General features: G+C 37.0%; 6 protein-coding genes across 9 annotated transcripts; 3 read left to right on the forward strand and 3 right to left on the reverse strand.

Annotated features, from left to right (window-relative positions):
* Positions 1-19,152: 19,152 nt before the first annotated feature.
* Positions 19,153-19,843, forward strand: LOC145130267 (uncharacterized). The gene is made up of 2 exons (XM_079065099.1): positions 19,153-19,756; positions 19,827-19,843. The coding sequence occupies exons 1-2, from the start codon at positions 19,153-19,155 to the stop codon at positions 19,841-19,843; spliced, it is 621 nt and encodes a 206-aa protein (XP_078921225.1).
* A 1,916-nt stretch (positions 19,844-21,759) lies between these two features.
* LOC145129789 (myosin-11-like) lies at positions 21,760-30,735 on the forward strand. Its single transcript, XM_079064595.1, has 36 exons — positions 21,760-22,203; positions 22,571-22,699; positions 22,786-22,929; positions 22,996-23,141; positions 23,210-23,366; positions 23,477-23,695; positions 23,789-23,938; positions 24,038-24,174; positions 24,250-24,396; positions 24,481-24,582; positions 24,693-24,750; positions 24,838-24,939; positions 25,020-25,057; positions 25,136-25,262; positions 25,346-25,513; positions 25,600-25,731; positions 25,825-25,943; positions 26,043-26,106; positions 26,186-26,363; positions 26,476-26,681; positions 26,758-26,877; positions 26,949-27,047; positions 27,121-27,342; positions 27,434-27,664; positions 28,149-28,196; positions 28,280-28,534; positions 28,619-28,777; positions 28,894-29,106; positions 29,208-29,348; positions 29,423-29,493; positions 29,611-29,710; positions 29,829-29,885; positions 29,971-30,027; positions 30,128-30,208; positions 30,289-30,368; positions 30,473-30,735. Exons 1-36 carry the CDS (start codon positions 22,201-22,203, stop codon positions 30,600-30,602), a joined length of 4,590 nt encoding a protein of 1,529 aa, XP_078920721.1. The 5' UTR covers positions 21,760-22,200; the 3' UTR covers positions 30,603-30,735.
* A 61-nt stretch (positions 30,736-30,796) lies between these two features.
* Positions 30,797-33,053, reverse strand: LOC145129788 (DNAse I-like superfamily protein). Its single transcript, XM_079064594.1, has 9 exons — positions 32,910-33,053; positions 32,523-32,641; positions 32,390-32,430; positions 32,249-32,298; positions 32,061-32,130; positions 31,846-31,967; positions 31,527-31,757; positions 31,293-31,440; positions 30,797-31,199 (listed from the first exon to the last, which is right to left on the reverse strand). Exons 1-9 carry the CDS (start codon positions 32,975-32,977, stop codon positions 30,900-30,902), a joined length of 1,149 nt encoding a protein of 382 aa, XP_078920720.1. The 5' UTR covers positions 32,978-33,053; the 3' UTR covers positions 30,797-30,899.
* A 2,138-nt stretch (positions 33,054-35,191) lies between these two features.
* LOC145129785 (Pentatricopeptide repeat (PPR-like) superfamily protein) lies at positions 35,192-40,450 on the reverse strand. 3 transcript variants are annotated; one of them, XM_079064591.1, is made up of 2 exons: positions 38,593-40,450; positions 35,192-35,466 (listed from the first exon to the last, which is right to left on the reverse strand). In XM_079064591.1, exon 1 carries the CDS (start codon positions 40,334-40,336, stop codon positions 38,606-38,608), a length of 1,731 nt encoding a protein of 576 aa, XP_078920717.1. In that variant the 5' UTR covers positions 40,337-40,450; the 3' UTR covers positions 35,192-35,466; positions 38,593-38,605. The 3 variants fall into 3 exon arrangements, with proteins under 3 accessions (XP_078920717.1, XP_078920718.1, XP_078920716.1); XM_079064592.1 differs by lacking the exon at positions 35,192-35,466 and adding an exon at positions 36,190-36,491; XM_079064590.1 differs by lacking the exon at positions 35,192-35,466 and adding an exon at positions 37,218-37,511.
* Positions 36,382-38,662, forward strand: LOC145129787 (Pentatricopeptide repeat (PPR) superfamily protein). The gene is made up of 2 exons (XM_079064593.1): positions 36,382-36,507; positions 36,798-38,662. The coding sequence occupies exon 2, from the start codon at positions 36,878-36,880 to the stop codon at positions 38,510-38,512; it is 1,635 nt and encodes a 544-aa protein (XP_078920719.1). The 5' UTR covers positions 36,382-36,507; positions 36,798-36,877; the 3' UTR covers positions 38,513-38,662.
* Positions 40,451-42,888: 2,438 nt separating the features above from the next.
* LOC145134649 (Protein prenylyltransferase superfamily protein) lies at positions 42,889-46,521 on the reverse strand. 2 transcript variants are annotated; one of them, XM_079069493.1, is made up of 11 exons: positions 46,117-46,521; positions 44,996-45,314; positions 44,582-44,911; positions 44,376-44,486; positions 44,179-44,269; positions 44,007-44,075; positions 43,861-43,938; positions 43,716-43,793; positions 43,574-43,624; positions 43,264-43,476; positions 42,889-43,182 (listed from the first exon to the last, which is right to left on the reverse strand). In XM_079069493.1, exons 2-11 carry the CDS (start codon positions 45,079-45,081, stop codon positions 43,045-43,047), a joined length of 1,245 nt encoding a protein of 414 aa, XP_078925619.1. In that variant the 5' UTR covers positions 45,082-45,314; positions 46,117-46,521; the 3' UTR covers positions 42,889-43,044. The 2 variants fall into 2 exon arrangements, with proteins under 2 accessions (XP_078925619.1, XP_078925620.1); XM_079069494.1 differs by lacking the exon at positions 42,889-43,182 and having other exon boundaries at positions 43,292-43,459.
* Positions 46,522-71,702: the final 25,181 nt, after the last annotated feature.

The raw sequence follows: 71,702 nt of genomic DNA on the forward strand, positions 1-71,702 counted from the left end.
GTGACTATTCTCTCAAGTTTCCAAGTTTGTGGTGATTTGTGACTTCCATTTGAGGCATCCACATTATTGGTGCTAGGCTCTCAAACTCCAAGCAATCAACTACTACTACAAGGTAAGTAATTCTACTAGTTTTATTTGATTCAAGTACCCCATGCCATGCTAGTTAGGATAAGAACCTTGGAAAAATAATTATTTGCATGTATCTTAGTCAAAAATAGATCCAAGGTTTTTAGGGTTGCATGTACATCATAGGAGTGTTAGAATGCTGAAAACCCATCAGTGGTATCAAAGCCTGGTTTGTTTATTTGATACTTGATGCAAAAAAAAAAAAACTTGAAAATCGAAGTTTTGTTCAAAAGCTTGTATCAAAATTTCAAGTTTTGTATATGTACTTACGATTCTTGAAATTTTTGATATGAACATTCATAAACATATGATTTTAGAAGATCATAGAAATTATGTGCTAATAATTGATTAGATTAATTCTTGATCTTTATGTGTTTTAATGGAGTCCATAACTAGTTCTTAAGTTATGGATAACCAAAAGTCACATTTATAAATAACCATTAAAAGAACACATAGGTTACAAAAAAATGAAGAGTCTTCATTTTTAATAACCATTAACTCATAAGTTATGAGAAATGAAAAGTTTTGAAAGTTTACAAAACTTGCCCTCAAGTTTTGGAACATGTAAAGTCATATTAAAAACTTTAGTTCCAACCCCTAGAATTTTAAAAGTTAAAATTCAACCCTTATACTTTATAATATTATAAGTTTAATAATATTTATATATGTATAAGATCAAGTCGTCTTACCGCTAGTACGCCTCATTCACGAAGCCGGTCTATAAGGGGGATATAAGGTTGTTGCCTATAAAATGGCAACTTAATGGGTGTCCACTCTCACCCACCGCTTCCTTAATCGGTGGAGGGTCGTTAGCCGAACGGGTAGGACAAGGACTTATAAATTCTCATTAAAAGTATAATGATAATACTAAAGTAACTAAACTTTATTGAATTCTCAATCTTAGTTATTTTAGGAAAATGTGAATAAGGTGCTAATCCATGAAATTACACTTTACACTTTGTTTAAGTCGTTAGTGGAGCGTGTGTGGTTAACCGACACACTAACTTGAACTTAACAAGGTAGGTAAAGGGTGACTTAATGTTTATCATAGTATCGATGGAGCGTGTGTGGTTAACCGACACATCGATTGAGGGGTAATACATTAAGGGTACCAAGTAATTTGCATGGTTACTTCACACCTTGTCTTGTGATCCTCGGCATCCCAGTCACAAAACTTGAAGGGCACACTCGAGATTGAAACATGTCATTGAAGAAAGTTCAATGAATCTCAAAGAATCTAGGATTTTCTAAACCAATTAAAACCTAATTAAATATTTCGTTTTTCATGGTGGAAATTGGTGAATCGTCATTCACCTACCTTCAAATATCTTATAGCTTAGATTACGGCATCCCTCTTCTAAGTTATAAAATATTGTGTTGCGTCCTAGCCTTAATATTACATTTGGGTGTTTTGTTAAGGACTATCTCTATATCTAATCTAATCTATTCCCTCTTCTTTTCAGATGTCTTCCAATAACAATGCTTCTGGCTCAAACCCTACTAGCTCCTTCTTTCTCATGAATCTTTGTGGGAGAGTCATCTTTGATGGGTCCAACTTTACAGATTGGATCAGAAACATCAGGATGGTCACTCGGTATGAGAACAAAGAATATGTTCTCGACAAGGAGCTGAAGGTACCCGAGCCAACTGCTACTCCTGAAGAGCTTGCTGAATATGAGGTACATGAAAGAGATGCTACAAAAGTGGCATGCATCATGATGGCCACCATGACAGCCGAGCTCCAAAAGTCCTATGAGGACTATTATCCTTTTGAGATGCACCAGGACTTGATGGACCTCTACCATCAAAGTGCTCGTCAAGAGCGATATGAAATAATCTCCTCCATGATAACAACCCGAATGAAGGATGGTGAACCCATCACGGGCCACATGCAGAAAATGCAAAGGTATGTGGACCGTTTACTGAAGCTGAATGTGAACTTCCCTGAGGAGTTAGCAATAGACATCATTTTGCACTCCTTGCCATCGTGTTATGATCAGTTCCGCATGACATATCACATGAACAAGGAAGAAGTCACCCTCAGCAAACTTCAAGGACTCTTGAAGACTGCCGAAAGTGGTCTAAAGGGTAAGTCGGTTGTTACTACTCCTACTCCTACTCCAACTGTGGCCAATGTCTTGGCAATCGGGGATGGAAAAGGGAAGAAGATAAAGAACCCTTCTAAGGGTACCAAGGGTAAGACCCTTGAAGGCTCCTCTTCAAGCAAAACCAAGAAAGGTTTTGTCACTCCTTCTGCTAACCCTAATGAGGTTGAATGCTTCTATTGTCATGAAAAGTCGCACTGGAAGCGAAACTGCCCAAAGTACCAGCAAGATTTGAAGGGTGGGAAAGTAAAACCCAACCATGCAGGTATATACACTATATTTTCTAATAACTCACCTCATTCTAAGTCTTGGGTCCTTGATACAGGTTGTGGTATTCACATATGTTGTGATTTGCAGGGACTAAGAAGAAGTGAGAATGTGGAGCAAGGAAAGATAAACTTGATCATGGGAAACAGGAAAGTTTCACCTGTCACCAAGATAGGAGTTTATTCCTTAGTGCGAAATAGTGGGTTTACATTATATTTGAATAAATGTTATTATTCGCCAGAGAATGGCAAGAAATGTTATTTCCTTTCATGCATTGTATAAACAAGGTTTTACCTTTTATTTTGATAATAATAATGGTAGTATTGATGCTTTCTTTAATAATGTTCTTTATTTTAAAGCATTACCTTGTGATGGTGTGTATGAAACTGTATCTGTTGTAGATAATCTAGGAAATAATGTATTGTGTATTGACTCTTCCACTAGCTTAGATAAAGCATCTTTATGACATTGTCGTCTTGGATATGTAAGCAAGAAATGCATACGCCAACTCCAAAAGGATGGAGTCTTGGAGTCATTTGACCTAAAGTCAGATGATAGTTGTGAATCTTGTTTGCTTGGTAAAATGACAAAGTCACCTTTTACTGGAACTTGTGCTAGGGGTGAAGGTTTGTTGGACCTCATACACACGGATGTGTGTGGACCCTTCAGAACTGCCACAAGAGATGCTAATCGTTTCTATGTGACTTTTACTGATGATTTTAGTAGATATGGATATGTCTACTTAATCAAGCATAAGTCAGAAACCTTTGAGAAATTCAAAGAGTTTAAGCAAGAAGTGGAGAATCAGTTGGGCAGGAACATTAAGATGCTTCGATCCGATCGTGGTGGTGAGTATCTTAGTACTGAGTTCCTTGACTATCTTAAGGAATGTGGGATTGTCTCACAATTGACACCTCCTAGGACACCACAGTTGAATGGTGTAGCTGAGAGGCGCAATCGGACCTTGTTGGACATGGTTCGTTCCATGATGAGTCGAGCTTCGCTACCAATCTCATTTTGGGGGTATGCCTTAGAGACTGCCGCCCATATCTTTAATCTAGTCCCTACAAAGAAGGTTGCCAAAACACCTCACGAGGTGTGGACTGGAAAAGTTCCCAATCTAGACCTTTGAGAAATTCAAAGAGTTTAAGCAAGAAGTGGAGAATCAGTTGGGCAGGAACATTAAGATGCTTCGATCCGATCGTGGTGGTGAGTATCTTAGTACTGAGTTCCTTGACTATCTTAAGGAATGTGGGATTGTCTTACAATTGACACTTCCTAGGACACCACAGTTGAATGGTGTAGCTGAGAGGCGCAATCGGACCTTGTTGGACATGGTTCGTTCCATGATGAGTCGAGCTTCGCTACCAATCTCATTTTGGGGGTATGCCTTAGAGACTGCCGCCCATATCTTTAATCTAGTCCCTACAAAGAAGGTTGCCAAAACACCTCACAAGGTGTGGACTGGAAAAGTTCCCAATCTAGACCACATCAAGATTTGGGGTTGCGAGGCTTTCGTGAGACGCGAGACTCACGATAAGCTCGAACCCCGAAGCGAAAGGTGTATTTTCATCGGCTACCCACAGAAATCCTTTGGTTACATCTTCTACAGACCCAGTGATAATGTGGTCTTTGTAGCAAGAAGAGGATTCTTTCGAGAGAGAGAATTCATGAGCCAAGGAGACAGTGGGAGGAAAATTGACCTTGAGGAAATTCAAGAGTCAAGTGGTGAAGGAACCTCAAACCCTAGCCTCAACCTGAGGAGGAAACTCCTGTTGAGCCGACTGAAGAATCTATACCTCTGAGGCGTTCCACCAGAGTTAGGAATGCACCTGAGCATTATTATGGTTTTCATATTACTGCAGAAGGTGAGACACTTATCAGTGATAACACACTGGTAAATCTGGATGAGCCTAACAGCTACACGGAAGCCATGGCAGGCCCTGAGGCTGCTAAATGGAAAGAGGCTATGGATAGCGAGATACAGTCCATGTATGACAATCAAGTTTGGAACTTGGTTGACAATGTACCTGATCGTAAGATAGTTGGGTGCAAATGGATCTTCAAGAAGAAGACCGACATGGATGGTAATGTACACACTTATAAGGCACGACTGGTTGCAAAGGGTTATTCTCAAACTCCGGGAGTTGATTATGATGAGACCTTTTCACCAGTGGCCAAGATTAAGTCTATTAGGGTTCTGTTAGCCATTGCTGCATTTCATGATTATGAAATATGGCAAATGGATGTCAAAACCGCTTTCCTTAATGGAAAGTTGGCTGAAGATGTTTACATGGTTCAGCCAGAGGGTTTTGTCAGTACAGAGTACCCCAGTAGAGTGTGTAAGCTCGAGAAATCCATTTATGGATTAAAACAGGCACCTCGTAGATGGAATCTTTGCTTTGATGAGAAAGTCAAAGAATTTGGCTTTTCAAGGAGTGAAGATGAATCTTGTGTCTATATCAAGGCTAGTGGGAGTATAGTCAGCTTTTTGGTACTGTATATAGATGACATACTACTCATAGGAAATGACATCCCAACCCTGCAGTAAGTAAAGTCCTGGCTTGGGAAGTGTTTCGCTATGAAGGACCTTGGAGAAGCTGCCTATATCCTAGGGATAAGGATTTTGAGAAACAGGAGTAAAAGACTAATTGGACTTAGTCAAAGCACCTATGTGGACAAAGTGTTGAAAAGGTTCAACATGCATAACTCCAAGAAAGGAGAGTTACCCATCCAGAGTAACGCCATATTGAGTAAGACACAAAGACCTAGTACTGAGGCTGAGATAGCAGAAATGAGTCGAATACCTTATGCTTCAGTTGTAGGATCGATCATGTATGCTATGACGTGTACTCGACCTGATGTAGCCTTTGCTTTGAGCATGGTTAGCAGGTATCAGGGGAACCCTGGCAAGGCACACTGGACTGCGGTAAAGAATATCCTCAAGTACCTACGGAGGACTAAGGACTGGGTCCTTACCCTCGGTGGCAGTGAGGACTTGAAAGTTGTAGGGTACAGTGATGCTAGCTTTCAGACTGACAGGGATAATTTCCGCTCTCAGTCGGGCTGGGTCTTTACTCTAAACGGAGGGGCAATTACTTGGAAAAGTTCCAAGCAGGAGACAGTGGCTGATTCCACTTGTGAATCAGAGTATATAGCAGCAAGCGAGGCAGCAAAGGAGGCTATATGGCTAAAGAACTTCATCGGAGACCTTGGAGTTGTACCAGCTATAAAGGAGCCAATGGAGATTTTCTGTGACAGCAATAGTGCGGTTGCCTTAGCCAAGGAACCAAGAGATCATGGGAGATCCAGACACATTGACAGAAAATATCACTTCATCAGACATCGAATAGAAGAAGGAATCCTCGTGGAAAAGAGGGTATCATCGGATGAGAACCCAGCAGATCCCCTCACGAAGGGACTGACTCGGGCTAAGCATCTCCAGCATGCTCGGAGCATAGGGCTGAAGGATGATATTAGTTTTAGTAGTTAGATAATCTTGAAATTTGTAAAATGTAATTGACATTTGATGATAAATAAAAGCTGTTATTTATGAGTAAAGTGTTGCTATCTCTTGTCAATCGTTTACTATTATTTCTTTTTGCATGTTTTGACTTCCAGAATAATTATGTTATGGTTTATATCATATTATTCAAACTCTCCACAGTCGGTCATATGTTGGAAGTAGATATGAATCAAGACTGTCATGGGTTGGCTTGTAGAGGTCTAAGATGTTAGACAAAGCGGGGCTACAACACTCATGAGTGCTCATAAGTTCTGAGTATTGGATTCAACCCACACTCACTTGTATCACTTCATGGAATTTATCTCGAGTGATCGTGAGACGGTAATATCATATAAGTCTTCAAACCTAGAGATATGATTTGTTGCCTATGAGTTGGTTATGCATTGATTGCACGAAAACGCATTGGTAACTCGATGTTATAAACCGTGCTTTTGTGTGTAATTCAACAAGTAGTAGAGCAAACATATGAGTCGAAGATTATTTGTTCCTTCTAGGATTAGAAGCGATATCTGGGCCCCTCGATGATTTTGTTTTGACCTATGTACCGGGCCCGGTCAGAACTAAATTGATGTGTTCAGTTAAGTTCTATGTCAAACAAATCGGAAATCGGGAAACAAATGTTGGACAATAAGCAAGACCATGTTCCATGTATTTGTCCGGCTGATATCTAGAATAGAGGATTATATGATCACTTATCTAAAATGGCGCTTCATAGTTCAACAGAGTTTAAAGAGCTACGATTGCTGAACGGTTCATGAAGTCATACTTGCAACTATAGTTATTAGACTTATCCAAGTGGGAGACTGTTGGATATAGTGTCTAAGTCCATAACTATATTTGGTATGTACTTGACCCGACCCGGCATGGTCCATTTGGGTTGCACTTCACCCAAACAATTTGCGGATAATCTTTTGAGAATAGTATAAGTTATGATTTATTAATATATTATAAGTTCTAATATACTAATATAAATCATATTATTTAATTAGTGTTGATCTATAATTAATTTAGAATTAATTTAGAGATCAAAAGTATGACTAATTAAATATGGGCTCTTGTATTTATATAGTGTGGGCTAATGCTTATTTGGAATGGGCTAGGCTTGCATGGAAAGTCCATGGATACTCCATGGAGCTTTAACCCATGGATCTCATGGAAATGAAAAGACATGGGTATTAGGGTTTACATGGATGTAACCCTAATCCACCACACTATATAAAGGAGGCTTTGGTTCTTGAAATTGCACTAGTTGATGTGTGTAAACTAAGAGGGCCGATTTCAAGAAGTTTGTGACTATTCTCTCAAGTTTCCAAGTTTGTGGTGATTTGTGACTTCCATTTGAGGCATCCACATTATTGGTGCTAGGCTCTCAAACTCCAAGCAATCAACTACTACTACAAGGTAAGTAATTCTACTAGTTTTATTTGATTCAAGTACCCCATGCCATGCTAGTTAGGATAAGAACCTTGGAAAAATAATTATTTGCATGTATCTTAGTCAAAAATAGATCCAAGGTTTTTAGGGTTGCATGTACACCATAGGAGTGTTAGAATGCTGAAAACCCATCAACCTCACCCTGTCATCAACTGCTGAAGAACTCCCCATAATGCCAGTCACTCACCTCATGAATACATTAATATTCACTTAGTAGTTAACTCCTATTACCTAAGAGTTCCACAAAGCACAAAGAAAGCAACATTCGAGCAGTAACACTCCAATCCATAGAACGATCATAGGACATTCAACCCACATACCACAACTCATGCTAGAATTCCACCCTTACTGTTGATTGCCTTATGCATGCAAATTATACATAGAACAGGATCAAATAGACTGTCGAATAAAAGATTCTACCCTAGGACCACAACTAGACAAGGAACAGGAAATAAAGTCAAATCAATTATTCTAGGGCTATAAGATCCTAACCGTATACAATTTTTAAAGCATACACTTAGAAATTACTGATACCAATAGATATCCCCATTTCAGCATAGCATTCAATACTCCCAAGGCTACAAGGCATCACATATCAGGCCAATCTATCTCGGACTAATCAGCTCTAGCATGCAAGTCTACCAGCTCATACAATAGACATACAATACATCTCTCCTAGCATTCTATCATGCAAAAACTGAGCAGATCCTTAGCCCTAACTAGCATGCGATTCACATATTCATAAATCAAGTCATATCAAATAACACGTATGGGTATTTTGGGAAAACTTACTTGAGCTCGGCTGATTGCATGCACCACACCTTTTCTTATCTTAGAAAACTCTTTTCTTAAAATACTTTTCTTTTTGAAAACTTTACCAATTCCTCAGTTTGAGTTCAGACACACCCGAGAGTATGTCTGAATCCCTCAAGCCAAGGCTCTGATACCAACTTGTAACATCCCAAATATAGTGACATAAAATTTTTTGTTTTTAGATTAATAAATCGTTAATATATATTTTCCCCAAAAACCAAGGTAGCAAAACTTTAACATGACATCATCAAATCAGAATAATTCGTAGAATACGAAAACATGTGGTGTGTGCCCTGCAATCATCCAGAGCTCTTCAATTTGAAAATCAGAGTACCTGAAACATAGACTGAAAACAGTAAGAACAAAGCTTAGTGAGTTCCCCAAAATACCATATAACATACAACCACAGAATATCATGCAACATACATACAGTTGCCATGGGCTCCCTCACGGTCTTGACCTGGAGTGCCATGGGCTCCCCCACATGGTCTGATATCCACGTGTCATGGGCTCCCCCCATGGTCTTTACCTGGAATGCCATGGGCTCCCCCACATGGTCTGATATCCAAGTGTCACGGGCTCCCACAGGGGTCTTCCATGAAAATGTCACAGAGACAACTAGCATACCACATAGCACGCAATGGGCTGACATTGGTGCCTTCGACGCATTGATATAGGGAGGAGACTCACCTCGTACTGTCAAATTAAATAGAAAATCCTTGGCTGCTGGCTAACAGATCCCCGAGCTAACAAAGTCAAAACAACGCCCAATCAACAATTGGGTTCCAATACATAACCATAAATCCATTACTAGGGCAAATGAACAATTTACCCATTACCTAGTTTGGACCAAGACTTAGGCCCAAACCTAATAATCCAAAGGCCCAAATACCAACAACCATCTAAGGCCCAACCCATGGCCCAATTTTCCAAATTAGGCCCATACCCATTATAGGCCTTCTCAAAATAATTATTAGCCCAAAACCTGATGGCCCAACAGGGCCCAAGTCAACTAAGCCCAAAAGAAACAACTTAGCCCAACCGAAGCTCATACCAAAAGAGTCCAAGTCCAAAAAGCCCAATTCCCATCTGATCATACATACGCACAGTATACCCGGCTTGTACACACGACGTACGTCGCCGGTCCAAAAATGGGCATCATAGCCGGAACACGCGATGTTCCCATGTGTTAAGCACGACGTTCCCGGTGGCCACCTAAAAGTGATTCCAATGACTTAATCCTTAAGTCAAACGTCCAAAACCTCAGAATAGCTAAATACAAGTGACTTGATCCATAAATTCGAAGGCTTTATGCCTTTTCATGGCTTAATGAAGCCCAACACCAAAGACGAAGCCCAAAGGTCCAAATCACCCCAAAATGTCTTAAAAACTTCTTAATACCTTAAGACCTCAATCCAAACTTCCAAATCTAATTTCAAGGGACTTCTTAAGTCATAAAGTTCCCGACTTTATGACTTAGCATAACTCAATGGGACCCAAATCAAAACCCTAAGTCCCAAACTTCATAAAATGACTACCAAATCATGCATGGAAGGTTTATACCCATCAAGATCGAAACTTTATGACTCCATAACCTCAACAAGGACCAAATATGAAGCTCAAAGGTTCTGGAGTAAATCTACTCACAAGAACCACCTCAAAGGGACCAAAACCACAACAAAATACCACTTAGCTAGATCTACATGAAAGAGTTGTCAAGGTTGAGACTTTATACCTCCATAAGATAGATCTAGGTGCACAAAGCCTGGATCCAAAAGCTCTAAGTCGAGCATTGACTCTTCAAGAAGTTCCTTCTTTCTTTTCAAGCACCAAAACACACAAAAATCACCATGAAGCTCAAGAAAGACACAAATGGGGGCTAGGGTTTCGTTCTTAGGGTTAGAGAGGATGGAGGCCGAAGGAAATGAGGGTTGGAGGTGAGTTAAGGTCTTTAAATAAGGTCCAAGATCCTAATTTAGGGTTTTAATCTGGCCTCATGAAAGCAGTGTGTTCCCTTGGGTAACGCAGGGCGTTCCTAAATGCACCCGCATCCAAATTCCCATGTACGCCATGCGTACCTCCCTTGTATGTCATGTGTACCCGTTTTGGCCCAACACCCTTCTAACTTCAAATGGTCATAACTTTTGCATCCTTTATCCATTTTCGACGTTCTTTATATCCACGAAAAAGGTAACGAGAAGCCCTACACTTCTATAAACTTTATTTAATCTGAAAACCAACCGAGATAAAATCCAAAATTCATAAAATGCCCGAACCAACGCCTTTACCGATACCCTTGGGTTCAAAACACAAACTGAATACCCGGATCATCCAAACTACATCATCCACCTCCAAATGAGGCCAAACTCAATTTTTCAAGGGTTCTAAGTCTGCTAATACCCACTCCTTGATCATCACCCCGCAATGGGAAACGATTCGAAACAGGGCGTTACAATTTTAATAATTATTACTTATTATGTGTTGCCCCCAATTTGCAGACGTTACAGTGTAACACTCGGTTTCCGGGTATAAGTCTTATGCTTTGTAATGTTGTGATTTTGGGATTTTTTCGTCACCACGGTGCGGTAGGGTCCGGACCACGACGTAAACACGACATTAATGACCACGGTGTGGTCAGATCCTTGCCATGACATGGTGGCAGCTGGGGATAAAAACCATAGATCTTTGTTCTTCAAACCTATTTAAAGGAAGTGATATCTAGGGTTTATCACACCCTCAACCTCCATCACCCCACAAGATCCTACATTCAAAACCCTAAATCATTTCTCTACATTTTAAGCTCCATTTGGTGGGTTTTGATCTTTGAATGAGGAAGGAAGGATTTGTGGAGCTAGAGACCAGCAAGCAAGTGCCACCACAACCTCTTTGAGCATCCCCTGTACTTGTTTAAGTCTCCAAGCCTTCAACTTTCTGGTTATTTCCTTGTAGGTCTAGGATTTGAGGCTAGTTCTTCTCATTGGGGAGATTTGATTAATTGTTCTTGATAAAGTTTGCAACTTTATTGCTCTTTGGGATCCTAGAAGTAATATATGTCTCAGATCTAGACTTCCATGTTGTTTTGATGCCATGCATGAAGCTTTAACCCATTTATTACCATTTTGACCTAATTTGGTGTATGGGATGCATTGGACATGCATGTCCATAAAGTTAAGATTTTTATGGACCATTAGGGTGCTATGAATCCTTATGGAAAGTATGAGACTTGGACTTGTCGGATTAAGCACTTAGTAAATTAAGTGGTTCATCAGCGGGACTACGTCGCAGTGGGGTGTTGGCCATGACGTGGTGGTCTGCATACTCTGCGCTTGTTTTACCCTCTAGTGACCACGACACGGCCAAAGGGATTGGTCGCAGCATGGTGGTCAATGGTTGGTTGACCGTTGACCGTTGACATTTTTGGCCAGTTTGACTTTTGGTCAAACTTTGGTAGAATTGAGTATTTGACTAAGGCCTAGTCTCGATTTGGCATTAGGTAGCTCAGGTTAGTTGTTCTGGTTCTGAGGTTGTTGTAGAGCTTCTATTGTTTAGTTCAGGTGAGTCCTCTCACTATACTATATATAATGGTAGATTGTCTTCGTGACTTTTTGCATGAAAGACCATGGGTGAACCATGACATTAAATATTACAGGTGGACTATAGCAACAGAAGTGATTGTAAGACCATGGGTGGACCATAGCATTCACACAGGGTCAGCCTAGATGGTGGGCAACCCGGACGACTACCCAGGGCCCACGTCTGTAATGGGTCCAAAATATTTGGCTATATATTTTATATATTTAAAAAAAGTGTACAATTTCTCAAATCCTAATTTAACCCAAACTGAAATTAGCCCACGAAAATAAACAAAATTAGCATGATCGATGCTAGATGAATGCGCGTTTGGGAAGGGTAGGAATGAATGAAGATCCAAATTGGGAATTAGCCTAAGTGATTTAAATATATATTTTATATATTTAAAAAAAAAATTGTACAATTTCTCAAATCCTAATTTAACCCAAACTGAAATTAGCCCAAGAAAATAAAGAAATTAGCATGATCGATGCTAGATGAATATGCGTCTGGGAAGGGTAGGAACGAATGAAGATCCAAATTGGGAATTAGCCTAAGTGATTTAAACGAAAGTCATGGTAGTCGTTAAACCAAGAGCGTGCATATAGAGAACGTCTAAATCTGACTTCATTAGAGGAAGTTATGATTTTTCTAAGATTCAGCGTAACAATATACAACTCAGAAATTGATTTTTAGATCGGTAGATTTTTAGCCGAAATGATCTAAACGATAATTTATGATATCGTTAATAGGAGTTCAACAATAAAAAGACGGTCAAAAACGGAGTCTATATGTAGAAGTTATGAGCTTTACATGGTCATTAGCAATGTAATCTTCTGAGACTGTTAAATTTAAGATCGGTGTAGAATTAGTTGACAAGGTCAAAAGGAAAGTTGTAGTACTCAGAAATACCTACGCATGGATATAAAGACCGTCAAAAACAGAGTTCGTATGCGAAAGTTATGATTTTTTAAAGATTGGAGTTTTACATGCGTTTTTGCTTGCTGCCAAGCCAATACGCTGGGCGTACACCAAAATTATGTTGGGTGTAATCGTTGTTGGCAACCTATAAATAAGCAGCTAAAATTCATCATTTGCTCACATCTTTCAAATCTAATTGCTCCTAGACTTCTTTCTTCTTGAGGCCAAGTTCTTCTAGTCCTTAGGGGTGTTTAGCAAGGCTCTGAGGCATTAAAGAGCCCGGAAAATAGAAGCTTTTGGGTCAGAGTTCTGCCAGTGTAATTTCCCCGTTTTCGCTAAAACCTCTATAAGTTAAGTTGCGCTTACTACATTTTAAGTGTAACTTATATTTGTAGTCATAAGTCGTTATTATGAACCTATAAATAAGATCTGTCAGTGATTTCAACGTCATATTACTGATTGATCTACTTACGGGGATGATGTTTAGGCTGGATTTAGTGAGGTGTTTAAGGTGAGATTTCCAAACAGTATACTCTGTATACCAAACGGACCCTACCTCCGATATGATCCTACATGGTTGCTTCTTATCAACTATAGATCAGCAGACTTTGGGATTTTTGAGAAATTTAGACTATTAATTAGTCATAAAGAATAATAAACTAAGCCTTAGTAATAATTAAACCTAGGTCACATTAGAGGAAAAACCAAGTGCTAAAGCGAAACGCTGCCCAACTTTCAAGGCATCAATTTAACAAGTGAGTGCATAGTTCATTTCATCTTATTCATAGATATGAAGTATTTAAGACAATTGCATGCTATATGTGCCTATTATTTGTGTTCCTGATATCTATGCTAAATGAACGATTTATATATGTTTTACTTGGTTTAAAATGTATATGTATTTTTATACCTATAAATATATTGGGTAAATATGGGTAGATGAAAGATGATTAGATGATGAGAGATGAAAGATGAGACAGATGATGAAAGGACTTGACTTTAAAGATGATCTAGTCGTTTAGCGAAGTATAGATGACGACCACAGACTATTCAAGGCAGTCCAATGGAACGCTAGCAGTCTCGCAACCTGTAGGTGTTTTTGAACTAAGTGTTCACCAGATGTACTCCACCCCCCCCCATGGTTTCCTTACTGAAATGTATTGCTAAGGAATCCCCTAAGCATTATTGTCTATCCCGAAGATAATCCATAGGACAGGTCCCTTGAATTAGATGCTTTAGGGACAGAAAGTGAGGATAACAGGAATGGGTAATCGGGTTGAATGATTTGATTAAAAGGTATAATTAAAATAATATAAATGTGCTCACCAGGATCCTAAGCCTGACTCACTCAGTTTATTGTATCACAGGTAGTGGCACAAGAGCATATATGTGATGAACATATGACAAATTTATGGATTATAGGCCAGTAGAATAATAGATGTTTGTAAGGTCTGTACTATTTCCGTTTATGCTTATGTATTGTATTGACGATGACATCCCAACTTTTTAATATAAATAAAATACATTTCTTCGGAAATGCTTTGATAATATCTTTATCATATTTTTGGGAATAAATTCTGCGATATTATTCTTCAAAAAGGATACTGTGATTTTAAATAAGCATAAACAAATCAGTATATTATGGTCGTGAAATTTGGGATGTCACATATGGGCCCAATACTACCAGAAGCACATGATCTGTACGGGGATTAGGAAGAGTTCAAAGGGTTACTAAGGAATTGGTTAAGTATAAATAGCATGGTTTGAAACCATGATTCATTGCAGTGTGTTTTCGTCTTTATCAGGTTGTGGGAAGGCGAAGGCGGGATTGCACACACACATCATCAGTTTTATGATTCGAGATCCCGCATTGTTTTTCCATATAACTGCGATAATGAATTATGGTTCTGCCTATGGCCCAAGTGGCCATAATGGAGAGAGCCTGGGTGATGAAGACCTATATGTTTTGGTAGCTTCTAAAGTTTTGAGGGCCCTGTCCAAGGTGGTACGACCAATGATTTCAAGACTCAAAGATGAGATGATTGAGATGATCGGGAAGAGGATATCATTTGTTGTGAATGCTGAGTGATTGAGGGTTAGAGACGTCGCTTTTCATGATATGGTAGTGTGTCGTCCTCCCACCTCCGAGGTAGGGTCCATGTTAGGGGAGGGGTCTGTGACTCGAAGTGGGAAGGAGCAGGTGTAGATTTTGACTCCACCAGCAGCAAAGAGGTTCAAGACTATTGATTCATACTCTTCGAGGATAAGAGGTTGTCGTCGTTGCGATCGGTGTGGGAAAGCTCATGGGGGTACCCGTCGAGTGGTTTCGACTTTGTGTTTTAAACGTGGGCAAGAGGTTCATTTCAGTCGAGACTGCAAGCAAGAAGAGAAGAAAATAAGCTTCCTTTGCAATCGTTCAGATCACATTGTAACGTCCCAAAAATACTAAGTAAAAATTTGTTTTTAAAACCCCCAAATCACATAAACATTGTTCACAAGCCCAAATATAGTAAAATGTATCTCTCAAACATCAGAGTAAATCAAAATGGATAATGTGGAAATAACTCCAGGGGATGTAGTGCGATTAACTCAGACACTTTCCTTTGGAACCAGAAGTACCTGAAAAACATTTGAAACATAAATCGTAAGCACAAAGCTTAGTGAGTTCCCCCAAAATACCACATATCATGCATACATTTTCCATGGCTACTCCCATGGTCTTTCCTTTGAAATGCCATGGGCTACCCCCATGGTCTTACATCCAAGTGTCATGGGCTATCCCTATGGTCTTTCCTCGCAATGTCGATGGCCAAATCCCGGTCTTACTTACAAGTGTCATGGGCTACCCCCATGGTCTTTCATGCAAGAACCACAAAGACAACTAGGGACCTGCATAGTATAATGAGAAGACTCACCTCGCAATGTAGTCAACAGAAATCAGCTCACATAAGGTAAATCTTTAGCCTACCTTCTAAAACTAGCATTTTACTAAAAGTCAACCTTGTTCAAAAGTCAACGACAGTTGGCCTCCACATCTTGGTCGTCTTTTGGTCATGTCGTGGGAACTTCCTGACAAAACATACCCGATTTCCAATTACGCCACGTCGTGACACCCAACTTGTCACGTCGTGGTAATGAGGTAATTTCCAATTGCAACCTATTTTTATAACCTTCACCCCCTTGGAAAACTTCCAGATAGTAGCTCGTTCCCCATGCTCCTATAAGACATACCAAAATTTCTCTTGCTTGTTATATTTACCATGTCTGCGGGGTTCTCACGTATCACTATGCTTACTTCGTTCTTTATTATTCTCTTGCACCTCGAGAATCTCGTGGAATCTTTCGACCATTTTCTCATCTATTCGAGCCATCATTTCATTTAACATAGTTTGAAACCCATCCAACACATTTGGCGTGAATTGCACTTAGATGTTTTCATCACCAACATTCTCTTTAGCAATCGGTACTCGACTTCGTCTTGTCATAATTTTGAGAACTTCTATATGTTAATTTTCAAAATAATAAGTAACATTTGATATCTAGCACATATAGGCTTAAGTCTTAACCCTTCCTAGATCACTACAATTTAAGTATGAATACCAAACTAAGCACCTAATTCACTTAAACTAATATTGTGATACCTTTTGAATCACCCCTCGTATTGGCTAGAATTTATGAGCATTTAAAAAAAACAACCTAAATCTTTTTAGTGGTTAAGGTCCTAAAACTCAAATCAAACCAATTAAGCATGCAAGTTAAGTGTAGGATAGTGCACGATTTATATAAAAAAGAAGAGTTAAGTTTTAACCACTACATAAGTTTTGGTATTCTAAGGAGTCGTTTGTTTTTTTTTAAAAGAGCTGCAGCACCACTTTTGTCTGCGCCCCGCAGACAACACGCATACTTTTATCCCCGCAGATTGTTTGTTTTTTCGAAGGGCTAAGATCTAAAAATGTCTACGCGAAGTCTTCACCACACAGACATGGACCACCCACTTCTAACATCTGCGGGCTTTTAACCTAAAAAAACGCCGCTACTTCCAGTCGACTCCTCCTTGAACGAACCCATCTTCACCATCGGCGCCTCAACCCTCGCTCCACCACCACCGATCTCCCTGCCGCACTTCACCGACCACAACGCCGACCGTCGCCGACCACAACACGCCGACCAGAACGCCGGACTTCAGGCTGCGCTTCCTCTCGGCTGTCGGACCTGGTAGCTATCGAAGGTATGCTCAGTTTCCTTTTTTTTTCAAATTTCACATGGAATTGGTGTTTATTCTTGCTGAAAAGTCTATAATCTTCTCAAATTTGTTGATTCATTTTCCTTTCTTGCATAAGTTTCTTGTTGGATGTTGCTGAAATTGATGAAATCAAGTGCTGGAAATAAGAAATATTGCTATGAATGTTGTAATTTCTTGATTTCTTTTGCTGAAATTGTTTGTTTATTCTTAAATTTGATGTTTACTCTTGCTGAAAAGTCTATTATCTAGTCAAATTTCTTGATTCTATTTGCTAAAAATGGTTTTTTTTTCTTAAATTTAATGTTATTTGTTGCTGAAATTGATGAAATCAAGTGCTGGAAATAAGAAATATTGTTGTGAATGTTGTAATTTCTTGATTTCTTTTGCTGAAATTGCTTGTTTATTCTTAAATTTGATGTTTATTCTTGCTGAAAAGTCTATAATCTAGTCAAATTTCTTGATTACTTTTGCTGAAAATGTTTTTTTTTCTTAAATTTGATGTTAGATGTTGCTGTAATTTATGTAATCAAGTGCTGGAAATAAGAATATTGCTGTGAATGTTGTAATTCTTGTTGATTTGTTCTTAAAATTGTTGTTGAATGTGCTTAAAATTGTCTCAAATTGTTGTTGAAAGTGCTTAAAATTGTTGTTATTTGTTGACTGTTAATTGTCTCAAATTGTTACTTTTTTTTTGTCTCAAATTGTGATTTTTTTATTAGAAATGGGTGAAAAACAACAATGGACCAATGAGCATTTAAAATGCTTATTGGATACTTGTATTGAAGAAGTAGAAAGTGTTGGTAGAAAAGGCTTGAGTTTGCAGAAAGATTCATGGATAAGGCTTGGAAGAGTTCTTAAGGAGAAATTTGGGGTTGAGTTGACTCAAAAACAAATGAAAAATGCATATGACAATCTGAAAGCCAAATACACAGGATGAGTATATTTAAAAAACAAAACTGGTAATATATACAATTCTCAAACAAACACTTTTAACTTAACATCCGAGGAGTGGGATGATTTTAAGAAGGTACATATATTAATATATATAAAACATTTAAGTTTGAAGTTCCCTAATATTCTTATACTTTTTTTTGTTACATTTGGGTTTAGGGGCATCCGAAGGCTGCTTCATTGAGAACAATTCCATTGCCTTTTTCAGATCTTTGTGCACGTCTTTTTGATGGAAATAGTGCCACTGGTAATTTTAGGAGTTACTCAACCCAGTCATCATCAGTAGCTGGAGCATCCTCTTGTTGTGTTCCACCACTTCAGATTACCGCCACCCCTTTTCATGCAATAGATGATGATGGTGATGACACTTCCCATCGTGATCCACCACCTTTTGCTGCTTCACCTTCTGCAGCTTCACCTTCTGCAGCTTCACCTTCTGCTGCTTCACCATATACTGCTTCACCATTTGGTAACCCCAACAAAAGGGCTAAACCCTCAACTCCTATACCTCCTAGTGCCTCACCGTCTGCTTCTTCACCTGATGGAACTTCTATTACTGCTGACGATTTAGCATTTGAAATGAAAAAAGCTCTGCAAAGTTTGACTAAAGGTTATACAATTCCTCAATGTTTAGAGAAGTTAGAGGTGCTTCAATTAGGCCCTACAGATCCTTTACGCTTTGTTGCATATCATATTTTTGGAGGGACCATGAACATGAGAGAGATGTGGATGCATTTGCCCGATATTCCTGAGATATTACGAGGATGGCTTGAGATGACGGGTACAAGTTTAGGAGTGTTGAAGGATGGGAAGATTGTCCGATGATTTTTCTAGTGTTGAAACTATTTGTTAGGTCTTATTTGCTTTTGTTGGAACTATTTTTTGTTATTTTGCTACTTGGAATATGGTTTATCTAATGTTTTGATGGTACTTGTAATATGGTTTATGTAATTTTTATTTGCTACTTGAAATATAGTTTATGTATTTTTTTTTTGCTACTTGAAATATGGTTTTTGTAATGTTTATTTGCTACTTGAAATATGATTAATGTAATGTTTTTTTTTAAGTTCTACTTTGTTTATTTTAGGTTTATAATGGATCACAATCAAAAGTTACTTCTCGTCATTCTTATGTACATGTACATCCGTTATTTTTGGAAGAGGGGTGTGAAACGATTGCGGGATAATGATTCGGAAATGACGGGACATGAATACACATTGGAGTTATTACATCGTAATCGTTTACAATGTGTTGAAGTACTACGTATGTCCCGTGACTCTTTTGTACGACTATGTGCTCATTTTAGAGCAAATTACTCATTAAAGAACAGCAAACATGTATCGGTTGAGGAAAAGATGGCTATGTTTTTGATGATGATCGGCCATAATCAACGTTACGTGATTATCAAGCGGAGATTTCAACACTCGAAGCAAACAGTTCATAAATTTTTTTATGAAGTGTTGGAAAAAATGATGCTTTTCGCACAAGATGTTATAGTACCAACTTCTTTTAATCCGAATCCAAACATTCCAGGACATAATAGGAGGCTACGACGGGTTTTCAAAGGGGCGGTTGGTGCACTTGATGGCACTTTGATACATGCTGTTGTCCCTGCTAAGAAACAAGACTTATATAGAAGTAGGGGAAAGGGAGATTGCTACCAAAACGTATTGGCAATTTGTGACTTCAACATGATGTTTACATTTGTTGTGGCTGGGTGGGAAGGGGTAGCGCATGACTCTAGAATATTATCAGAAGCAGTAGCTGATCCACAAGCATCATTCCCGTTTCCACCACCAGGTAAGTTTTTGTTTTTTTAAATATTTTTATCTTACTTTGAAAATTGATTAGTGTTTTTCATTTTTTACAGACAAATTATCTTTGTGATGCCGCGTATGCACACACTCGAGGATTTATGGCCCCTTATCGTAATGTGAGGTATTGGCTTGGAGATTTTCGTCAACGACGTGCGTTGACCAATAAAGAAAAATTTAACCACGGACATGCAAAACTTCGGAATGTCATTGAGCGTGCTTTTGGTGTTTTGAAAGCACGCTTCCCTATATTGAAGAGGATGGCACCATTTCCGTTTGTGACACAAATAAACATTGCCATGGCATGTTTTGCGCTTCATAATTTTATAAGGAGAGAAGGACTGAGTGATGAGTATTTCGCACGATACGATGAACCCAATGTCCCGTTTCGAAATAACAATGTTCCCATTGAGGATGATGAAGACGAGATTCCAACACATGGTACTGCAGCAGACCGTGAATATATGACTCAGTTAAGGGATGAAATTGCTGATCAGTTGATGCACAATATAGATTGAATTGTTTTAAATGAAATTGTTATTGTAAAACCTAATTTTTTTATTGTATGACTAATTTAGTTGCATGAATTTTATTTTCAATGTTATAAGACTATTATTATTAAAATTTTAGTGTTGAAAAATCATTTTAAGTTTGTAAAATCATTTTATTTAAAATTCAGTTTATTTCAATAGCCTGCAGACGTTAAAAAACAAACAGTTTTCTTATTGCAGACTGCAGACGTTTGGTCCACCTCTTCTGCTGCAGAGGCTTGCAGATGTGGTCCGCAGACTACAGACATTTTGGCTTCAGAAAAACAAACAGCACATAAATGTTCAAACAATCTTCTACCAATCTTCTTAATTTTATATTTTGGATACATATCAAAAGAATAATGTTAGTCAGAGGCCCAATAGTAAACCCGAGCCATGCACCTCTTCAATCTCAGTGCTCAAGCATAAGGGTGATGTGGTGGGACCGAGGCATGCTAGAGCTCCACGTAGACCATCAAGGGGCCTCAGGCCTTGTATGCGGTCTTTTTGTCATTTATAGTTTTAAGATTTAAAATTTTCGTCAATTCATTACCTGTAACTTTATATTCAAACGAGATGCTGCCATTATGATAGGTTTTGCCATGTACTTTGCAAGAAGTTGTCAAAATATTTTTTTCTTTTGTAATAATATTATAATAATTTCCATATTGTAAAAAGTTATAATAATTTCTAGAGCTTTCAAGAAGGAAAAAGAACCTAGTTAATTCTATATATTTTTAGGTGTGACAGACTTGGCTTTTCTTCTTTTGAATAGACAATATAAAGTATAAACATTTCCTCGTCTTAGACTAGATACATTTCACCTTAAAAGGTCAAAAGAAAATTCTAATGATGGACTTAATTGCAACTGTCTTCAAGAACCAGAGGTTTCGGGTTGAATTTTGTTACGTGGGATTAGTATCTTTTTATGACGTATTAAGATTGTTTGTGAGAACGTGTTGTGTTTCATTTAAGTGTACAGTAATAGTATAGTTGTAATTTTTATGTATTTAGTCGTTGAAAAACAATACCATTATTACCATCTAAAAGTCAAAATAATATATAAATAGTTAAATACATAGGTACAATATATACACTGTACTATTCAAAATGGCCCATATAGACCCTTCAATATATATAGTTTAAAATATGTAAACATGTAACTATAGTTTAAGTGCGTTTTAAAGGGTTATTAACGTAATTTAACTCAAGCTGGATACACATACACTAACATTGTGACGTAAATGTGTGACCGACTTTGATCCATTAAATTCATAGCCTGTGGGCTATGCGCTATGGGCGGATAGATTATTTGAGTTGGGCTCAAAATCAAATTGCCATCTACTGTTTGTAACCCGAAAACAAGAACGGGAGAGAATGACCCGACCCGACCCGAACGTCTGTTTCTATTTTTCTATCCGAAATTAAACCTCCAAACCTCTGCTGAAGTTGGCCATGGAGAAAATGGGAAATGCGAGCCAAAGTGTTCGTGTGTGTTTCATAACCACGAATCTGCGAAAAAATCGCGACAAGAGAGAGAAGACCCGACTTCACAGGGGAGTTATTGAACAATGTCACTTCCACAAACAAAGAGACTCCGAAGAGACGGAAGTGGTAAGAGAAAGACAGACAGAGAATATTGGGGGAGAAATGGAAAAAGAACATGGAGAAATTACGAAGATCTAACAAGGAAGAAATAAAGAGAAAATCATCCAGATAAATATATCAACAAAATGCCGGAAATTTTTCTGTTATTGCAATGCAGATCAACCAGGATCACCAAAATTGGGCATGAGTGATCCAGGGGAGGTCCACGACGAAGGGAGCACTGATTATCTGTGAAAAATAAGAAGAATATAGACATTTCCTTCGAAATTAAGGGTTTCATTGAAGTTTCACAATGGTAGGTGGATTATGTTTCATTTATCAATGCTGCAATAGATTTTCATTCAAAACATCATGAAATCTCGATCACGAACACATTCGTTGCGTTATTACACTCTAAAATAGAGATACAGATTTGGTTTATGATATTAATATATGTGACATTGTCATGCAAGTTTGATAGGATCTTTTTTGGAATTTCAATACCAACATTGTTCTGCCTGTGATACTTGTAATAATGCATAATGTAATCAGCAAGTATTATAGAAAATCTTCAAGTCAATATTAGTTTAGAAGTTGAACAGATATGATATCCAGAGACAAAGTATTGCATCCTTTGCTAGTTTTTCAATTCAAATGTACTGACTGATTTGTATGCACTACAGCGTACTGCAGTGAATATAATAGTAGGCTCTCATGTTTGGGCTGAAGATCCAGCACAAGCATGGATTGATGGGCAGGTTGTCAAGATTAAAGGGAAAGATGTGGAGATTCAGACTAGTGAAGGGAAAACGGTTATTTTTCTACTAAAACCTGACTTTTTTATATCAAACAATGTACATGTAGCAGCATGAGATTAATTTTATGGGTTCTTTTTCAGATTGTTGCTAATTTATCAAAAATATATCCGATGGATTTGGAAGCTCCTGCTGGTGGAGTTGATGATATGACGAAGCTATCTTATCTACATGAGCCAGGAGTCTTGCAGAACCTAAGAACCAGATATGAACTTAATGAAATTTATGTAGGTCTTCATCTAGTTTTATGGTCTATAATGTAAATGGATTCTAACTTTATGGAATCATGACAGACATACACCGGAAACATTCTAATTGCAATCAACCCATTCCAGAAGCTACCTCATTTGTATGATGCTCATATGATGCAACAATACAAGGGAGCACCATTTGGAGAATTGAGTCCCCATGTATTTGCAATTGCAGATACCTCTTACAGGTAATGGTAAGTAACACCCTTTTCTTCTTGGATGCATGGGTGCTCACCACATCTTTACTGGAGTCCAGGGCCATGGTCCATGAAGGAAAGAGCAATTCCATTCTGGTGAGTGGTGAAAGTGGAGCTGGTAAAACAGAGACAACCAAAATGCTTATGCAGTTCCTTGCGTATTTGGGTGGGAGGAAAGCTACTGAAGGTCGCACCGTTGAACAGCAAGTCCTTGAAGTATGATACATGACGTATAGTTCTTTAGAGAACCTCTTAATTATTCTATATTATGTGTCACTTCATGGCTATATACTGATAAACTTGCTGTGTCACCCTTTTGACTGCAGTCAAATCCTGTTCTTGAAGCATTTGGGAATGCCAAAACTGTTAGAAATAACAATTCTAGTCGTTTTGGTAAGTTTGTTGAGATCCAATTTGATAAGCATGGGAGAATATCTGGAGCAGCTATTAGGACTTACCTTTTGGAAAGATCTCGTGTTTGCCAAGTCAATGATCCTGAGAGAAACTATCACTGTTTTTACCTTCTTTGTGCTGCACCACCAGAGGTATAATATAACAATTCTACTTCGAGTATTTTACAAAATTGAAACCTTTTTTTTAAATTTTTTTTTTTTTGTTCTTATTGCTTGTGCTTTCAGGAAGTTGAGAAGTATAAGTTGGGAAGCCCGCAATCTTTTCACTATCTTAACCAATCAAAATGCTATGAGCTAGTTGGTGTGAATGATGGACTGGAGTATCTTGCCACAAGGAGAGCCATGGACATTGTTGGAATAAGTAAACAGGAGCAGGTATACCTTCTGTAACTTTGTTTTCCTTCCGGTTTATTCTTCTTCCAAAGAATCTGTGAGCCATGGACATTGGTGTAATTTTGTCTTGTTTTCTGATAGGAAGCAATTTTCAGAGTTACTGCTGCTATTCTTCATTTAGGCAATATTGCCTTTGCTAAAGGGAAAGAGGTTGATTCTTCGGTGCTAAAAGATGACAAAGCTAAATTTCATCTTAAGATGACAGCGGAACTTCTAAAGTAGGTCTATTTTTGAATTTTTAATAATTTGGAAGTCCTTTTATTGGTATATTTGCTCATAAATTTTTGTGTCAGGTGTGATCCTGTTGGCTTGCAAGATGCATTATGCAAACGTGTGATGATTACTCCTGAAGAAGTTATCAAAAGAAGTCTTGATCCATTAAGTGCTGCATTCAGCAGAGATGGTTTGGCTAAAACAATATATTCCAGATTATTTGATTGGTAATTTTGCAGTTTTCATAAGAAAACCCTATTGAATAAACTTCTAGTATCTAAGAATTAGGATCCCTTTTTCATTATTTGAAGGTTGGTGGATAAAATTAATAAATCAATTGGACAAGATCCTAACTCAAAATGTCTGATTGGCGTTCTGGACATCTATGGTTTTGAGAGCTTTAAGAACAACAGGTGGCAACCAGGCACATGTCGTATTCCCTCCATTTCAAATATAGTATTATAATTTTGACTTTGAAAACTCACATATTGTTACTTTTGTCTCAATTTCATCATACACACAGCTTTGAGCAGTTTTGCATCAACTTTACAAATGAGAAGCTGCAGCAACATTTCAACCAGGTTACTGTCTAAACTTTCTTAATCACTGTTAGCGTGAGTTGTTAATGTTAAGGACTACCAAAAAAAAAAATCATGTTTGAATTACAGCATGTCTTTAAAATGGAGCAAGAAGAATATAAAAAAGAGGCTATCAACTGGAGCTACATTGAATTTGTTGATAACCAAGATGTTCTAGATCTCATTGAAAAGGTATAGTCACTTATAACTGCCTTTATTTATATTTTCCATTATTTCCACCATATAACTCTGAAGTTGTATCTATATTGCAGAAACCTGGTGGTATCATCGCTCTTCTTGATGAAGCTTGGTATAACAATAGTATTAATTATGAGCTAGTGCAGATTTAAGATGTCTTTATTCACAATATTATTTTTTCCACTTTTAGTATGTTCCCAAAGTCCACACATGAGACATTCGCAAATAAGCTTTATCAGACTTTCAAAAACCACAAACGATTTGTCAAGCCCAAATTGTCACGCACAGATTTCACGGTTGCTCATTATGCTGGAGAGGTATGTATTGTAGCCATACTGTGTTCTTACATGTAACACTATTTTCTTAAATCTTTTATAAAATTTTTGGGTGCTTTTTATAGGTGCAATATCAATCTGATCAATTTCTTGACAAAAATAAAGATTACGTGGTCCCCGAACACCAAGATTTGTTGGGTGCTTCCAAGTGTCCTTTTGTAGCCAGCCTTTTCCCTGCTTTAGAAGAGTCTTCCAAATCTTCTAAATTTTCTTCAATATGTTCCCGTTTCAAGGTAGGTATCTTTAATTCTTTATCTCAATCATTATGATGTAGTTTTAGTGTATGCTAATGTGTAAGTAACTATATGGTAATGCACAGCTTCAATTGCAACAACTGATGGAGACACTTAATGCTACAGAGCCTCACTATGTTAGATGTGTGAAACCAAATAATAAACTGAAACCTTCCATATTTGAGAACCTTAACATCTTGCAACAATTGCGATGTGGTGTGAGTATATAAATTTGTTTTATCTTTAATTTTAAGTTGGTTTATTCTATGCCATCTTTCTTCCACCTTGTATGTGACTGATTTCTCTCTTAGGGTGTTTTAGAGGCAATCAGGATCAGTTGTGCTGGTTATCCTACCCGGCGTGCTTTCTTTGAGTTTATAAACAGATTTGGACTTCTTGCTCCAGAAGCCTTGGCTGGATTGGCTGGAAGGTAAATTTCTTCTACACACACACACACACACACTTTTGTTGCACCAGATTTGGACTTCTGAATCTCTCTTTTTGGTGTTTCATCTCTTGCACAATACAGTAGCTTTGATGAAAAGATGGTATGTCAAAAGATCTTGGAAAAGATGGGGCTCAGTGGATTTCAGGTTATTAAATTTTTATTTACTTTTGGTTTATAAAGAACAATCCCTTCTTTTTGTATAACACTAGGATTGTTTTATACAGATTGGTAAAACAAAGGTGTTCTTGAGGGCTGGACAGATGGCAGAACTAGATGCAAGGAGAGCTGAGGTCCTTGGCAGTGCAGCAGCAATTATTCAAAGGCGGATACGAACTCATATTGCTCATCGCCAGATCAACGCATTGCGAAATTCTTCAATCTTTTTACAAGCTTTCTGTAGACGTGAGCCTCACATCACATGATCAAAACTCTCAGATTCTTCAACTTGTTTCTTCAAACTATAAACACACAAGACGACACATTATTAATAAGTAATAACTGTTTACACTTTTAGGTAGTCTGGCTTGCAGAAAGTTTGATCAACTGAAGAGAATTGCAGCTGCTATAAAAATTGAAAAACATGTGCGTAAATGGCGTGCTTGGGTGGCATATACTAGGCTCCGTGTGTCAGTGCTTGCAGTTCAGACATGTGTACGTGCAGTTGAGGCGCGTAAAAGATTCCGATTCCGGAAGGAAACTAATGCTGCTATCAAAATTCAGGTTAGTTTTATAAAAAACTCTTTTTTTTTTTTTTATTGTTATACAAACAGAGGAATTTTAATCGTGTTATTTATAGACTCGGTGGCGTTGTCATAAACATTCTGCATACTATAAAAGGCTAAAGAAAGGATCTTTAGTTACTCAATGTAGATGGAGGGGAAGGATTGCTAGGAGAGAGCTACGAAAACTTAAAATGGTCAGTTTTTTTTTTTTATTTACTTTCTTTTCAGGGCAGATTAAAAGTTGCTAGCTTTATCTGTTTTGCAGGCTGCACAAGAAACAGGTGCACTTAAAGAAGCAAAAGATAAGCTTGAGAAACAATTGGAGGAACTAACATGGCGTTTACAGCTTGAGAAACGTTTAAGGGTAATTTATTTCAACTATACAAGTTTTGTAGGAAAAGTTTGTAATTGTAATCTGATATGTCCTACATGTCTAGACTGATTTGGAAGAAGCAAAAGCACAAGAGGCCCTGAAATTCCAAAATTCTCTAGAAGCTATGCAAAAGAAACTTGATGAAGCAAATGCATTGGCTGTAAAGGAAAGAGAGGCAGCTAAAAAAGCTATTGATGAAGCACCTGCGGTTGTTGAAGAAAAAGAGATTGTTATTGAAGATACTAAGAAAATTGAATCCTTGACTGCTGAGGTGGATGAGTTGAAGGTAAGTAAGACTTACCATACAAACAGAGTTTTTTTTTTTCTGTGTTTTATCTTGGGGACCACATTAACTGTTTTTTTGTTCGGCCATGTAGGCAAAGTGGGAGTCAGAAAAGAAACGTGCTGATGAGCTGGAAGAATGTAGTGAAGGAAGACGTAAGAAGTTGGAAGAAACAGAAAAGAAAGTTGTTCAGTTACAGGAAACTATGAGCAGATTGGAAGAGAAACTAAACAACTTGGAATCAGAGAATAAAGTCTTCCGCCAACAAGCCGTGTCCATGGCACCTAATAAGTTTCTCTCAGGGCGTTCGAGATCTATTATGCAGGTATTTTATTTTATCAAAATTTAGGTGTTGTTTCTTTTTGACTTGGTGGATTTAGTGAGAACAGTATATATATATATATATATATATATATATATATATATATATATATATATATATATAATCAGTGTTTCTTAATGTATTAAGACACTAACCCTTTACCTATTTGCCCTTCTTTTTTCCTCCCAACTCATCTCATGTCAAAATTGATGAATATTGTGAAATTTGTTCTGTTGATAAAATGGTCATCTACTCTCATTCAGATGGTGCATTCAATCTAGAAAAGAAACAGACTTTATGTATACAACACAGACACTGTCCTATGAAATTTTTATCCTTTAAAGCATTATACGTTCAAACTTTTTCGTTTTAGAACAATATATTTTGAAAAATCTAGTCAATCATAGCAGTGAAATAGATTTTTCAAAGTACAATGCTGAAATAGGAAGAAAAAAAAAGTGATTGTTTGATATTCAACTCCTTGCAGAGGAACGACAGTGGTACTTTTATTGGAGAATCAAGGTCATCATCTCAGGTATCCTGAATCTTGAACTTGATGCTGTTTTTAAATTTAATCATCTATAAATAAATTACATGTTTCTGTTGCTTATGTATCAGGATCCACATAGCCCTTCAATGCATCAAAGAGATCTAGCAGAAATAGACGACACACCACAAAAATCACTTAATGAAAAACAAATGGAGAATCAAGAACTACTTATCCGATGCATTGCACAACATCTAGGATTTGCAGGGAATCGACCAATCGCAGCCTGCATCATTTACAAATGCCTTCTTCAATGGAGATCTTTTGAAGTCGAACGCACTACTGTTTTTGACCGAATTATCCAGACCATAGGCAACGCCATAGAGGTGTACTTAAATTCTTCTATTGTTTCACTTCCTTTTTATAATTATTATTTTTTTTTCTAACTTTCTTTTTGGTTTGTTTAATAGAAAAAACAGGATAATAACGATATATTGGCATACTGGTTATCGAATGCCTCTACTCTTTTGCTTCTTCTTCAGCGAACATTGAAACCAAGTGGGTCAGCATCTGGAATGGCCCCACAACGTCGTCGATCATCAGCTGCTCTTTTTGGGAGGATGACTTCTGTAATGGTTAAGTATTTTGGAATTTGATTCAACATATATATATATATATATATATATATATATATATATATATATAATATGTATATACCAAAAATAAAATTTGATTTTCTGGTTAGAGTTTCCGTGGGACCCCTCAAGGAATCGAACTTCCTTCCTTTGTGAATGGAGATCTGAGTAGTGGAGTTGAAGGTGGTTATACCAAAGTGGAAGCCAAGTATCCAGCTTTGCTTTTTAAGCAGCAGTTAACAGCGTATGTTGAAAAGATATATGGAACAATTCGAGATAATTTGAAAAAGGAAATATCTCCGTTACTCGGGATGTGTATTCAGGTACCTAATTTCTCATTCTCTTCATTTTTACTTAATTTATTATTCATGTTGAGTAATTAGCAGCAATGGACTAAATGGTAATTTCACAATTCACACTGAAGGCACCAAGAATTTCGAGAGCCAGCCTGGCAAAGGGATCATCACGTTCGGTTTCCAGTTCAGCTCAGCAGACACTGATTGCTCATTGGCAAGGAATCGTCAAGAGTCTTGGAAGTTTCTTGAATGTTCTAAAAACAAATCATGTTAGTGCCATTTTTGTTTTTTTTGTGTTTCTTTATTTTTTCCGTTTTTAACCCTTTTTGTGAAATGTTTTTAGGTACCACCGGTTTTGGTGCGTAAAGTTTTCTCACAAATATTCTCATTTGTGAATGTTCAGCTTTTTAACAGGTCTATTATATATTTATTTTTTGTAGAGTGTGTTCCTTTGTGATGTGAATATAAAATATGATTCTGTTTTTTTTTTTTTTTTTTTTTTTTTTTTTTTTTTTTTTTTATAAAATGCAGTCTACTTTTGAGACGCGAGTGCTGTTCGTTTAGCAATGGTGAGTATGTGAAAGCGGGATTGGCTGAGCTAGACCACTGGTGTTTTAACGCAACTGACGAGGTAATTCCAGAGTGATATTTTCTTTCATTAGAATGGAATTAACGATTCCATTCCTTCCTCAATTCCATTATGCCAAACACTATTTTGTATTCTTATTTGCTAAACAAAAGGACTGCAGTATTCTGGTTCTGCTTGGGATGAACTGAAGCATATACGGCAAGCTATAGCATTTCTGGTAAAGTTTCTTTTATTATATAAAAAATTTAGTCTTTCTGGTTTTAAAGATTTTATTTTAATCAATTTTAATCCATCCCATTCAGGTTATACATCAAAAGCCAAAGAAAACACTGGATGAAATAAGTCATGACCTCTGCCCAGTGAGTCATGTTTATGTTTTTATTAGTTTACAATAACAATAAAATATTATGTAATTTATTATACCATTGAGTTGTATATATATTTAATTATGGTCCACAGGTTCTTAGTGTACAACAGCTGTACCGGATCAGTACAATGTACTGGGATGACAAGTATGGGACACAAAGCGTCTCCCCAGATGTAAGTTTCATAATAAGATCAGGTTGTTTTTTTTTTTTTATAAATTATTAATGTGGGTTTAACTTTGATGGATGGGTCAGGTTATATCCAACATGAGATCGTTGATGACTGAAGAAAACACTGTTGTAAGCAATTCTTTCCTATTGGATGACGATTCCAGGTTAGTTTTAGTTGCTTTCATGTTGACCCAATCGTTTGACTAGTACTGAAATGTCCAAAATACCCTTTGATGATTATATGTTTTAACACATTGATTTTATGCAGCATTCCATTTTCGGTTGATGATATATCGAGATCAATGGATAATATAGAGATATCAGACATTGAGCCTCCACCTCTAATTCGCGAGAACTCAGGATTTAGCTTTCTGTTGCCACGTATAGAGAGCCACTGACCGAACTGCCCAATGTTTTCCGGTCAGGATAATCAACCGGTGAGAAGAAAAAAAAAACATGAACTGTATTATTTTCCCATGTTTTTCTCGATGTTTTTGTAGCTTTTATATATATACTAGCATGTTGTACAAATAGACATTTTTCATTTATTGACATCAGTCATAATCTTGGTTCAATTAAATGCTGAACACAATTTAAGTTAGAAAATTGTCCTCTTAACTTATCTCATAAATTCTATAACAATGAAATTCAAAAAATATATTCAAAAAAAGAAACAACACTGAGAGAGAAGATGCCTAAACCACTAAAAACTCAGCACCTATTGGTAAATGATCACTGGGATGAAAATAATTTGGCAATCCACCTTTTACATCCGCTGACTCAGCTTCCGGAAGCTCAAGGTAACTAAAAGGTTCAATTTCAATCCCATTGTCAGAAGGTGAGAAAAATATATAATCAAGTGTACCAGTGAATCCAGGGGTATAATTGGTAAATTGCGGTTCACCCCTTGTGCACGCATAAACACTTGATAAATTAATCGGTGGTTTATCTTCTAAACATTCCACTGAGCCACTAGAAACAAGATACTGGTACACCTGTACACAATTCTCAATCAATAATAAAACCTACATGTTTCTTGAATTTTCAATGTAAATTCAAGAACAGAATAACCATTGAAATATAAATACCTTGTCTCCAGGAATGGAATTGAAATCCCCAGTAATGATTACTGATGGTGTGCACTCAAAATTTTCAGATACCATTTTTTTAAATTTCGCCACGCGTGATAATAAATATTTCGCCTGTGCAAGCTTCACATCTGCCCATTCTGGATCCCTACAGAATTCAAAATTTCAGATAAAGAATAATCTCCAGACAAGAAACACAAGGGCAAAACTGGAATTATAAGTAAAAAAAATTACCAGTAAAGATGTGTGTTTGCCACAATGATATAATGTTGATAAGGTTTTTTAAACTTGAAAGCAGCCATAATTCCAACACAATCACGTTTCAACCGGACATATGGATCATTAGGATCTCCTTTTTCTTTGGAATCAAGATCCTTCTCCTTTTGTTCCACACGGGAAGCTTCATCTAGAAGCAAGTTAGCAAGCTCATTATAGTCAATTGTTTCCTCTATCACCAACTCCAATCTGGACATTTAAACCAGCCAAAAAAAAGACATGAATACAATCAATGAATATGCTTTTTACTATGAGAATGAATGAGACAGTTGTATACTTGTTGTGCTTGTAGAAAATCCCACATCCGTCTGATTTCCTACCACTTCTTTTAATGTAGATGCTTGAGTAATCATTTTGCTCTATTTTCTCTTTGTAGAAGGTATCATACTCATCTAATTCCTGACAACAAAACAATTATTCTACACATAAGAAAAACTGGATGACAGAAATAAATATTACAGCAAATGTGTTATGGATGTGAAGAAATTAAACCTGTAAGCATAAAATATCAGTATCAAGATGTTTAAGAAGATCAAGAATTATTGGGGAACGAGCTTTCCACCTGTCATAACCAAATTTTATGCATATTCAGGTCATAAAAGAGGTGAGTAGTTATCATTCATGATAGCTTCATTCAAATATGGAGTAATAAAGAGCTCTAACAAACCAAGAAGATTTACTTGAGACAAGGTGATGGAGAGTGTGGGAATACAGAACTTTTTACATATACCTGCAGAAAAAGGAAAAAGGAAAAAAAAAAAACATTCAAGAAATAATGAATTGGCAAATTAAAAGGGGTGTGTGTGTGTGTGTGTGTATACCTGAGCCAGAATGTTATATGAAACCACTCGAAATTTGAGGCCTGTAAAAATATCAGATATGAATTGATATTTAGGTTGACAATACATAGATTTAATTAGATAAAAAAACTAAGGGGCATGGTCTTTTACATACCCTCAGACTTGCTTACGGAAGTAATTTGATTCTGTTCGACTGGGATGAATTTAGGGTAAACTGGTGTAGGTGTAGGTGTAGGCGTGTTCTTAGTGCTCATTTTTCTCATACAAATCTTACTGCATATAACATAACCCACATTTTTATGAACAAACTGTGTATCACATTAAACAGTCATGTGCTACTTTATTCACATCTCACAAATCACAAATGTGTGTGTTTGTGTTTGTAATTGATTCGTAAAACATACAGTCGAAATAGCAAAAAGGACAACAAAACCTCAACAGCATAAATCAGTAACGTAGCAAACACAAGATAAGCATCATAATAATCAAAAATCCATTTATGGAAGGGAAGGAAAGGAACAGAATGAATCCGCCGGCGTACCTTGTTCGGAAGGAGGAAGAAACGAGAGGGATGCGAGAAAGCAGTAAACCACCGGATTTCAGAATCATTTTCCCCCCAGCGGAAGAAGCGATATATAAATAAGAGCTTCTTCACAGGGCAGCCTCCTCCTCTTGCGACTAGCGACCAAACTAATAAAAGGCCCAAATTACATAATCAGTCCCTCGACTGTTTTCCAATAGAGAATTTAGCTAAGATTAGGTTGCAATTTGGTGGAATTTCATGTTCGCTTCCATTGAGGAAAAAAAAACTTATATAGTTAAATTTTTGAGTTTTTATTTTTCGTTTTGGAATTAAAAAAAGTGTTTGATTGTGTATTTTCTATTGTTTTTATTTTTGAGTTTTTGTTATTATACATAGGGTTTAACTAACTTTGGAAAGAAGTTATTGAAATATTTTTTAGGTTTAAAATAGGATTAAGGGTGGGTGGTGCCATGGTGGGAAGGGGTAGGCTACATATATCAAAGATGGGTCACTCGACCCGCCTATTTTTTTATTTTTATAAAGGATTATATAAAAATATAAATTGTGAACTATCTTAAATATTTTAAATGAACCACCTTAATGTTTTTGGCAAAAACAAATAGATTTTCAAAGCTTATCTTTGATTTTTTTATTGGTTTAATTTAAATAGTGAATCATATTGTTTTACGTTCTAGACTGTCACCGGGTAGGTGTTGGGGTTTGGGAGGAGAAAATGTAATTTATCAAGTGTGTGTTTTTTTTTTTGACATCGTTTGGACTTTGGAGATGAAAAAATATGGAAACAATAACTATTTTTTTTCCAAGTTTCTTGTAATTTTGGAAAATATATATATATATATATATATATATATATATATATATATATATATATATATATATATATATATATATGTTTTTCCTTGGAGATTTTTTTTTAAAAAAAAAATATCAAATCAAACACGTTTTCAAAAATTTCACTTAAATTTTTTTATTATTTTTGGAAAACTAATGAATATTCCATGAACAAACGCACCTTTAGAGATAATGATACTACATGTCAACTAACTATTTTATATATAATAAAATGCCATTTTTATATGTCTCCAGAGATAAAATGCATGCCTTATAATGGTTATAATTGTGTAACCAACTATATTGTCAGTTATTTTGTAACTAAAACTAACTCTAACGAGTTTCTAGAAAATCCAATGGTTTATTTGTTGGAAGACTATTTATTACAACAAGCTTGTAAATATTATGTGTAGAATCATATTTAGCTAATGTTCAATCAATCACATCTATGTAAATGAAAGGATGGGATATAAGTTGCAATAGCTTATGATTTTGTAATAGATATAAATTACAATAGTTTATGCTTCCAAAAAAACTAAATATATTTGTTGAATGTAAATGGTTGGTGTAAAATCATATTGAGTTAACGTAGATTCAGTCATTCAAATCTATGTAAATGAAAGGATGGGATATAAATTGCAATTGCTTATGATTTTGTAATAGATATAACTTACATTGGTTTATACTTCTAAAAAAACTAAATCTGTTTGTTGAATGCATGATGGTTTATGGTATTTAAGGTAATCCTCATTTTGAGATGTTTTTTAGTCTTCCATAAAAAAAGTCATTGTTAAAGTTTCTCGATTTTAGTTTTCGATTCCACTTACCTTAAGAGTGGCAGTTCACGTTCAAAATTGAAGTGCATGAGATTCGAATCCAATGCAACTCCTTTTATAATACTCAATTCCCAAATGGTCATCAATAACATAAATTCGTTCAAGGCCCACATGGGGAGTTAGTTGCGGAACACTTGCAATATTTTAGGCGTGTCCGACTGTAATCCCTAACCTCATATGTGAAATCCAGCACCTCAACCACTAGACATATAAAGAAATGCAATACACCCTTTCTTTCTTAAATGCTAACTTAAAATTTTAATAGACTCCAAGTTGACTCATTGCTCTCTTATGAATTTTCGGTTTTTAATTCATAACATAAAATCTAAATTTTTATTTCTCGTGGTGAAATACTTTTTATTTATGCATACAATTTGGAAGTTCTAGCCCAAATTTGCAGTCATTACATTAGGAAACGTATAAGAATGGTCTACCTTGGGCTACTCAAGCAACACCCAGTAAGTTGCTCTCGATAACACGATGGAGTGAGAATCAATTACAAGGAGCTTAAATGTGCTTCGGACAAAGAACCAGGACTCTTGGGATACTCCTTTCTCATGGTCTTTCATTATGACAAACATGAAAAAACAGTTAAATATGTATATTTGCTTAAGAATTAAAGTTCGAAGTATAAAACAAGATTGTGCTCCTACACAAATTATTTCATATTGGTGGGGCTAATGACATACCACACCCAAGAAGCTTGACTGAACCAGGAGGCTTTATTGATAGGTGCATATTAAATGATCCGAACAGAACCAAGAATAACACCAACAACTAGACCTAAAATTGACCCAACAAAGGCTCAAGTCATCAACGCCCTGTCATCCTGAACCCACTTGCCAAACTCATGCATGATAGGTTGGTTCCAAATAGATTCATTATCTCTATACATCATCAAATACATATATCACAAATTGGGTCTAACCTAAATTCAAAGAAAACATTATTCAAATAAAAATAACATATTCCAACGAATCTTGATATGAAAGGTGTTCATCATCATAAATACAAAAGAGAACTAAATCAAACAAGTTATGCTCAAATATCTTAATTTATTCTTCTCTTGTTTTTAATTGTTTGCTCCTATGCACCAATTTTATCCGATGTATTCTCAGGTTCAAAAGTGTAGGGATGTATTCTCAGGTTCAGACCCGACATACAGCTAACCAATTAGTTTAAGTTAATACTAAAATCGAGATCATAGGTACGTTGCAGTGGTAGGTTACTTTGTGGATCAAGGTATCCAGTCATAAACTATTATCCCATACAAGTGAACTTTTAGGCTGTGTTTGGCACGCCACAACTAACTGATAAGCTAGCTTATTTTTCGAGCTTTTTTAAGTTGTCATGTTTGGCAAGTCAAAAAATAGCTTATAAGTTAGTTTTTTAGGAGCTTTTTTTTAATTTTTTCAATTATACCCTTTAATTAATTATAGAAACACATTCTTTTAAATGTCATTTTAAATCTTTCAGCTAGTTTTACCAAACGTTATTTTTTATCAGCTAGCTTTTTATTTAACAACTAGCTTTTCAGCTAGTACGCTAAACATAAAGAATACGCGTGCTGATGAGACAAACCACACATTGGAGTAATGACAACACCTCAATTTAAAAGGCAGCTTTGTATAATGGTTGTAAAAGTACAAGGGTAGTAATTGTAATATTATGTAATTGCCGGCTCAGTAAAGCCCTAGACCATAGTGATTAACGCCAAAACAGAGCTTTGCTTGCACATCCGACCAAAACCCTCTCCCTTCGCATTTCGCACCGACACAGCCCCAGCCCCAGAAACAGGCGCAAAATCACCGGCGATAACAACTACACGCCTTCCCTATTCTTCTCTTCATCGAAAACTCAAAGTTCTCATCGACAACCTCAATTCGTCATACATCTTCTATTTCTTCTGTTTCTACAACTTCAATTTGGTAAGTCGTAGCTATTCGTTATTATTGCTTCAGTAAAATGGTTACTGATTGTATGCTAATAATGTGAAATGCGTGTTGCTTGCTTTAATTACATATTCTTCTGGTTTTTAGTTTCCGTAAGGTTTAGGGTTTATATAGGTTTTGTCGAGTTTTAGGTCATGAAACTTTTTTCTTCAATCCGAACTTAAATCTGGTAAATGGGTTCATAATCCCAAAGATAACCCTAGTTTTTCGTAATTAGCGTTTAAGTATATGGAATGGTGGTAACAATTAATTACATTTTTTGGCAGAAGGATTATCTGGATGATCTGCACAAACCATCAAAAAGTTGTTCAATAGCTTCTCAGAATTCAAATTATCAAGGTCATCAATGTTGCAGAATTTGAATTTCATCTCTGATCAATTGGACCTCACTTCACTTATCAGACATCGATCTTTCACATGTCCAGTCAAGACTCAATCAACAATCACTACTTCACAAAGATATCACCATTCCGTACAATGCAGAGGCATTTGCCTCGACAGAATCACTGATTCCGGAGTAGACTCATGGAAGAGGAATAGAATCAATGAAACCAATTTCACAGAAAGGCATTCAGAATCTTCAAATAGAATCTTTGTGAACAACAACGAGCAAACAAACAACGACCTCCTACAGAATCTATGCAAAAAATGGGAATTAATAAAAGCAGCAAGATTGGTAGCTGTAATGACCCGTAGAAACCAAATCCCACATTTTGATTCTTGCATAAAGTTAATCAGAGGCCTCATAAAGATCGATTATATAGATCGAGCTTCCGAGGTTCTAGAATCCATGGTTATGTCTGGTGGTGTTCCAGATATCATCACTTACAACATGCTAATCACTGGTTTATGCAAGAACAAACAAATAATTTCTGCTATTGATCTTCTAGAAGGTATGAGCTTATCTGGTTGCCCTCCAGATGTCATTAGTTACAATGCCATCATCCGTGTGATGCTTGAACATGGCTACATTCATCAAGCTGTTTCATTTTGGAAAGATCAGTTATCAAAAGGGTGTCCTCCTTACACTAGTACAATCACTGTTCTTGTTGAGTTAGTGTGCAAATCACGTGGGGTTATAAGAGCTATTGAAATTTTACAAGATTTGTCAATTGATGGATGTTATCCTGATCTTGTGACATATAATGCTATGATTAATGTCACAAGTAAAAGAGGGGATTTTGGGGACACTATTTTGATTCTACATGATCTTTTATCTCATGGTATGAAGCCGAATACGGTCATGTATACAACTCTTCTTCATTCTTTTTTTAACCATGGTTACTTGGATGAGGTGGATGAGATTATTTCTCTCATGAATGAAGCTTCACAATCTCCAACTATGGTGACCTACAATATTTTGATAAGGGGTTTTTGTAAACACGGGTTTCTTGATCGTGCGATTGGCTTTTTCAATGAAATGGTTTCTTCTAATTACTCTCCTGATATAATCACTTACAACACGCTTTTACGTGCGACTTGTGATGAAGGAATGACGGATGTGTCCCTGGAGATTTTGAAATGTTTGGGAGACAAAGACAGTAATACCCCTCCGAGTCTTGTAACCTACAACATTGTGATTGATGGATTGGCGAAAAGGGGTGATATGGAGAAAGCGGTTGATTTATATCAGAAAATGATGAAGGAAAAGGTTATTGTTCCTGATGATGTTACTCATAGATCCTTGATTTGGGGGTTTTGTCATGCTGATATGGTTGATGAAGCCATGGAGATTTTAAAGGTGATGGATAGAAAGAACCATAGGGCGACACATAGTACTTATAAGTATATTATTCATAAGCTATGTGAATATAAGAAAGTAGAAGGGGCAATTCAGGTATTAAAAATGTTGGTCTCAAGCCCATACAAGCCGTATAGTGAAAAGTTTTATTCTGATATGCTTTCAGGTTTAGCTACAAATGGTATGAACAATCAAGCTAAAGAACTACATCAGAAACTGATCGAATGGAAGGCTGTTTAAATCTTTTTTTTTTCTTTTTTTTTTTTGTTCTTCTGTTTTCAGTTTAGTAATGAAAAAAATATCAATGATAAATGGCATACCTTTGTAGACCATTTAGCTATATCTGTTTTCAGAATCCAGAAATGGGAAAGTCTTTTTCAACCTTGTAAATGATTCTTGTGAGATTACTTTCATTTGGAAAAGAGAATGACCCAAGTCAATAGCCTCTGCCCTTCTGCCTGAAAACCCGACCCCTTCCACCAACAAAATGTAAGATGTCTGATTTGGTTGACAACCCGTTTCCACCATTTCTTCCAACACATGAATAGCATCATCCATTCTATGAGCTTTACACAATCCAAGAAGTATGATATTATAAGTTATAACACTAGGCATAAATCCATTACTTTTCATACTTTCCAACAACCCAATCGCCTCATCCACCATTCCATCTCTACACAAACATGATATGAGAGCATTGTATGTGATCTCATCAGGGTTGATTCCTTTTATAATCATCTCAGAAACCATACTCAAAGCTTTCTCCCTTTCTTTATTGTTCCATAAAGCACTTATCATTGTGTTATACGTGCTTACATCAGGTGGACACCCTGTTTCACCTAATCTTTCAAAAATCTGCATTGCTTCATCTGCATTTCCGTTTTTACACAAAGCTGATAACACTGTGTTGTAATTTACTATATCCGGCCAACATCCTGTTGATATCATGTAATCTAGAAAACCGATTGCTACATCAAGTCTGCCTTCTTTACAAAAAGCAGAAATCAAAGGGTCAAAAGTGAAAGCATCAGGAGTAAGCCCAGTTTCTACCATGATCTTTAACATATTCATAGCTTCATCTACCTTGCCATCGCGACATAAAGAGGTTATTAAAATGCTATAAGTAACAGCATTTAACTCACAGTTTCTTGAGAACATTTCTTCCATTAATCTCTCTGCATCACCCCATTTCCCTTGATTCAACAATGCTCGTAGTAGAATGTTGTAGGAGATGACATCTGGTTTACATCCTTTTGATGGTAAACTTCTTACGAATTCAAAAGCTTCATCCATCATTCCTTCTCTACATAGACCTCTGATTATTGCATTGTAAGTGTACATATCAGGTTGAAGACGTCTAGACAACATCTCATCTAGAAGCTTCATCGCTTCATTAATCCCACCGTCAAAAATGGTGGCCTCGATCAAAATTGTGTAAGTAATAACCGTAGGTTTACAGTTATCCTCCAGTAGCTTATCCAACATCTTCATAGCAAATCCAAGTTTCCCTCTACTACATAGACTACCGATCAGAATATTGTAAGTAACCACGTCCGGTGAAAACCCTTGATTTCTCATCCGATCTAGCACTCTGTTGGCTGAATCGATTTGATTCAACTTACAAAACCCGCTGATTACTGCATTATAGGCGAAAACATCTGGTTCACCATGGGATTCGAGTATCTGGATGACTTTAACTGCCTTTTCGACCCGCTTTGTGTTGAAGAAGCCCTTAATGAGCTTCGTACAGAGGATCACGTCAGGTTTATAACCTTTGCCGACCATGAGCTCCAGAAAGTAGAGTGACTCGTCGTATTTACCTGCTTTGCAGGATCTGTTGAGCAATTTCATGAAATGTGTCTCTTTGTAAGTGTAGGATTGGAAATGGGCAGGCTTCGAAGTGGTAGTAAGTATGACATTTGAAGAAGAGCTTCTACTGTGGTTGGGACTAGGGTTTGAGTTTGGGTTTCTACAGGTTATAACAGAGTAATGATGGTGAGCAGTTGTGTGTTTTGGGTGAGCGTTGAAGGGGAAGAATGTTGGTGAGAATTCTGCAGAAATCATTGCCTGATTTGGTCCGAGAGATTGAAATTCAGTGAAGTCTCATTGTCCAGAGAATGGGGAGAGAGAGAGAGAGAGAGAGAGAGAGAGAGAGAGAGAATCTGTTATATGTGTGGCAGGATATGAAGATTTCTGATTTCATGACAATATCCGAGTTTATGGATAAGATGAGACCCATGTGTTGTACGGGTCGGGTCAAGTTTTACTCATGCTTCATTCGGCACAACAATTAACGGTCTAAATAAAATAAAAGAAAATTCATACAATGATATAAAAGGTTTAGAATGATTACTGGATTGTTTCAATCCTATTTTGGTCTCAAAATTTGTTTTATTCTTCTTAAACTTTTTTTATTTGTTAATTGTTTTAGGTTGGTGGTTACACAAGAGGTCCTCACACTTAATTTTTTGTTTTCTTTTGATCCCTTCTATCGACAGCCTTTTTTTTTGAAGAGCTCAATTTTCATGTATACCAAGTTGGCAAAAGCTAACAAAAAAATGGGGATTACAAATGAAAAGGATGCCCATTGTATTTTTATAGTACATCTACGACTAATTACCTAAGGATCAATCAATGAATTTGTGTCTGACACTAGCCTTAATACGCATACATGTACATACACATACAAATATAATTACATATGCATACGTATACACATACACATACATGCATGTGTACGCATACACAAGTACACAACAAATGCATACATACATATACAACTACACATGTATACCATACACATACACATGTATACGTAACAACAGAGGGAGCAAACGGGCACACCGACGCTACATCCCCCGTCAAATAAAATTGTGCTTAGGGTTAACAAGTTATATTGTTTTTTAAAAAATGTAAGTGGTAGATATAATTAAGTACAGTATATCTTTGATCCTCGCCACCATCCTTTTTTGGGAATGACGGATTCGCCGCTATGCTTTTAGATGTAACCAATTTCAACCCACAAGTTCAACCAACATTTGTAGCAATATGTTGCCTTTGAAAAACCACTTTTCATCGAAAGTGTTGATCCTAACGATATCAAACAAACATAATTCATTTTTATAAGGTCATTCATATCATTCATCTTTCAAAATACGTTTTTCAAACATGTCACATTAGCTTTTATAATTAATTTTATATCAATGAAATGTCATTCATTTTTCAAAAATGGTTTCACTGTCACATCAACAGTTAATTTATATTTTTCAACTTATATCTTAAATATTAATGTATAATTTAACTATTTATAATTAAAATAATAGATTTTAATTATAAAACAACAAACTTTACATAATTATGCATATTTATCATATTTACAATTAATTTTTCTTTTTATCCCGGTTAATATTTATATAATTGAATATGTTATAAAATGTAAAGTGAAAAAGTACAATGTTAACTTTTCTTTTTATATCCTCTCTCTCTCTCTCTCTCTGTATATACAGACCATCTCTCTCTGTATATATAGAGAGAGACTAGGCCGACCGTTATCTGGGAAGGTGTGTCTATAGATTACGCTCAGAGGTCCAAGATATAGATATATAGTTGAGAGAATATGAGAGAGATGAAGATGATTGAGTTGTGTTTTGTTACTTTCTGATACCTCCTATGAAAGAGGTATTTATATCATTTGTGGAGGAGACAATGTTAGGCTAATGGTATGATTTTTGTGGCACTACCGTGGCATGCTTTTGCAGGTGATCATGGGTGCCATACAATCTTATGCTAGAATCAAGCATGACACCTTTGCCACTCTGGCTTTGCTCTTGGTTTAGTTGTATCGCAGTCCGATTCTACCCTCGTTCTGGCTCCTGGGGAGTCGCGTCACTACTCGGTTGGGTATTTGATATGGTTCGATTGGAGTCGTTGCCTGTCTTACGGACCTGATGGTACAGTATAAGTCCCCCAACCTAATAAATAGTATTAGAGTCTGCGAGAGTGTGTATCAAACTCGAATATGGTATCCACTTTGAGCTGTTGTAGTTCCATATGCAGGTGCGTATATTACACTTTGTCTTTTGCTTGCGTCCAGGCACATCTGGTTATTCTGCTTTAATGAGGTAAGGGGCATGTTCCCAACACTTGCAAAAGTGGGTTTCCTGTTCGTCTTGCTAACCGTTGCTTATAACCATTATCGATTTTTCATTCTTACCACATTTTCCTTGGAGTGTTGTGTTTTCTTCCTTTGTTTTTGCAAAAAACGGTGAAGGATGAAGGCATTGATGATGTTTTGCCAATGATGACTATGGTGTGGGTTGAGGCGACAAATTTAGACTACCAATTTAGGGAGAACTATGATGTAGCTTTGCTTAAGCTTGATGCGCCGATTACTCATGCGCCAACAGGGAAAGTGAGCATTTATTTGAAGTCTATAGAGTTTGGACTCCGTCTTCCTTTGAGTTATTTAGTGGTAGATGTTCTTGGATTTAACCAAATACATATCGCTCCCATGAAAAGCCTAATGTGATAGGGAAGTTGGTTGCTTTTGAAATGTTATGTGGGAGTCCCATGAATATATAGTCAAAAAATGGATCAATATCCGATTATAATGCAAATTACAGAAAAAGAGCAATATAGTTTGCCCTATTTATGAATAAAGGCGATATATTGAATCTATAGTTTTGTATGGATTACAACAACTTCTAAGTTGAACAATTGGTGTAACCTGTTACCAACAACTTCATCCAAAGTCTAAACATATCATCACCATGTCATACTTTAGTTTTTGTCAGCATAAGATCCAAAAGAAAAGCCTTCTCAGGGCATACCTTATTCACCACTTGTTCCACTTCTTCTCCTACCTTTTCCACTACACTCCTCCTCCTCATACCTTCATCTTCATCCATTTCCTATACACATTGATTACACAACAAACACATAAACAAAAAGACTTCCATAAATTTAGAAAAAATAAAGTCAATGTTACTTACCTTGATCAACCACATTATATAAGTAGCAGCAAACATTGCTTGTGCTTGATAATCCTCAAAAACATTATCCGGGATCATTTTACATGATCGAAAAAGTTTTATTTCATTTTCCACAAATAAATCCAAATGGGTCCCACTCCCACCCGTATGACTATGACCTGCAAAATGCTTCATCCAGCACACTGACAAGAAACGCCTGTAAAGCCATAAGGCCTGTATCACATCACATAAAATACAAATACTACACTTAAAACATCACCTAATCACAAATATAAGATTAAAAATAACAATAACAAACAAATCCACATACCTCTCTACCTATGTAACGCTTGTTTAATATCTCACTCCATGTTATCTCTTCCTGATAGATATATGCAAAAACATAATAATAACTTAATTGTATGGAAAATAACATAACATGAACATGTCAGATGTCAGATGTGAGTAAAAACCTTCCAAAGTTGACAAATTTCTGTTGCTTTTAAATCTTGTTTATACCATGAATCCTCTAATGTCCTGCTCATTAACCGCTGTCCAATAACTAACATTTTAGTCACTTAAATAAACAAGTCAACACCACAAAGTCAACAAACTTACAGTTCGATAATGAAAGCAAGAGTTATCTGCAACATGTAATCCAGCCCAATCTCTATATTTGATTAACTCATCAATCACCTGAGACAATCAAGTCAAGAAATACTCCAAATGAAGAAAATTGTGAAATTATTTTATCAAATTTGTACCTGACTCTCGGGCATGTAGGAGACCAACCAACATCGATGATTCCATGCACGATAATTCATCTTTGACTTCTGTATGTATAATTACAGACAACAGTATCAATCAAAAAATGTGGTGCTACAAAAAAAAAAAAAAAAAAAAAAAGAACAGTTGAAAATATTTCAGTTAGTTGACCTCTGCTATTCTGTTAGCTAAATCAGATTCGTTTTTCAAAATCTCTTCAAGATTTGTACACTTTCCAGCTATCATCTTGATCACCCATCGCCTATCATAAATAGAAAAACATTATTGAAAGATGGAGGAGAAGATAAATAAAACATCAGAAAGAAACTTTATTGAGGCTAAGTAAGAGCTACCTTCCAAAACGTTACCTATGGCTCCACGTACGCTCGCTTTTTGGTGAACATGAAAGAACCAAACTTGAAAGTGAAAGCTCATCAAGATATAGCCTAATGTTTTGTTTGCTTAAGACAACTTCCTTTCTGCAAAGCATAAAAACATAAGAGAAGCCATCTTTCAGGGATATAAAAAAAGAAGAGCAAATGATGTTATGAATCAGAGAAACAGAAAGAGAGACCTGCAATTCCATGCAGTTCCAAAATCACAACTCAGCAGCAAAAGCGCTCTGCTATGCTTCATTAGTTCGTTTTCAAGACCAGTTAGGGGAGATGAAGTGGCTGAGATATTATCCACTTTCTTTGAATGTAAAGGGATCAACATCTTATATTGTTGTAGTGAAGACATAAATGCATTCTTAGCAGCAATGTATAATGGGTGGATTGATTCGGTTGAGATGCCCAGTTTGTGATCTTTACTCCAGAAAGACATATCCATATCAGAAGTATTAGCGTGTGAAGTGTCACTCATGGAAGCAAATTGGGATGGATGAACAAACCCCACTTCATCACTGTTTGCAGATGAAAAGTCGAAGATAAAGATACAATATTTTAAGCATAAGATTTGGTATAGTAGTATCACATGTAAAACTTACATTAAAGGATCCGATTCGAGAATGGACTCTAATTGATATACAAGAGAAGAAGGGTCCAAGTAGCTGGATGGAACTGCTTCACTCATGATTTGAAGGACTAACAGCTTGGCTCTAATATTCAGCACGCAGGGGTATTTTTGTCCGCAAAAAAAGTCTCATATAAGTTTTTAGGAACGAGATTTGAACCTCAACCAAAATTGGATCATTTTCTTCAATTTCAATCAACGATTCCAACATAGAATTATGAAGACTGAATGATAGCAACACAACGCGTATTCAGATGCAATGGAATGAAGCTTGAATTATGGAATTATGAACCCTAACAAAACAAGCAACAAAATAGAGAAGTTATGAACCCTACCAACAAAAAGATCATGATTCCTTTCTATGTTTGATTATGTCTATTTTTTCCATTCCATAGTTAGTATCAGGCTTTGTCCAGAAAAGAAAAAGGAATACCAAGAGGTGAATGGTTTACCATTTGTGGAACACCAAAAGTTTTTCAGTGGCAAATGAACTATCCAAAAGTTTCTCAGCATCAATATTTGCATCAATTAACCCAATACAACAATTAACCAATACACCACAATCAAATTAACAGAAATGTGCCATTCCTATTAATTTGTTAGTGTATTGTGTTTAGCCAAATATCACTTTAACTTTGCAATTGGAATTCAATTAAGTTATCGAACAAATGAATTAAGTATATAATTATAAATTAATTAAGTTTTAGAATCAATTACATCAACCAGATTTTTATATATCTACTAATACACCTACATATACAAAAGCTTCAAATAAGATGTTGTGAATATGTACTAGTGTGATGTTGTACTTAACTAAGATAATCACTCAATTGTTGTTGACAAAGACTTCAAAAACAAAAGAAAGATTCGTTATGCATGACGTATAAACACTCATCATATTAGTGAAATACAAGCTCAATGGATCATCAAAATTTCTGAAAAATAAAAATTGGAGTGTAACTCATACCATAGGTTATCAGGAATCAGAATTAACGAGAAAACAATTTAGGTTATTCAACACTAAAAACGAAAAATGGAGACTTAGAATAGTCAATTACACTTTCCTCTATTGAGATTAGAATGGTAATATGATACCTTGAGAGGATCGAGATTATACTGACGGGAGGAATCATTGAAGGGTCGACGTCAACAGGAAGAGGGGTTGGAGGGGAGGCTCCAATCTATTAGCTTCAACTCTGGTGGACGTGAAGGAGAGCGTTGATTTACCTGATTCGAGGAGAAAAATGTCAAAGGGCTTGGTTATCTAAGTTTTCAGCTGGCGAATTTCCTTTAGATGACTATGAGTCAGGTGAAAAGAAACAAGATTTAGGTAAATTTTGATAACGGACAACATTACAATTTGAGGGATGAGGGAGATCATATTTGGAGAAGGGAACCTATGGGGTGTTTGGGATTGCTTTTGAAAATGCTTATTAGCTTTTAATTTGAGGGATGAGGGAGATCATATTTGGAGAAGGGGAACCTATGGGGTGTTTGGGATTGCTTTTGAAAATGTTTATTAGCTTTTTAAAAAGCAGCAAAATATATATATATATATATATATATATATATATATATATATATATATATGTTTGGCAACTCAAAAACATTTTCAAAATAGTTTTTCTATAAGCTTCAAAAAGCCTTTTTTAATAAGCATGTAAAATGTGGCTTTTTGAAACTGTTTATGACTTTTCAACCAAAATAACTTCAAAAAACATTTTTTAAGCTAAATATTTTTTAACTTATTGACTTATTGGCTTTTTCACTATAAAAACTTATCTAAATACTTTTTAAAAAACTCATTTTACCATTACTATAAGCAAATAAACACTTCTATCTAAAAAGCACTTTTAGAGTTCAAAAAGCACTCCCAAACACCCCTGCTTCTTAAAAATTTGAATTTGAATTTTTATAAATTAGAAGGAAGATGAACTCCTAATTTTTCTTAGGATAAATCAAATAATTTGAAATTTTATATTTTATAAATAATATTGTTAAATTTATAAGTTATGTCTATTATTATTTTAAAAATTAATGTTATTTATTAACTTTATAATTAATTAATTTTATAGTATTTTTATTTTGCTATAAATAATTAATTCGTAATCAATTATATAGTATAATAACTACAAAATTTGAATTTGTAGTCAGTTTCATAGATGCATAGCTATGAAGTTTGATTCCATGACCATCTAACTACGCAAAACCACTTACACTTACACCCATACAACCAACACCAAACACCCACCCCTAATTTTTAAGACCCACGCTACACCACACACCTTAACCATACCCCCATAAAACCCACTCGACCCCAAACCCCCACGTACATACTCACACTCCCACCTGACTCGTTAAACCCAAAGCTCAATCGGTTTGACCCGATTAACAACCCTAGATATACGTTTAGAGGAATAAGGGGCTATGCTCCCAACAATTTTCAGTTGACAAACATGTGTTTAAAAGAAATTAGGATAAAATAACTATGTTAATCAAAACATGAGCACTAAAGAATTATGATTTAGGAACAAAAACAATTATGCGGGTAAGTAATTATCTGAGATTTAGTCCATGATATGTTGTATCAAAATAGTATTCGCGATTGATTTATCAATCTTTGATATATATATATATATATATATATATAGACTTAGGTTATTTTGTTTTTACTAACTATTGTGTGCCAGAATGCACAGATATGGACCACCGGATGGAATAGAATCAAAGGTCATGATCTGAGGGTCTATGATATTAGAATATGATAACATGTATCATATAATCACACTAATTTCAGCATAAGGGCATTTTAGTCAATTAACCTATATTAAAAAAGGAAATTTTCGGATTTTTAGGGATAATTAATTCTTTTATTTTTAAAAATCTGAATATTTTAAATTAATGCAAATTTAAAAATCCGATTTTATTCTGTCAGAATGATAGAATGCAAACCATAAACTAGTAAATATATTTCTCGATTTTATTCTGTCAGAATGACAGAATGCCAACCATGAACTAGTAAATATATTTTTCGTTTTTAGTGTTGAAGAACCTAAATTGTTTTCTCGTTAATTCTGATTCCTAATAACCTATGGTATGAGTTACACTCCACTTTTTATTTTTCAGAAATTTTGATGATCTATTGAGCTTGTATTTCACTAATATGATGAGTGTTTATACGTCATGCATAACGAATCTTTCTTTTGTTTTTGAAGTCTTTGTCAACAACAATTGAGTGATTATCTTAGTTAAGTACAACATCACACTAGTACATATTCACAACATCTTATTTGAAGCTTTTGTATATGTAGGTGTACTAGTAGATATATAAAAATCTGGTTGATGTAATTGATTCTAAAACTTAATTAATTTATTATATACTTAATTCATTTGTTCGATAACTTAATTGAATTCCAATTGCAAAGTTAAAGTGATATTTGGCTAAACACAATACACTAACAAATTAATAGGAATGCCAGGGCCGGCTTTACTTCAATAAAAATTAAGCAAGGGCTCCTAATTCTAAGGGGCCCCGTTTAACCCAAATATCCATTAGTGATTCTCCATTCGTATTCGCGCACGCCACAGAAGAAACCATTAACCAAGAGACTGCCGACTCTTCTTCTTCTTCCGATCTTCCTTCTCCGCTTCTCTTTCTCTGATTCTCCATCTCGAAAGAAGCAACCATTACCAATCTACAATATCGATTGAATATTGATCGGCTCCTCCTTTTTGATCAGTTGATTCTCGATTCTTCCTCTTCCTCACTGAAAACTTCAAGGTTGTCAATTGTCGTCAAGAAGATAAGAAGATAGGAACTGAAAGTCTGAAACAGTGAAACAGTATGTTCTTCTTGACTTCTTCCTCTGATAATATGATTCTCCATTGTTGATTCTTATTTCTCTATTAGTCTATTAGGCTTATGTTTGATATATGTTATATGTATAATTGTATATCAATCTTCGGACCTTCCATAGTTTCATTATCTGAATTCTGAATATCAGAATCTAATTATGAGATTAATAGATTATCTATTACGGTTAATACTTAACAGGGGTTAATTTTTTTAATATTCATTGTGTCAATATCAAAAAATTGAACACTGTGATGGATCATTTGTTAAGTTTTTTTTTTCCATTTATGAATATGATGTGGCTATAACTTTTGTGGAAGCTCTAGTAATCTAGTTTGTATGGCAATATGTTCCAATTTCAACAATATAGTGTAAACATGATGTTCTTCTTGTTCTATGAAGGAACATCTATCTTTGAACTAAATGTGTAATACATTACCACTCAATCAGGGTTGGAACTAAATGTGTAGTACATTACCATTGAATTAGCGTTTATAAAACTAAATATAGTAAATGTCAAAGGGCCCTAAATTTTTGGTTTGCTTAGAGCCCCCAAACTGATTGAGCCGCCCCTGGGAATGACACATTTCTGTTAATTTGATTGTGGTGTATTGGTTAATTGTTGTATTGGGTTAATTGATGCAAATATTGATACTGAGAAACTTTTGGATAATTCATTTGCCACTGAAAAACTTTTGGTGTTCCACAAATGGTAAACCATTCACCTCTTGGTATTCCTTTTTCTTTTCTGGACAAAGCCTGATACTAACTATGGAATGGAAAAAATAGACATAATCAAACATAGAAAGGAATCATGATCTTTTTGTTGGTAGGGTTCATAACTTCTCTATTTTGTTGCTTGTTTTGTTAGGGTTCATAATTCCATAATTCAAGCTTCATTCCATTGCATCTGAATACGCTTTGTGTTGCTATCATTCAGTCTTCATAATTCTATGTTGGAATCGTTGATTGAAATTGAAGAAAATGATCCAATTTTGGTTGAGGTTCAAATCTCGTTCCTAAAAACTTATATGAGACTTTTTTTGCGGACAAAAATACCCCTGCGTGCTGAATATTAGAGCCAAGCTGTTAGTCCTTCAAATCATGAGTGAAGCAGTTCCATCCAGCTACTTGGACCCTTCTTCTCTTGTATATCAATTAGAGTCCATTCTCGAATCGGATCCTTTAATGTAAGTTTTACATGTGATACTACTATACCAAATCTTATGCTTAAAATATTGTATCTTTATCTTCTACTTTTCATCTGCAAACAGTGATGAAGTGGGGTTTGTTCATCCATCCCAATTTGCTTCCATGAGTGACACTTCACATGCTAATAATTCTGATATGGATATGTCTTTCTGGAGTAAAGATCACAAACTGGGCATCTCAACCGAATCAATCCACCCATTATACATTGCTGCTAAGAATGCATTTATGTCTTCACTACAACAATATAACATGTTGATCCCTTTACATTCAAAGAAAGTGGATAATATCTCAGCCACTTCATCTCCCCTAATTGGTCTTGAAAACGAACTAATGAAGCATAAAACGGTGAAGGATGAAGGCATTGATGATGTTTTGCCAATGATGACTGTGGTGTGGGTTGAGGCGACAAATTTAGACTACTAATTTAGGGGGAAAATGACTTATTGGAGTAATTAACTTTTCGTTTTGTTCACATTTAGACAACTTTCATTTTCTGTACGCATTTAACAATTTAACTTGTTAATGTGTTCACATATTACCATTATCACCTGTTGTAGTCGGTGACAATGGTAATATATGAACACATATAATAAGTTAAATGGTCAAATGTGTACAAAAACAAATAAGTTGCCTATATGTGAACAAAGCGACAAAGATGATTACGCCTGGTAAGTCATTTTCCCAACAAAAAGTAGATGAAAAAGTTTGGACATACCCATTCAACAAAAATTTAATGATTAATAAGGTTTTTGGTTGTTTAGTTATTTTTTATACAAAGAAATTAAATAAGACTATACGGTGTCATGCGGTTTTCGCCACTGGTAGTCCGAAGTGGACTGCTTTACCGACGGTGAACACCACGCCTCTCCTATTTTTTCTTTCAGGAAATCACCAAAAAAAATCCAAATATTTTGGGAATTTTTTTAATAAAATCCTAAATTTTATTTTTTGCACAGAAAAAGTCCCGACTTTAACCTTTTTAATAGAAAAAGCCTAACAAACTGAGTAATTTATTCACTTTAGCCATTTTTGACCTGTTTAGCAGGTAATGGAACCAAATCGTTAAATTTTCCAAAATAATGGTTGTAACATCCCATTTAAATAGAATAATTAAATAATAAACCCGGAACCCCGAGAAGTAAATTTTATTATTATTTTATATTACTAAAGCCCAAAAATCAAATAATAATTAGCGGGGTGTTGGTTTCGCGAAGCCAAATGACAAGAATGGAAGTTTCGGGGGTTAAAGTGTAATGTCGGGATTAATTTTGCAAAGGAATTTAGAAGTCAAGGGAGGGCGTTTGGTATCATTGGACTTAAATTGTAAAGGATTTCAGTAGGCAGAGTGTAAATGGTAAAATATGGACCTGCTGTGAAAGAAAAAGGAAAGGGAGGGGCTAATGTTGTCATTATGGGGTATAGTTTATTGGATCAGCGTATATAACCCGTGCTAACCCCGTCGCACCTTGCAAACCCTAACCCTAACCTCTACATCGGCCGCCACCCCTCCACTTCCTCTTCTTTACTTCTGGTAGACGCCAACCTCCGTCGTTGCCTTGAACCACCAAACGACTGCCGCCACAACTCCGACGATGGGATGGAGACTCGATATCGTGGTTGTTGTTGTTGCTTTCTCAACCGTCATTCCTTCCTTCCTCCGAGTCGTCGTCATGTTGTTGATTATCGCTGCCGGATTGCGTCGCCTTCAAGCTCCGTCGTCGCTGGCCGCTGTTGGGACGGAAGAATCACGTTGGTTTCAATTGTGTCACTATTCTCGGTGATGAATCGTATTGCCTTTCCTTCCCCTCCTGTTTCTTCTCCGCAGCTGGTGACCGGCGTCCGCCGCTGCCGTCTGGAGGCTACTCAACACTGATGTTTCCGTCCGCCACGTACCACCGTGAAATGGTGGTTGGGTTGTGGTTTGTGATGCAGTTGCGTGTGTGTGCGTGTGGCTTTCTGTCGACTGGAGATCGTGAAGAACCACCATGGTCGCCGGCCATGGTGGCTGCCGGAGATAACGAAGTTGTTGCCGCCCGTTTCTTGTGTTACTTTCGTCGCCGCCCACCATAGGTGGGTGTTGGGTTTATGTTCCGAGCAAAGGATGTGTGTGTGCGTTTTATTAGTGTGTGTGTTTATTAGTGTGTTTGTATGTGTGTTCTATTTGGGTTGTGTTGTAAGTTGTAATCAATCGGAATAGTAAAGGAAAACTTGAAACCACCACCGTGAGGTGGTGGCTGCCGCCGCCGGCCGCCGTGTTAGGTGGCGGTGTGCCTCGTTTATTGGACTCGTTTGGGATGTTTGGACAAAGTGGGCCCAATGAAACCCTAATAGGCCCAAAGGAACCCTAATTGGCCCAATGAAGCCCAATTGACCTAAAATTCCAACCATTTAACTTATGGGCTAGTATGTGGGTAGGAAACCCTAATTAGGGCTTGGAAAACCCCTAATGTCATGAAACCCTAATTTTGGGACTGATCGGGACCCGCATCGGGATTATTTTTTTAAACTTAAATTATTAATTAATAATCATTGGTAAACTAATCTAAAGCAATGTTGGACTTAATGGATTAAGTCCTTAATAGGTTAAGTAGGAACACTTAACCCTAATCATCATTTCATGTGAAAACCTTAATTTCACTTGGGCCTTGAGTTGGGCCTTCCTATTGGACTTTGGTGATTGGGTTATTAATGGGCCATCCAAAATCAAGCATATGGACTAGAATAATTTAATGGGTTTTAGGGCAAGGCCCATGTAAGGGGTTTGGGCCCAATTGGAAAATTGGGCCACAGATGGGCCATAATTTGACATTTATGATTATGGGATATTGGGGCATGGGAATACCAAGAGTTTGGACCAGAATGGGTAGTTGGTCCTTAAGGTAAGGCCCATGTGAAGGGTTAGGCCCAATTTTGAAAATTGGGCCACATGTTGGGCTTTGGCCCATTACATGACTTTTAGGACCTTGGGCTTGGAACCAATTATTAATTGGGTATTGTTTGATGTTGACAGTTCGGGAAGCTGTCAACCAGCAGCTGGAGTTTTATCTGCGGGACTTCAGCAGCGTTAGGTGAGTTCTCCTCACTATATCAACAGGGTCTAAGGCACCAATGTCGGCCCTTATTGGATTTGCATCCGGGTTTATTGCATGATATGTTTATTTGATTTACATCCTGGTAGTTAGGATGGTTGCTATGTTAGAGATCGGTTAGATCAACATCTTGGTTTAGGATGGTTGTTATGTTAGATTACATCCTTGTTTAGGATGGTTGCTATGTTAGATTACATCCTGGTTTAGGATGGTTGCTATGTGATATTTCATCCTGGTTTAGGATGGTTGCTATGCTAGTAATTTGTTAGATTGATTTCCTGGTTATAGGATGGTTGCCATGTTAGCGATCTGTTAGATCTGTATGACTATTTGTTATTGCATGCTAGCATATGATATTTATGTGCACATGGTTGTTGTTCTGGGGAAAGGGTTGAGGCAGGTCCTGTTGTGTGCAGTAAACAAAGACACCCTGGGTGGACCGGATAGACTGCAGGCCCGGGCCGGGCAAATCTAGTCAGACCGAAGGCCCAGCGAGCGGTCCGGATAGGCTGAAGGCCCCGAGGAGGGCGGTCCAGACGTGCCGAGGGCTCGAAGAGCGGTCCAGATAGACGGAGGACCGGGATTCGGTCCAGTCAGACTGATGGCTCATTATGCATGTTGTTCTGTAATTGTTTGCTTATATTTTTATATGATATGGTTATATATGTATGGTGTTGGTATTTTGGGGGTAACTCACTAAGCCTTCGAGCTTACATTTATCGATTATTGTTTCAGGTATTCTAATGATCGCGGGAAGGCGAATGCGTGATCGTGCACCTACTCATGTTTTATGACCTGATTATGGGGATACTCTGATGTTTAAATTATTTTAAAAGTAAACTGTAATAACTTAATGGTTTTAAATGTTTTAAAAATTTTTAAATTTGTTTGAATTTTATGGATGTTACAATTGTACTTTTCTGCAGATTTCGTCAAAACTTGTATATAATGTATAAACGTATTTTTATGTGTTTATATATATATATATATATATATATATATATATATATATATATATATATATATATATATATATATATATATATATGTATATATTAAGTTTTTATATGTATATGTTTACGTAATTTTATGTATTTTAAATATAAAAATATATTTTTTACGTATTTATATGTATTTTTAAGTATTTTACATATTTTTTATGTATTACATATTTATCTCTTTTAAATGTATAAATGTATGTTTTTTACATATTTATATGTATATTTAAGTAATTTACATATTTTTTATTTATTTTTATGTGTTACTTTTTATGTATTACGTATTTATGTATTTTTTTTAAGTTTTATATATAGATGTTTATGTATTTTAAATGTATGAACGTATATTTTACGTATTTATATGTATTTTTAAGTATTTTACATATTTTTTATGCATTTTTATGTGTTTGTTTTATGTATTACATATTTTATGTATTTATGTATGTTTTAAAGTGTTTTTATAGATTTTTTATGTATTTTAAATGTATAATTGTATTTTTACGTATTTATGTGTATTTTTTTACTTCAAGTCATATTCACTATTTCATCTCATTTGTATAGCTTATTCGAGTATGTCTAGATGATCTTCCCACATACCTATATATTTTAAGTTTTTTCAACTCGCTTATCTTGAAATTAAACATCGAATAGAAAAAACTTAAATTATATGGGTATGTATGCATACAGCCCATACTGGAAGAAGCTGTGTGAATTAGATGAAATGGTAAAGACAACTTGAAGTAAAAAAATACATAAATACTTAAAAATAATATGGTTATACATTTAAAATACATAAAAATCTATATAAAAAAATTTAAAAAAAATACATAAATACGTAATACATAAAAATACACAAAAAATGTAAAATACTTAAAAATACATATAAATACATAAAAAATACGTTTATACATTTAAAATATATAAAAATATATTAACATCTATATAAAAACTTAAAATATATATAAATACGTAAAAATACATATAAATACGTAAAAATACATATAAATATGTAATACATAAAAAAACACTTAAAATACATTCAAAATATGTAAAATACTTAAAAATACATAAAAAATATGTTTATACATTTAAAATAAATAAACATCTATATAAAAAAAATACATAAATACATATAAATACGTAATACATAAAAAATAAAACATAAAAATACATAAAATATATATATATATATATATATATATATAATGGTTAAAAATACATATAAATACTTAAAGAAATACATTTATACATTTAAAATACATAAACATATACATATAAAAGCTTTAAAAAAAATACATAAATACGTAAAAATAGATATACCTACGTAAAAAAATATGTTTATACATTATAGACAAGTTTTGACCAAATCTGTAGAAAAGTCTCATTATTTTGGAAAAAATAACGATTTCGTCTCATGATCTGCTAAACATATCAAAAATGGTTAAAGTGAATAAAATCGCCGGTTTCTTGAACTTTTCTATTCAAAAAGTTAAAAAATCGGGACTTTTCTGTTCAAAAAAATAAAATTTAGGTATTTTTTAAAAAATTTACCAAAATAGTGAGGCTTTTCTAGAGATTTCCCTTTTTCTTTCATGGTAAAACATATTCACTTTTACAAATCTATGTCCATCTTTATATTTCTTTTATATCTTTTTTAGAAAAATCTCTCAAAAAATGGCAAATCTATTACAAACTTGCAAGTTGTTGCTAACCGTTGATCATATTGTTGTTGATGCGACATCGGCTCCGACCACCTGCTCTGAGGATGTGCTTCTACGTCAGAGACAGATCTGCGAAGTCACAACAGACAAGGTCGTTAGAGCCGCCCCATGGACTGTGCCTTGGGAGCGGACTCTGACGGTCAAGTTAGATCATCTAGTAGATCTGAGATGGTTCTCTTTAGCTAGAGAGAACCATCTTGGTGATGGTGGTGGTGTATGGTGGCTGACGGCGGCGGGTGGCGGGTGAGCCACCCGACCGAAGTATAGTGTGGAGATTCCCCAGCACGGCTGGCAAGGGAGCGCCAGGCAATGCTGGCAAGGGAACGCCAGGCAGGGCTGGCTGGAGCGCGCCAGGCCAGGTGGTGGTTGTCGAGGCCAACAAAATAAATACCCTAAATATTGCATACTAAAGTAGTGTATAGTGGTAAAGGGATCGTATCCATGGAGATTGGTTCAATTTAAATCTCTATGTAAATCACTTGTTCAAGTGCTTGTAAAATAAGAGTGAAAGTAAAATGGGGGGGGGGGGTGTTTAATTCTTTTTTATTGTTTGTCAAAATTAAAAACTAGCTAGAATGTAAATATGACAAGTAAACAAGTATAAGATTTGATTAAATTCAATGAAGTGAAATTGGTTGATTTTGGGATAGACCACATGGATGACATAGTTGACTTATCATTAGACTAATTAAAGTAAACCTTGTAAATTAGTTTAACTTGGCTATAGCAATTCATAAGCACAAATTACCTCAACTCTTCATAGTTATTAAAATGGTTAGAGGAGCTGTAAACATATTTCCTTAATTAAAGTCACAAAATCATTGAAGCATGTAATCTTGTGAAAATCAATTAGCTTTAAGTTCTAAGAGTTACCAAGTCCAAAAGATAATCAAATGATTACATTATCATTATGGAGGAAACATTCCCATGGTCTAAATGAAATGAAAACAAACATATAAACCATTTGTTGCTTACTAATTTGAGGGTCCATTACTTAACCAAGAAATTAGTCAACAAAAATAAGAGTTCATTCATCAAAGCTCACGATCAAAGATAAATAAACACCAAAAGATGTTTGATTAGAAAACATTTCCATAAACTTCAAACACAAGATAATAATAAATCTTCAAAGCAACTAATCATCCATGGGTTAAACCCTAATCAACCAAATGAGAATCTAGCCAAGCATGACCAAAGTAAAAGAAATACAATATAGTTTAGAGATACCAAACATGATTCATAGTGCAAGATGAAATTAAATTACACTAATCTTCAAAATCTTCAATTTCTTCCAGACTTTTCTTGAGAGCAAAAGAGTAGTTCTTTCAAGTCTTGATAATCAATCCCCCCTCCAAATCACCAGTAAAAAGGCCTCATTTCCGGATTCAAAAGCTCACCAAAAGCCATCCACCAACCTTCCCAAAATAGAGTCAAAAAGTCAAAACCCAGATTCACCACAACACGATCCACGCGGACCGCGTGGGTCTCGTTGATTGTAAACCTTGGTCCATTTGACATATAATCCAGCCCAATCTTCTTCACTCATCCTCCAGCCCACATGCATTAATTCTTGGGAGCCTAATTATGTTATTCCAAAGCCTCCAATGATGGTCCAATGCTTCCTTAGTCTTTCTCAACTCGAGTCCTCGTCCAAAGATTAAGTCTGACGCGCTTCTCGATTATACTGACACCAAGCCCAATTGCACCACTTCAAGCCCATGAACAGATTGCAAACCTCCAGTAGTCCCGCACTCCTTCCATACCTCCTATGACAAATAGTCTTTGGTAAATCCTGCAAATAAGCTCAAAAGACTGGAAAGCACCCGGTAAAGGAGAAAAATAATAAAAAGAGAAAATATGCATGAAGATTAACTAAAACGAGATGGTTTTAACTAAAAATAAACTATGAAAAGAAGTAATAAAAACGAAACTATCAAATCACCCTAAGCTTAAACCTTACTTGTCCTTAAGTAAGACAAGACTAAAATGAACTTGGGATGCACTATCCTAAAAAGAAAAAGAATGAACATCTTAAGCAGAAATTCACGACCCGCCTTTAAAATAAAAACATATAATCCATTTTTAGAGATAAATCGCTTTAAGGGACGAGCCTTTGTTACCTTTCTAGCAAGGGATACATGTTGATCAAGATGCAAAACGAGAATGCATACTTCACTATTATGGTTTATGTGACATTGTTTCGTGGTCCGATCTAGCCCACTAGCTATAAGAAAGTGTCACTCGGTTAGAATGTTCCTCACTCCTCACAACTTCAACCCTACGCCAAGAAATAAAACCTAGGAAAAGATAACTCGGGCCAAAAATGGCAAGGAACAAGCTACGTACAAAAGTTGGCAAACTATAATCATCTAGAAGAATAAGTGCTTCCACCAAAATAAGATTCATGTAGAGCGAAGAGTCGAGCACGCGATGAGTAAAGGGCGCCATTGTAGTTGCCAACAATAGTCAATAGGTGAAATCTAACTAGAAAAACATCAAAGTAGAAACAAATTACATGAGCTAAAACCCAGAAAATGGCTAAACATCTACAAAAGCAAACAAATGGATACAACTCCGTGGCCCGACCTTTTATTTTATTTATTTATTTATTTTCATTTATTTTTTATTTTATTTATTTTATTATTTTTTTTTGTACAACAAAACCCCAAGGACACAGTTACAAATACAAATACTTAAGACACAATGAGGAAAACACTAAAAATATATAATTACATTCGCATCTTATGTAACGCCCGTGTTTCTAGGCTAGGCATTAATATTGACGTGATAGTCTAGGTTAACCTTTGTAACTCATTTAGAAGAAATGAAAAGGAATTATGTGAATTTTATGTGAAAATTATGTGTTTTATGCTTAATTATTAGGGTTTAATTAATTAAGAATAAAAATGAGCGTCGAAAATAAATATTAGATAAAGCCGATATCTATTAAGAAAGTTGTAGTGGTCGTGACAAGGATTACGGATATGTAGAGAATGCCGAAATCCGAATTATAACGAAGAAGTTATGATCTGTCGAAGTTTCACGACAAAACCGGCACGGTGCCGAATGTCGTAAAAAGTGAGTTTTTGATAAACTACTTTTTAGCGTTAGTGATCTAAACGAAAGTCGTAGTGTTCATTAAACCGATAGTAGGTATAAAAAGAACGCCCAAATCTGACTTCGTATGAGGAAGTTATGATTTTTCTAAGTTTCGGCTTAGCAGTAGAGAGCTAAAAACTCGAATTTTAGATCGAGTGATTTTTAGCCGACACAACCTAAACGAGAATCGAAGGTCTCGTAAATAGTAGCACAACGGTAAAAAGACAGACGAAAACGGACGTCGGATGAAGAAGTTATGAATTTTTAACGGATTTCCTGTCCCGGTCTGTTAAAAATAATACTCCCTCCGTCCCAAAATTATAGTCCATCTTTCCTTTTTGGTTTGTCCCAAAATAATAGTCCACTTCTAAAAATAAATAACATTTTTACCAAAATATCCCCTCATTATTACTTAACCAACTAAGCATTTAATGGAACATTAAATGCAAAGTAAGGACAAAACTGTCATTTTATTAAATAAAGTTAATGGTAATTAATGTTTTTCTTAATATGTGTGTTTTTTGTCTGTGGACAATAATATTGGGACGAAGGGAGTAATATAAAAATTAAAGTAAAAAATTAGCCGACGAAGTCTAAACGAAAGTTGTAGAGCGTAATTTTACCTACGCGTGCATATAAAGAACGTCAAAAACGGAGCTCGTATGCGAAAGTTATGGATTTTAGAAGTTTTTGCACAAAAATCGAGAAATTTCGCATAGGTGGCTTCGGCCACGTCACCCTCGCTTAAATCGCGCCACGTGTCCGAAATCTGCTGAGTCACCGAGGCCAGCTGGCGAGGCGTGTCGCCTTCCCTTGCATCCGAAGCTGCGGTCCACTAAGAATCCGACGCGTGTCCCTTATGGCGTGTCCGAGTCTCGCATATGGTGCCACGTCCGAAGCCTCGGACTAGACCTCGGTCCAATCAGAGGCTGCCACCGAGCCCCTCGCATGCGAGACGTGTCCGAGCCTCCTGCTGCCGCGTGTCCTCGCTGCTGACTCCTCTCTTTTAAGCCGACTTCGGACCACCCTATAAATAGAAGGCTTGCGAGCCTTCCCGGGTAATTTTGGAAAATTGCCCCTTTTCACCCATTTTTCAATATTTTCACCATTTTAACATCCCCCGAATCCCCGGTATCGATTATAGCATCCGAAAAACGTCCCAAAGTGCCCGAGAAGCCGGAAAATTTATCTTTTCGGTTTCGAAGCCCAACCCTTGCAGAGCCCGATTTCTTAATAAAACTCTCGGTTTTATTAGAAACGAACGTTTTAGGAAACGAATTGCTGCCCGATTTTCATTAAATCAGGTGAGTGTGTAGTTACTTTCACCTTACACATAGATATGAAGTATTTTTATAAAATACGTGCTGTGTGAATATATATTGTTTGTTTATTTGAGATGGATGTTGAAGGAATGATTTATACATGTTTTTAAATAATTTAAATTGTATATGTATTTTATCTACAAAAATGTTGGGTAAAACATGGGTAGATAAAATAGTGGGTGTGTGATAAAAGGTGAGTTGGATAGATGAGATGATCAGCGATAGAGATCATGAGTTGAGAGTGAGTGGTGAAATATGAGAAAAGCCCTTACCCAAACGTACTCTAAAAAAAACCCATTGACTTGTATTGCGGGAGGGATTCACGTGGGAAATACTGTCGATAACCCATTGGCTTGTATTGCGGGAGGGATTCCCTTGGGAAATACTGTCGATAACCCATTGACTTGTATTGCGGGAGGGATTCCCGTGGGAAATACTGTCGATAACCCATTTACTTGTATTGCGGGAGGGATTCCCGTGGGAAATACTATCGATAACCCATTGACTTGTATTGCGGGAGGGATTCCCGTGGGAAATACTGTCGATAACCCCGTCATTCAGCAGAGTATGGATGACAACCATGGACTATTCTAGACGGTCCGTGGAACACTAGTAGGCTTGCAACCTGTAGGTGTGTGAACTATATGTTCATCAGCTGTACTCTAAAAACCCATTGACATGTATTGCGGGAGGGATTCCCGTGGGAAATACTGTCGATAAATAAGAGCTATGGACTTAGCTCATGGCGACGATGTGGCTTCGTGCCTATTTGACATAAATTGCAGAAGAAAGCAATATTGTCACCTTATTGGTTGTTTTATGTTAGGTTGTCTTGTTTGACATAAATTGCTGAGGAAAGCAATGTTGTCACCCCGTTGGTTGCCTTATTTGACATAAATTGCTGAGGAACCCCCGAAGCAATGTTGTCACCCTAGTGAAAATCCTTACGCTAGGTCCCTTGTGATAGTTGTTTTAGGGACGTAAAGTGAGGATAATGGGAATGGGTAATTAGGGTTATTTTTGGTTGATGAAATTAATAAATTTATTGTTGACTGAGAACTTAATAAGTTTATTATTTATTGTGGGTTGAAAACCCTATATGCTCACCAGGCTTCCAAGCCTGACCCACTCAACTTTTTATATTACAGGTAGTGGACCCCGAGCATAGTCGGATGATGACGATGAGTGATTTTTGGATTATAGGCCAGTAGTTGTAAATAACTGATGTAAGGCTTATAATGTCTTGTTTATGCTTTTGATCTGTATCGGAACATGACATCCCGAGATTTTGATATAAAAGGAAATTATATATTTCTTAAAGAAAGGTTTTGACAAACTTTTATCATGTTTTGTTTTGGGGACCAATTCCACAACATCTTTTAAAAAGATTCTCTGACGTTATTTTAAAAAGCATAAATTAAATCGGTATTTTCTGGCCGAGAAATTAGGGGATGTAACAACTTATGATTGCGATAATATCCGACTTTTCAAAACCATTTTTTTGGCTCACTTTTTTGGTTTACCACAAGAATATTACAATTACAGCCTGGAAATAAAAATACAAAACATAACTATATACAACTATAAGTGGAAACTAAATCTAACCCAAACAAGAGGCCAAACGAGCACAACTACACTAAGGCTAATTCGATATCAAGTGAAAAAATGTGTCTAAATCATAAAGTAATGATGTATGATGTGAATTGTAGTCGTTAGACACTAAAGATCTCAAAATAGCGCAATCTAGTTATTATTGCTTTCTTTGGGGTTTGATTGTGGCTTGTGAGGAAAATGCAAGTGAGGGACTAGTCGGTACGAGGCTAAGTTGTCCTCCTACTTATGCCACACTTGTCATGAGTCGGTTCATATGCATAGTTACTTGCACTCTCTCCCCACGTATGTATAAGAGAAGATGCAACAACTGAAGGTCCCTAAGAGCGATTCTTATTTGTTATGTGAGTTTCTAAAAAGAATTGTTTTTAAGGTATGTCGAGTCTTTCAAGTAAAGATGTTCGGAGATGAGAATAAAGAGATAGCAAAAATGCATGTATGCTAATGCCTTAAGCTAAATGTCATGCAAAAATAAAAAGTGAAAAGGAAGAAAATAAATTCTTTTTGGAGTTTTATAAAATAAAATAAAGAAATGAATGCAAATTAAAGCTAAAATGTTATGCAACCTAAGCTAAGATGCATGAAAAAGCAAAAGAAAAGGGAATACCCCACCCCAAGCTTAGAAATAGCATTGTCCTCAATTCTTGGGGCGAGGTGAAAGTACCTAAACCGGGGGATCGGGAGGAGGGTATGGGCATTGGGGTAAGGGTAGGGGTAAGGCGGAGGTGGATAAGGGTGAGTGGGTGGAGGGTATGGAAAGGGAAGAGGAATTGGTATTTTCTCAAAGTGGTTTTGTGATTGGTGCCACTCCCACATATGGTGCATCTGCTAAGTCATGATTTGGTTGGAGACACAAAGAGCCTCGAACCGTTCGAAAAAATTGGGGGGGGGGAGCGGGTAATATCCAGGAGGTGCTTGGGGTTGGGCTTGTTGTGGACCATGGGTGGGCTCATCGTTGGGCTCGTCATCCACATGCATCCTATCATCATCTTTAGCCTAAAGCGCATCCTCATTGACTGACTAAGTGATGGTCCTCGCGAGTCTCCACTGAGTGCGATCGTGGAAGGTGAAGTTGGAGACTCGGGGGTCGGGAAGAATAAGATATGCAACCCCTTGAGGACAATACCATGTAAAGCTGCTTCTGCTCCTACGACGGATGTGATGCATGTTTGTTAGAAAACGCTCATCCAAAAGAGTCTTGTTGTCAACAGGCTCGTAATCGTCTGGGAGCTCAATATCAAGACCGCGAGCTAAAAGGGTGACAAATCTTCCAATGCAAATATCACCGGTTGTTTTGGTTCTCATGAGTGCGCATTTATAGAAAAAGAATGAGGTAAAATCCGGGATCGGTGGGTTTTCACGTCGTGTCATGCACCAAAGGAAAAAGAGCTCATTTTTTGTGACTTGGCCGGCTTCTTTGCGGGAAAAAACAGTGCACACCAAGATACGATGGGCAATACGGAGGCACGGGTGAATGATGGAGGTTGCCTTATCGCGATCGGCACATGAAAAGATCCCACCGGTGATTTCTGTCCAAAAAGTCTCGTGGTTGAACTCGGCAGGTAAGGTGTCGAAAGTCGCGAATGTGTTTGAGGAAGGTAAGCCCAATATGTCATTTATCCTTGCAAAATCAATGTACGCCCGGTCCCCCATAAGTTGGAATGCAACCTTTTTTCTCTCGCTGTCTAACCCGCAGTCGGCAAGGAACTCTCTAGTAGGGAGCTCGTAAGTGTGTGTCATAAGTTTGAGAAGGTTTTCCCACCCGATGTTACGGAACAATTGAGTGACCCCCTCAAGAACCCCTAATGAAATGAGCTTGGGTTTGCACACAAATTTGGTTGAGGCGACTTTTCTAGGCAAACTCTTCTTGTAATTTTCAGTAGCCTTTGCATCCCGAAACCTTGGAATGTTGGGTTCATCGTTTTGAGCTCTAGCGGGAGCCTTGTCTCGGGTGGTAGCCGGACGCTTTCTAGAAGTGGACATGATCAACTTGTAAGGAAATAACAACTACACGGACCAACAATACCAACAAATAATATTTCAATGCAAGTCACCAATCGACTCCCTATGGACTTCTAAAAGGTTCAACAATCAGAACAAGAAATAATTCCTAGACTCATTTGATGCAATACCATACAAATTGTTGTTCTAAAGCATGCATATTAGTCAATTAAAGTCAATGAAAGAATGTACCCGTTAGTGACCACGACTTTTGAAAGTCGAAAATTTTGCGCACGAAAATTCGGGATTTGAAAATCTTGCAACACTCCACCCCAAGCTTAAAGCTTTTCTCAATACCCCGTGAGAAACAATCTACCACGAAAACCTGGGAAATCCGGCAACGGCTTGAGATTCCGGCAAAGTTTTTCGGTGAGCTTTAAGGGATATTTTTAGTGGGGTTTGCAGCCTTGGCCAAGAGGAGCACAATGGTGGTGTCGGAATCGCGAGAGGTGGACGGAGTTGGCCGGAAAGTGGCGAGATGGTGGTGGTGGCGCCCAGAATTCCAGCAGCAGATCGGAGTGGTTTTTGGGTGGGGTTTGTAGAGCTCGAAAAATAGAAGAGAATGGTGGTGGTTTCACGTAATTTCGACCGGCGGTTTGACGGTAAATCGAATTTGAGTGATGGAGGTGGGTAGTGCTTTAATGGAGTTTAGGGGAAAAGAAGAAGAAGAAGTGGGGAAGAAAGGGCCGGTTGGTGCTTTTTCTTGGTCTAATCCGTGGTCAAACCTGGTCAAAACACGGGTCAACGAAAGTCAACAACCCATGCGGACGGTTCTCCGAGTACACGCGGTCAGCGTGAATTGCACTGAAACAATCCCAAATTCGAATTTTCACGTGGTCCTTTGTAGCGATCATACACTGTCCTTTTTTATAACCCACGCGGACGGGACTACGATCTCACGCGGTCCGCGTAAAAAGTTCTGTAAACATCCATTTTCTCAATAATGACGCGGTCGAATTTGGGGACCACACGCGGTCCGTTTTTGTAACCAACGTGGGCGGTTCCTGGAGTACACACGGTCCGCGTGAGTCTTGCTGAAATATCTCAATTTAGCCTTTAGACCAAAACGAATATCGGGGCTTAAAATTCAACACTCTTTGCAAGAATGAAGAAGAAGAAATGTTAAATACAAAAAGGATTGCCTCAGGTTCTTCGATCAACCTCTTGTTTTCATCCACCCTTAACTCAGAAATGGGAATTATGTCGGGCACATCTCCCGTGAACTTTCTCAAATAGCACACATGAAAGGTATTATGAATACCCTCCAGTTCTTCCGGTAATTCTAGCTTGTAAGCTTGATTCCCGATCCTCTGAAGAACTTTAAATGGTCCAATAAACCTTGGACTCAACTTTCCCCTTTTACCAAATCTTATAAGTCCCTTCCACGGCGAGACTTTAAGTAAAACCGAATCTCCAACATTGAAGGATATCGGTTGTCTTTTCTTGTCAGCATAACTCTTTTGTCGATCTTGAGCAACTAACATCCTTTCTCTTATCACTTTCAACTTTTCAGCAGTTTGATGGACTATCTCAGGTCCCATAAACTGCTTTTCCCCAGCTTCCAGCCAGCATGATGGCGTTCGACACTTTTCTCCATACAAGGCATGATAAGGTGTCATCTTAATGATTGAGTGGAAACTATTATTATAGGAGAATTCTACTAAAGGTAAGTGTTCATCCCAGTTACCTTGGAATTCTAGGGTACATGCTCTCAGCATATCCTCCAATGTTTGAATCGTTCGTTCGCTCTGACCATCGGTTTGCGGATGGTAAGCTGTACTCAAACACAACTTGGTACCCAATTCCTCTTGTAGACTCCTCCAAAACCTTGAGGTAAAACGGCTGTCACGATCGGATACAATCGTTAACGGAACACCGTGTAGCCTCACAATTTCCTTCACATAAGAATTCACAAGTTTATCCATAGACCATTTCTCGTTAGCGGCTATGAAATGCGCACTCTTAGTGAAGCGATCAACGACCACCCAAGTCATGTCGTGACCGTTCCTTGTTCTGGGCAGTTTAGTCACAAAATCCATAGTGATATCTTCCCATTTACCCATGGGTACAGGTAAAGGTTCTAAACTCCCATACGGTTTCTGATGTTGTGCCTTAACCCTAGCAAAAGTTACACACTCGGCCACATACTTAGCAACATCGAGCTTCATCGTCGGCCACCAGTAATAGGGTTTTAAGTCCCTATACATTTTCGTACTGCCGGGATGAATCGAGTACATGGTTTTGTGAGCTTCTTCCATCAGAAGACCTCTTACTCCTCCCGTCTTAGGTACCCAAATCCTATCTTTGAATACCTTCAATCCCTGACCGTTTGTATTAAACACCAACGTTTTTCCCAAACGTTCCTCCTTTCGGTCATTCTTTTCTAAAGCTTCCTCCTGAGCTTTCTTTATACTTTCCACAATTGTCGAGACGACTTCAATTCTCAACGCTCTTGGCCTTCTCTTTTCAAGATTTACCTTCCGACTGAGAGCACCAGCAACAACGTTTGCTTTACCAGGATGGTAAAGTATCTCACAGTCGTAGTCCTTGAGTAGTTCCAGCCAGCGCCGCTGTCTCATGTTCAATTCCTTCTGATTAAAGAGATATTGAAGACTCTTATGATCAGTGAAAAGTTTACACTTAGTACCATAAAGATAATGCCTCCATATCTTTAAGGCGAATACTACCGCTGCCAACTCCAGATCATGAGTGGGGTAGTTCTTTTCATGCTCTTTCAACTGCCTCGATGCATACGCTATCACTTTATCCCTTTGGGTCAGAACACATCCTAACCCAACTCCAGAGGCATCACTATAGACTGCGAAGTCATCAACTCCTTCAGGTAACGAAAGAATCGGTGCTTCACACAGTCTCTTCTTTAACTTTTCAAAGGCCTCCTTATGCTTTTCATTCCAAGCATAAGTAGCACCTTTGTGGGTCAAAGCTGTTAATGGAGTAGCGATCGAAGAAAAGCGTTGGATAAATCTTCGATAATATCCAGCTAATCCTAAAAATCTTCTAATTCCCGTAGGACTTTTTGGTTGTTCCCACTTCATCACAACTTCAATCTTTGCTGGGTCAACCATTATTCCTTCTTGGTTAACCACATGACCTAAAAATTAGACTTCTTGAATCCAAAATTCACATTTGGATAACTTGGCATACAGCTTCTCCTTTTTCAAAACTTCCAGCACTTCACGCAGATGCTTCTCATGCTCCTGCTTGCTTTTCGAATAGATCAAGATATCGTCTATGAATACTATCACGGATTTATCAAGGTATGGTTTACAAACCCTGTTCATCAAATCCATGAAAGCTGCTGGGGCATTGGTTAATCCGAACGACATAACCAAAAATTCATAGTGTCCATATCTTGTTCTGAACGCAGTCTTTTCGATATCCTGCTCCCTCACCTTCAGTTGATGGTATCCCGACCTAAGATCGATCTTCGAGAAGTATTTAGAACCTTGCAACTGGTCGAACAGGTCATCGATCCTTGGTAATGGATACTTGTTCTTTGTCGTCGCTTTATTCATCTCTCTGTAATCGATGCACATTCTCATGCTCCCGTCTTTCTTCTTTACAAACAACACAGGGGCTCCCCAGGGTGATGAACTAGGTCGAATGAAACCTTTTTCCAATAACTCCTGAAGTTGTGTCATAAGTTCTTTCATTTCGGTTGGTGCTAATCGATACGGTGCTTTGGCCATCGGCGTCGTTCCTGGTAACAAGTCGATACGAAACTCAACTTGTCGATCAGGGGGCAATCCGGGAAGATCTTCGGGAAAGACTTCCGGATAATCACACACCACTGGAATATCCTGCACCTCCTTCTTTTCCTTCTTAGCATCGATCACGAACGCTAAATATGATGTACACCCCTTGGTCAAACACTTTCTGGCTTTCATTAGGGAAATGATTCCAGAGTTTACTTTGCGTTTGTCTCCGTACACCATAAACGACTCTTTCCCTGGCGGGTTTACTTTAACTATCTTCTTCCTAGACATTATTTCGGCATCATTGGCGCTAAGCCAATCCATTCCTAAAACTATGTCGAAACCATTTAATTCGATAGGCAATAATTCCTCGTGGAACTTATTCCCATCCAAGTCAATGATGATGTTTTTCATACGATGGCTAACAGGTACGAACTTGCCACTAGCAATTTCGACTAATAAGGCATTAACTAGTCTATCAACAGGCAAAGCTAATTTTCTACCAAATTCATGCGATATAAAGGAGTAATTGGCTCCAGAATCAAACAAAATTTGGGCAGGCAATTCATTTACGAGAAAGGTACCTAAAGCGACATCGACTTCTTCTTTTGCAGCTTCAAGGGTCATCTGAAAGGCTCTCGCCTTCGGCTTTGGTGGTAGATTAGGCTTTGCTACATCCTTCTTCTTTGGACAGTCTTTAAAAACATGCCCTTCTTCATGGCACTCAAAACACACCCTCTTGTCGGATGGACACACGTTGGCATAATGCCCAGTCTTTCCACATTTGTAGCAAGTCACCTCCTCGCTACATTTCCCAGAGTGCTTTTTCTTGCACTTCTCACACCATTTCACTTCACCTCCTCCTCCTCCAAAATTCTTGGACTTAGAAAATTTGCTTCTCTTGTTGGAACCTGAAGTTCCTTCAAATTTTATCTTTTCACCAACTTCTGCCCTCTCCACACCCTTCTCCCTGATCTGAACCTCCACATTCTTAGCAGCCCAGATGGCGGCTTTCAAAGTGGGTGCTTGCTTAACCATCGGACCAAAGTCCGCTGGTAATCCGAGGGCAAACTTGTTGACCTTAGAGAGTTCAGTTGGAACTAGGTAAGGAACAAGCTTCATCTTTTCAGTAAAACTAGCAGCGTATTCAGTAACGCTCATCTTTCCCTTCTTTAAATTCTGGAACTCATTATTAATTTCCAGAAGGTCCTGCTCAGAACAGTATTGCAATTTCAGTTGTAGCACAAAGTCTTCCCAAGACATCTTACTAGCTTCTCCCTTGGGCATCGAACCAGCTAGTAATTTCCACCAGCTCAACACACCAGACTTTAACAGAGGAATTGCAAGTGCGGTCTTTTGTTTGTTGCTGCACTCACAGCTTTCAAACATCGTCTCCATTTCGGAGATCCAGTTCATGACTTCCACCGGTGTCGGACTTCCAGATAGACATGGTGATTTAGATGCCATGAAATCTTTATATTTGCACCCGCGTCCATCAGCTCCTCCATCCTGGTTGTCTTGTCTAACTATCGGTGGGTTGGCTTGACCAAGAGTCCCACTGTAGTTCCCTCCTACTGATTGCCCTTCATTCAATACGGGCTGTTCAACAGGTATGGTAGTCTCTTCCCTATGCTGTTGTAGTAATCGCCTTGTCTCCTCCATCTGGCGATCTAACATCATCTGCATCATTGCTTGTACCCCAACCATCGTCATTGGCTCAGGTGCAGCTCCTACAACAGGTACTTGCTCAACTACTTGAGGTTGAGGCTGTTGATCCCTGTTTCCGTTTGCATTTGCAACTCCACTACGAGTTCTTGCCATTACAATCTATATACCGAATAAGGCGAATTTAGGTCTTTGTCCATGTTAGACATTTCAATTCCCTTATCACTCTGAAACGTTTACATGTTAGTTCTAATCTCGTAATCATACGCTTAGAATCCTACACACATAAGGTTTCCAGATCCGGTCGGCAACAGACCATAGATCCGAACAAATAATGGCACATATGGCAAACACATAACATTTAGCACATAAGGGCATTTTAGGCATCTTTCCTAAAATAAACTAGTGCTCGTGTCAATTTAGGTGTACTACCTAAAATATAATAGACACACTCAACTCACAATCATCGCTTAGCATTTTAAGTTTAAGTCTAGAAATTCTACAATTTCTTAGTTCGCTTAAACTAATGCTCTGATACCAACTGTGACATCCCCTAATTTCTCGGCCAGAAAAGACCGATTTAATTTATGCTTTTTAAAATAAAATCAGAGAAATCTTTTCAAAAGATGTTGCGAAATTGGTCCCCAAACAACATATGATAAAAGTTTATCAAAACCCTTCATTAAGAAGGTATATATTTTCCATATATATCAAAACCTCGGGATGTCATGTTCCGATACAGATCAAAAGCATAAACAAGACATTATAAGCCTTACTACAGTTATTTACAACTACTGGCCTATAATCCAAAAATCTCACGTCATCCTCCGACTATGCTCGGGGTCCACTACCTGTAATCATAAAAAAACTGAGTGGGTCAGGCTTGGGAGCCTGGTGAGCATATAGGGTTTTCAACCCACAGTAATAATAAACTTATTAAGTTCACCAATCAACAATAACCCTGATTACCCATTCCCGTTATCCTCTCTTTACGTCCCTAAACACTTTTCACAAGGGACCTAGCCTAAAGAATATTATCGGGATGGACACTACTGCTAAGGGGTTTCCTCAGCCATACATGTCCTAAAGGCAACCATGAGGGGGATGGTGTACAACGAATAAACACCCAAGTTCATTAACACCTACAGGTTGCGGAGCTGCTAATGTTTCCCACTGGACTGTCTAGAAAGTCCGTGGTCGTCATCCAAACTCCGCTAGATGAATGAATCACAAATCACAACGAGGCCTCTCATCACTTTTATTTTATCACACATCACTATCTACCCATGTTCTATCCAACATATTTGTAGATAAAAATACATATACAGTTTAAAACTTGTTAAAACATCAACTCAACAGTCACCTCAAATAAACAATTAATATATTTACACATAGCACGTATTATAAGTTAAATACTTCATATCTATGTGTAAAATAAAAGTGACTATACACTCACATGTTTTGATGAAAATAGGGCAGCAATTCGTTTCCTAAAACGTTCGTTTCTAATAAAACCGGGAGTTTTATTCAGAAACCAGGCTCTGCAAAGTTCGGGCTTCGAAACCGAAAAGATAAATTTTTCGGGCTTCACGGGCTCTTCGTGGCGTATTCCGGGGCTTATAATCGATACCGGGGCTTTGGGGGATTCTAAGATGAAGAAAATATGAAGAAAGGGGCTAAATATGGCAAAATTCCAAAACTACCCGAGAAGGCTCGCAAGCCCTCTATTTATAGGGGAGTCCGAAGTCGGTTAGAAGGGAGGAGTCATCAGGCGAGGGTGCGTGGCAGCTGCTAGGCGAGGATGCGCAGGTGGCTCGCACATGGGTTGCGCGTGCGAGGGGCTCGCTATCGCCTCCTGATTGGACCGCGGTCTAGTCCGAGGCTTCGGACGTGGCTCCTCCTGCGAGACTCGGACACGAGGAATAGGACACGCTTCGGACTCCTAGTGGACCCCTTTAGATGACCCGGCAGCCTCGATGACTCAGCAGCTCGGACACGTGGCACTCTTTCAGCGAAGGTGACGTGGCAAAAACGTGACTATGCGAATTTTCTCGATTTTCGCGCAAAAACTTCTAAAATCCATAACTTTCGCATACGAGCTCCGTTTTTGACGTTCTTTATATGCACGCGTAGGTAAAATTACGCTCTACAACTTTCGTTTAGACTTTGTCGGCTAATTTTGACTTTAATTTTTAAATTATTATTTTTAACAGACCGGGACAGGAAATCCGTTAAAAATTCATAACTTCTTCATCCGACGTCCGTTTTCGTCAGACTTTTTACCGTTGTGCTACTAATGATGAGACCTTCGATTCTCGTTTAGGTCGGGTCGGCTAAAAATCACTCGATCTAAAATTCGAGTTTTTAGCTGTCTACTGCTAAGCTGAAACTTCG

The sequence above is a fragment of the Lactuca virosa genome, chromosome 8 (genome assembly GCF_052849685.1).
Source record: "Lactuca virosa cultivar CGN04683 chromosome 8, Lactuca_virosa_CGN04683_v6, whole genome shotgun sequence".
NCBI lineage: Eukaryota > Viridiplantae > Streptophyta > Magnoliopsida > Asterales > Asteraceae > Lactuca > Lactuca virosa.

Coding starts and splice junctions, on each gene's coding strand:
- LOC145130267 (XM_079065099.1), top strand. CDS start 19,153: ATGACGGGACATGAATACACATTGGAGTTATTACATCGTAATCGTTTA.
- LOC145129789 (XM_079064595.1), top strand. Junction 27,048..27,120: donor AGCTTGAGAAACGTTTAAGG/GTAATTTATTTC, acceptor CTACATGTCTAG/ACTGATTTGGAAGAAGCAAA. Junction 29,711..29,828: donor GTTTTAACGCAACTGACGAG/GTAATTCCAGAG, acceptor AAAGGACTGCAG/TATTCTGGTTCTGCTTGGGA.
- LOC145129788 (XM_079064594.1), bottom strand. CDS start 32,977: ATGATTCTGAAATCCGGTGGTTTACTGCTTTCTCGCATCCCTCTCGTT. Junction 31,441..31,526: donor GCAAACACACATCTTTACTG/GTAATTTTTTTT, acceptor TGAATTCTGTAG/GGATCCAGAATGGGCAGATG. Junction 31,200..31,292: donor ATTCCATTCCTGGAGACAAG/GTATTTATATTT, acceptor AATTGTGTACAG/GTGTACCAGTATCTTGTTTC.
- LOC145129787 (XM_079064593.1), top strand. CDS start 36,878: ATGTTGCAGAATTTGAATTTCATCTCTGATCAATTGGACCTCACTTCA.
- LOC145129785 (XM_079064591.1), bottom strand. CDS start 40,336: ATGATTTCTGCAGAATTCTCACCAACATTCTTCCCCTTCAACGCTCAC.
- LOC145134649 (XM_079069493.1), bottom strand. CDS start 45,081: ATGAGTGAAGCAGTTCCATCCAGCTACTTGGACCCTTCTTCTCTTGTA. Junction 44,487..44,581: donor GGAACTGCATGGAATTGCAG/GTCTCTCTTTCT, acceptor TATGCTTTGCAG/AAAGGAAGTTGTCTTAAGCA. Junction 43,477..43,573: donor AGCGTTACATAGGTAGAGAG/GTATGTGGATTT, acceptor GATGTGATACAG/GCCTTATGGCTTTACAGGCG.